At 44.0% G+C, this 72089-nt stretch overlaps 1 pseudogene; it reads right to left on the bottom strand.

Moving 5' to 3' along the window:
- Positions 1–24871: 24871 nt before the first annotated feature.
- Positions 24872–34137, bottom strand: LOC118075256 (piwi-like protein 4; annotated as a pseudogene).
- Positions 34138–72089: the final 37952 nt, after the last annotated feature.

Genomic DNA, 72089 nt, shown 5'->3' on the forward strand with positions numbered 1-72089 from the left:
TTCCCATACCCAGCACTGATGATGCGGCCGGCAGTGACGCAAGAGGGGAGGCAAGTACCTCCCTTTACACTGCAAGGCTGTTGAGGCTCGGCTGACTGGCTGCAACTCTGTACACCAGGTAAAAGGTGAACAGTCTTCTTTCAACGGCAAACTCAGGCACTGAGCGCTGAGGGAATAGCCCCAATCAAGCCACTAGAAATCAAGAGGGAGATGTTGGCACGACAATTACTTCTGAAGTTTGCAGAAGTGCCAAACAAATCTTAAACAGAAAAAAAATGAAGGCAGCAAGTCTCCCAGAAAGAGGAAGAAAACACAGTTCAATGAGAGTTATAGCCACCGAATGTAGAGCGACAGCTGAAAAAGAAAAGCATAACTTGGATATGACAGGGAAGAGTGGAGGACCCTGTCTGGAGCGAACAGTTGGATGGAATCCTCCAAAACAGCACTCCTTTTAGGAAGGAGGATACACTACAATTTTTTAAAAAATATATTTTTATTTTCACAATAACAAAAGAAATACATTTAACTCTCATACTGTACTTTACATTTTACAAATCAATACTGATACTCCGCCAAGCCTGTGACTTCCCTCTATCCCTGCTATTGGTTTTCAATTCCATACTCAATTTACAGCTTTCCTAGAACCGTCTTTGGCCTTTATGTGTATTATAGACCTATCTTACTTATGGTCAGAGACTCTATAAAGTTTTTAATTTCAGGTATTAAACCAAACCTGTCAGTATCTTCAAATCTTTGCAATGATTTTTTAAATAGTCAATGAATTTACACCAGTCCGTTTGAAACTTCTGATCTCTTTGGTCCCTTATCCTTCCAGTCATTTTCGCCAGTTCCAAATACTCCAGCAATTTTTTTCACCATTCTGCAATCGTTGGCAAGTACACTGCAATATTTTGGTCCCGGTTCCACTGTTACCTTCACATAAGTCCCATTTGTTTGTAGCTATCTTGCTTTCACTGGAAGGACAGATCGTGAAGCTGAGGCTCCAATACTTTGGCCACCTCATGAGAAGAGAAGAATCCTTGGAAAATACCCTGATGTTGGGAAAGATGGAGGGCACAAGGAGAAGGGGACGACAGAGGATGAGATGGTTGGACAGTGTTCTCGAAGCTACGAACATGAGTTTGACCAAACTGTGGGAGGCAGTGCAAGACAGGAGTGCCTGGCGTGCTATGGTCCATGGGGTCACGAAGAGTCGGACACGACTAAACGACTAAACAACAACAAATATTGCTTTTAAGCAGCTGCTTATAATATTAGAAAGCCCTTTACTATTAATGCTTCAGCACTCTTTTCAAGCAAATAGCTGGGTGCAGCTTCCATCAGTAATTGTTCTGCCCACTGCACTCTCTCTCTCTCTCTGTCACACACACACACACACACACACACACACACACACACACACAACACACTTACTTTCTGCAGCGATCTTAGATTTATCCACAACCATGGTAAAAGCCCATCCACTTTGCATCCTAACTTCTTATTGGACCATCAAAGTAAGGGGTGGGGGCTAAAAATAAGACAATGGCAGCACCACAGGTGTAACATGCATGCTACATCAGGTCATAAGCCATTGTTTGAAGAAGACCAATGGTAAATAAAGAGATTCCATAGATCACAGTGTTGGGTCATTGTTAAACATTAAACTGTTTCCTGGGTAGCTTTAAGCAAGTTCTGGACAGTGTCAAGAGGCCCTGATTATATTTTTTTAAAAAAAAAAAACATTCGTTTTCATGAACGTATGGAAAAGGTGAAGATGTTAGTGTTTCTCCCTTTTCATCCAAAATGGAAACGTATAGTACTCAGGGCCTCGAGTCGGTGTTGCTGATTTATATCAGGTATCTTTAAGACCAAAGGTTGACTGAGGTTGGCGTAGTTAAGGCCCACCGATTATCTAACTGGGGATTGGCTCAATAAAACACATTGCACTCAATTTTTTTCCTATCCAAGTGTGATTAAGGAATGAGTCAACCATGCCAGGACTTGGATTGTGGTTCTATGGAATCTCAGTATTTTGACTGTGATGGGAGACCACTAAGCTGGTCTTTCTTCCTAATGGCTTCTTAAATTTCATTTTATTAAAAATGTGGCTTATGCACTCCAGTAAACAATCCTGTGCTGGAAGGAAGAATTCTAACACAGCCCATGTTGCTGTAGTTATCACTGATGACACTTTATAGCAAGTAGAGAGGGCAAGACTGCGGTACAAACTGTAGCTCTTAAGCCCCAGAGAAAACACATAATCAGTAAATGTTCTCCTTCGAGCAACTTTATACTAGCATATAAGTCTCCAAAAACAGGGAGATGTATAAGACAGATGTTGATGGTAGGCTTCTGGGACCAACAATTCTGAACATGGGCTTCATTTTGCTAACATGTCAGCTTCGTTAAGGAGAGGGGAAATGCTGATGCAATTATATAGGGATAATAACTAGGATAGATGGGTACTGGGAATGAAGATTGGGAAATCTTGCACAATGCAAATTCTTGTTGTTGAAAACAGTGATTCATTTGCAGCCTAATAATTTACGACACATAATAGGCACATGGTCTTATGCCTTCTGAGATATTGTTGTATTATTGTCAACTGTATTAATCGCAAGTGCTATGTTTTAATATTTAGGGCAGATGCAACAGTTCATAGAATCATCGAATTGTAGAGGTGGAAGGGACCCCAAGGGTCATCGAGTCCAATCCCCTGCAATGCAGGAAACTCAGCTGAAGCATCCATGACAGATGGCCATCCAACCTTCAAGGAAGCAGAGTCCACAACCGAGGGAGGCCGTTCCACTGTCAAACTGCTCTTACTGTCAGAAAGTTTTTCCTGATGTTTAGTCAGATTCTCCATTCTTGTAACTTTTGTAAAGTACAAAATATGAAGAAGTACAAAATCACAGCGTCAGTAGACCCAATTTTTGTTAATGGTGACAGGCTAGGAATTAATAATAGTACCGGTAGGTCTAGAGATGCTACAAAATTCAGATATATTGCTGCCTTTACTAGACCTCCAAAGGAAGACATTCAAAAGTGTCTCTTGACCAAGAAACAGCCTCATAAGGAGATAAATTATCCATCCACCAACAATTTGATAAACTGTACAGTAGAAAATGCTGAAATGATGTTTCCAGCTGTAAATGCTTGCTAGGACAGCACTTGTCCTTCAAGGGAACTCTGGCAAATCTGCTGTCAAGGAACCTAGAGGGTAAAACATGAAAGCATGCCAAGAAAACTGCTCTCTTGTACTTCAGTATTGCTATAAAAACATAGATATGGCATTCATTTGTTAGAGGCATATCAAATCATGTAGGGTGCATGACTCTAACTTGCATGAGCTTTTAAGCAAGCAACCTCCCTGACATGAAATCTAAGGTGAGGCAGTAATGCGAGAGTTTGCAATAGCTACTAGAAGCTCAGTAGTGATGTATGGAAGTGAGAGCTGGACCATAAAGAAGGCTGATCGCAGAAGAATTGATGCTTTTGAATTTTGGTGCTGGAGGATACTCTTGAGAGTCCCATGGACTGCAAGAAGATCAAACCTCTCCATTCTGAAGGAAATCAGCCCTGAGTGCTCACTGGAAGAACAGATCCTGAAGCTGAGGCTCCAATACTTTGGCCACCTCATGAGAAGAGAAGACTCCCTGGAAAAGACCCTGATGTTGGGAAAGATGGAGGGCACAAGGAGAAGGCGACGACAGAGGACGAGATGGTTGGACAGTGTTCTCGAAGCCACCAACATGAGTCTGACCAAACTGTGGAAAGCAGTGGAAGACAGGAGTGCCTGGCGTGCTCTGGTCCATGGGGTCATGAAGAGTCAGACACGACTAAACAACTAAACAATAACTGGAAGCTCAGAACTTCCAGCCACACTTTTTTTTCCAAATTCTGATTGTGAAAAGTTAAAGTGTGGCTTATATTCATGACCTTATGGTATCACTGCTGAAACAGCTCCCCACGAGGTCCGTTGGGATTGTGGGACAACGGCACCTGTCCCAACCACAGCTCCCAAGCCTCCCTTGAGCAACTGGAAAGAAGGGCAAAGAGGAGGGAGGCCGCCAGCAAAGTGGTGTGGTTCCCTGCCCCCAGGAAGCCGCCCGGGAGCACGGGGCAATGGCACACAACCCACCCGCAGCTCCCAAGCCTCCCCTGCTGGCCAGCACCATCCCAGCTACATCCCCGGCACCCTTCCCCGCCTTCAAGGCGGCTTTGTTGGAGGCGCGGCGATCTGCGCCCTGAGGAGTGTGCGACGTCGGGCAACTGGGCTGGGCTCCGCCACCGCTGCTGCCACCTCGGTTCAGGCACCGCCGCCAGCGCTGGGAAAGGAGCGAAGCGGGCGGGGTGGATGCACGGGTGGCTCTGTGTGCTTCCTCAATGCGCCCTTCAATGCGCCCCTGCTGGGCGGGTACCATGGCGCATTGCACCACCCAGCCCAATGGGAAAGACGCCCCTGCAACCTAGGCATCAGTGCGCATTTGCCTTTTTGAGCACCTCTTCTTGAATACCTACAACAATCTTCCTTCTAAGAGTAGCCAGCCATATGTATCTAGGAAGCCCACAGCGAGACATTAGACAAACATTTATTTCCTTCAGGACAGTAGCTGCAGGCACTTCATGTCTCGTCGAGTGGCTTGCACAATGTGCAGGATTCCCTCAATGCTTTGCACAAATTTGCTTGAAATGTGCACACACCCCTTTGGGGCCAGGTAGAAAGTGGGCACTTGACTAGATGTGGGTCCTGGATCTTCTGCTTTCATTCCAGACAAAAATGCCCAGTATAAAACTTCCCCTAAAAAAACAAGAAGCATATGGTAGCTTTTTAACATAGCCAGAGACAGTCTTTGCTGTCATCACATCAATCTTTTCCATCATTGGTAAACACCAAGTCCCCCCCAAACACACATAAAATTCATCTCATATTGCAGATAGGCTTCCTGTGCACATATCCTTTTCCAAACCAAACATGCAATTATGGTTGCAGAACTTTAAATATTGCTGCTTTCATCTCCTCGCGCAAGCGATTGAGGGAGAGTGTTCTGACAGAAGCATGCAAGGGCTGGATGCTATTCAAAGAGGCCCTCTTATTGATTTTATCTCATCTCCATTAAGATAGAATAAGGGGGAGCAGGGAAACCTGAGGTAACCACTGGATTTTTTAGCAGCTCCCTTCCTTAGCCTCACTTCCAACCAGTGATCAGGGATGATGGGAACTGTAGTCCAAAAACAGCTTGAGACCCAAGTTTGGGAAACCCTGGTCTAGATGGTGCTGAACTACAGCTTCCATTATTTCCAGCAAGTATGCCCAATACTCACCATGAAGTTGTTACAGCAGGCATAGGCAAACTCGGCCCTCCAGATGTTTTGAGACTACAATTCCAATCATCCCTGACCACTCGTACCTGTTAGCTAGGGATGGTGGGAGTTGTAGTCCCAAAACATCTGGAGGGCCAAGTTTACCTGTGTTACAAAAAGTGCCACACTTTGTAACAACAAAAAAGAGACGCCAGGACTGCATACTCTTGAGTAGCCCCTGAAAAAGAAAAGCAAAATCTGGAGAGCCAAAAATTCCTCCCACCAGACATAAAGGAAAACTTTATTTAGGGTCCTCTGCAGCATCTCTATTCAACAACTTTCTCAGGACCACAATACCTCAAGGACTGCCTCTTTCCATATAAACCTATGCAGACTCTGAGATCATCATCTGAGGCCCTTCTTCATGTGCCTCCTTCTCCTCGAGAGGTCCGGAGGGTGGCAACACGAGAACAGGTCTTCTCTGCAGTGGCTCCCCATCTGTGGAATGCTCTCCCCATGGAAGTTCGCCTGGTACCTTCATTATACACCTTTCGGTGCCAGGCGAAAATGTTCCTTTTTAACCAGCCCTTTGGTTTATTTGACTGACCTCCTATGCCCTTTTAAAATGTGCTTTTTTTGGGGGGGGGTGATTGAGTTGTATTTATTATGATTATGTATTTTGTGGTTTTGTGGTTCGATTTTGTTCTGTGAGCTGCCCTGAGACCTCCGGGTATAGGGCAGTAATATAAATTCAATAAATAAATAATCTGGTATTAAAATATTCCAGAAGAAAGATCAACATCAGGAATGGGCAGATCAGCTTCTCTCCAGTCCCTGTAAATTTCATGTATGCATTCATAAGTCCGTTCCACCCACTTTTGACATTAATTACATTGCACAATTAAGCCTATAAATTTCTATAGCCGCCTCCCAAGGACACTGCCCACTCCTGTTCCCTGTGACTCTTTCCCTTCTCCAAAAACATACCTCACAAGAGGTAAAGAGTAAGAAAGCCTGCTCAGGAGTTTTGAGATTGAGGCAGCCTTGAATAGGTGCTAGAATGCCGAAGCTATATAATCTCTAGCCTGGACCGTCTGCAGAGATTTGTACTTTGAATTCCCCAATCCCAAAATTCAGCAGCATCTCTAGATAAAGAGCTGAAATGTTGGGAAGAGGTCAAGCATCCAATTTCACCCCATGCCTTACAGGTATGGAACATGCATTTCTGTTAGGAACAGTTTATTCTGTCTATTTGTGAGTCACCAGAGAGAGGGGAAGAAAATATGTGTAGAATCATCGTTACTCTTAGTTCTTAGCATCAGATTTGTCATCAGTCAATCAGCCCCTCGACATTTAAAAAAAAATAAGTTTTGTTTAGTCATGGATGAGGCTCAAAATGTGCAATGATTCATTCTCAACAATTATCCCAAAGATCAAATGCATAAGATGGCCTAAAAACCACAGTCTTCCCTGGCACATTTCAGAGCATATGGCATTAAGGACCCATGCGTAAAGTGTGTCACACTTGAAGGTTCTTTTTTATTATTATTATTTTTAAAAGGTTGTGTCAACTTTAATCTTTCTAACCAATACAAAATCTGTTCTTTCTCATAACTTTGCTCTCTTGGTGAATCAGATTGGGGTGCTTCTATGGTGTGAGTATGACCTTTGTTAGTGGTTCCCAAATGGCCCAAATGTGTGGCTCTTGCATGCCAAGACCCCCAGAAAATTCCCCCCAATAACTCAGACAGACACTTCATTTTAGGTTTTGTTTTTTGGCATAATTTTGGCCACAACTTTATTCAAAATTACAAATTAATTTGAGTGTTGGCCTTAGGCTTTGGTGTATCTTCTGCCCCACGGTGGGACAGGACCAGCTCTGACTTCCTATGGTAGGAAAGTCAAGTAAACACCCCATGGTGGAGGAGATAGCTGAGTCCAGGCCATCTCCCCCACCAGAAATGTTCCCCAAGGCTCGTGCTCTGTATTGGCCCCAGCCCCGCACCATTGCGGGGGTGTAAGGACTGGAGCCCCAGGATTCCCTTAACGTAATACTTCTATAAGAGCAACACTGAAGGGCATGCACCTCCATGCGATGCCCCTCCCAAACTCATCAACCAAAGCCTAACCTGCCAACCTAACAAGTTGTGACTATTGCTAAGCAGTAGGCGAAAAACCAAATGGCAACAGCCAATCAGCCAAATGGAAAAAAAATCCTACTGGCCTCTGAATACAGGTGGCGCCATAGCAAGGTCACTCTAAACCTGCAAAGAAAAGGAGGTGGGCGGGAGGGAGATTCAAATCACTAGCCAGGAGTGAGCTGCATATGAAAATGCTGGGTACTTAAGCACTCGCCCTGTCAATCAAGGAATGGATACATGCAATTTACCCCAGCAACATTCAGCCCTCCAATCATCTTCTCTCTTTTAGCTTAGACCCACCCCTTAACACACACACAGGCTTTTCTGCTGGGTCCGGCCACAACACCCATTATTCCCTATGGGGTTAATGAGCTTTACCCAGTGCTTTTTTCCATAGCTGCCAAGTTTCCCCTTTTCTCGCGAGGAAGCCTATTCAGCATAATGGAAAATCCCTTTTAAAAAGGGATAACTTGGCAGCTATGCTTTTTTCTGGGGGTATTCAAGGGTATGCACCCCTTTTTTTCTAGAAGAAAAGCATTGCTCCTACCCACCAGGGGCCATGCATTCAATATTGCAGGCCTGACTTTGTGGAACTCCTTACTGGCTGAGATTCACGCCCCGCTAACTGAATTTCAAGCAGCTGACACAGACTGTAAGCATTTTAAGCAAGTGCTGCTATGCCTATTTATTGAGCTCAATTCTTTTTTAACCTGTGTTTTTAGCTTGTTTGAAACACCATTCTTTATTGATTGTTTTGCTGATAGCTGTGTAAACCGCTTTGTGATACGCCACAGTGAACATCAGTCTATAAAAATTGGCAATAAATATATACCATATTGGCCCAAATATTGGCTTTTTTAATGATATGGCTGCTGAAACAGGCACACAGTAAAACAGAACGGGTGTGAGTGCCTGTGGAATTTTAAGGGAGTGGCTTATATTCGGGCCAATATGGTACTTTAAAAGGGGGGGGTTGGCCCTCCATTGAGCATTTTTCTTAAAACAAACAAACCTAAAATGAAAATGAAAGGCACAAATACAGGATGGGAGACACCTGGTTTGAGAGCAGTACATGTGAAAAGGATCTAAGAGTCTTGGTAGACCACAAACTTGACATGAGTCAACAGTGTGATGCAGCAGCTTAAAAAGCCAATGCAATTCTGGGCTGCATCAATAGGAGTATAGCATCTAGATCAAGGGAAGTAATAGTGCCACTGTATTCTGCTCTGGTCAGACCTCACCTGGAGTACTGTGTCCAGTTCTGGGTACCACAGTTCAAGAAGGATACTGACAAGCTGGAACGTGTCCAGAAGAGGGCAACCAAAATGGTCAAAGGCCTGGAAATGATGCCTTATGAGGAACGGCTTTGGGAGCTGGGTATGTTTAGCCTGGAGAAGAGAAGGTTAAGGGGTGATATGATAGCCATGTTCAAATATATAAAAGGATGTCATATAGAGGAGGGAGAAAGGTTATTTTCTGCTGCTCCAGAGAAGCGGACACGGAGCAATGGATTCAAACAACAAGAAAGAAGATTCCACCTAAACATTAGGAAGAATTTCCTGATATTAAGAGCTGTTTGGCAGTGGAATTTGCTATCAAGGAGTGTGGTGGAGTCTCCTTCTTTGGAGGTCTTTAAGCAGAGGCTTGACAGGCATATGTCAAGAATGCTTTGATGGTGTTTCCTGCTTGCCAGGGGGTTGGACTGGATGGCCCTTGTGGTCTCTTCCAACTCTATGATTCTATGAAAATGAAGTTGGCGCAAGTTTGGAGGGAAAAACAGATGAAAGGACTTAGAGGGAGACTGTAATGCTGTACACTTTCTGGCCAGACTGAATACTGTTTCTTTCCAGACAACAGCTAGAGATCAAGGCTTGCACTCCTGGTTTTCAGCAGAACTGAGGGGTTTGTGCTTCTGCCATTGCTACTGCTACTGATCTTACAGAAGTATTGCAAAATTGCAGCAGTCAGATATCTGGCACAAAGACAGACCAACATCCTTTGATCGAATACTTTTCAGAAAGAGAGAATTATATTTCTGCTCTATGCTGGGGTGATGCAGCAGCAACAAAAATTAAAAATGGGAGGGGGTTGGGGGGCAACCCATTGTTTTGGGGATTTCATTCCCCAAAATGAAAGGAAAACATTGTCCCCTGCTACGTCACATGCTCTTCTTTTCAGCACACAACACCAAGCCTTTCCCCCTTTCCATTTAAGTTTGAGAGAGGAAACATCTTGGCAGAATATGTTCATACTAGACGCCGCAAGACATTCTTTATCATTCCTATGAAAAATGCCTCTCCATGGCAGCCACAGATTGTTTGATTTGGACGTCGACTTTACCCACATAAACCAGCCCACAGGGGAATTTCAACATGCACACAACACTGCTCACAGTGAATATAATAAAATCTGCAGCATGGGAGACTTTGCCAGATAGAGGATGATAAAAGAACATCTGTTTTGTTAGATGTTGCTGCATGGAGCACCTTGAAACCGGAGTTTCAGATGTACTCCAGGATTGATGAATGAGACAAAGAGGAAGTGCTTTGCGATAAAGATACGGGGAGAAATGCTAGGGACTCGGGTGCATGTATGGTTGAAATGTGAGCTAACATTTGTACATGCCCATGTGGGATGGGTGGGAGGGGAAAGGGAAGACACATCCGCCCCTTGATAAATCATGTGATGTTGCACCAAAGATGTTGGTTGTTTACTCTCAGTGGTTGTACAGACATTCTTTTAATCTTCTGATAATGAGACGGTGGTTTGCCACCAAGGCTGTTTCCAACCACAGAAGTGTTCCTGGAGGTTATATGAGAATGCAATTGGGCAGTCGCCCAAGGATACCCATGTGTTTTGGCAGGTCTCGCCATTTCTCCATGATGACTTGGGAGGAGGAGACATTAGAAGTGTGGCCAAAAAACAAGCACACAGAGACATGTTCTAGTGTTCACCATGTAGCTGCAAAGTGAGATGCGTGCTTCTTTCAAATATTGATTTGTCAACTCGCCTGCAAAGAAATTCCGCTGGTCTTACCAAAGCCTTCTCCTCCTCCTCTTTCTTCTCTCAGTTACATTGCATATTTTCCCTAAGTGTGACAGCGAATGTTACATTAGGTTCAATATTAAAGATCCACAAGATCTTTCACTTTTACTGGAAAGCAGTTGGGGGGTGGGGGTTTAGAACTGGGACTGTGGTAGAGGGATCTATCTGTGTTTTCCATCCCCTGTGCTAATTCCCTGACCCAGTCCAATCCTGGCCTCTTTTAGCATACAAAAATGTGGCCTGGAGATCAGATCCCCTGACCTTCTGTATCTCATAGTCTTGCCTTGAATTTCATGTTGTATGAATAACTCCTTAATTTTGGTCTGAATTTACTGTTTCAGGGTGACCCTGAATTCCATGTGAGAAGAAGAGGGGGGGACCTTCTCACCATTAATAACATTATAGCTTTTATCAGACCCCAGCTGTCTTTTTGTTATAACTTGTTCAGTTGCATATACCCCAAGTCTTTCATTTCAGATCAGCTCTTCTTCATCTCAGTATCTCTTATTTTAATTTTTGAGACCCCATTGCCATTATTCCAAACATTCCAGAGTGGACAGGTGAAATCAGGGCTCCTGTAGCTTTAATAGCTACGGAGCAGCTTCTGCACATGCTGAGGCCGGATATCAGGGGACCACCAGGGGTCAGCGGAGAGTCCAGGAAGTTGGGACCAGGGCTCTCCAAGGGAGAAGCAACCCGGGATGTTAGTGTCGCGCAACATTCCTTGGAAGGTGGTGCTGAGGCTCAGGAAGCAGTGCAGGGTCTTGGGGATGCTGAGAGTACAAGGTTCCCAGGTTTGAAGGGTCGGACCAGAGCGCTCAGGAGGGGGAGGCTCCAGAGGAGACAGCACCTACTCCACAGCTGAGCAGTTCAGGGGGAGAGGGTGCTCCACCAGCCCCATCGCCCCAACAGCTAAGGAGAGGAGGAGATTCAAGGCGCCAATGGTGTTTTGCTGGCGAAAGTCCCGACGGACGGTGCTTCCGGATTTTGACTCGGACTAGGATAGTCACAGATTTTGATGCTCTGTCTTGTACATATGTATATAATAAAACTCTGTAAAAACCAGTCACAGAGTTTGGAGTGCCTTGCTCATGAGGAAGCAATCAGCATCATTACACCTGTCCTTTTTATGGAGCTGGAGGAGACTCTTGAGAGTCCCATGGACTGCAAGAAGATCAAACCTATCCATTCTGAAGGAAATCAGCCCTGAGTGCTCACTGGAAGGACAGATCATGAAGCTGAGGCTCCAATACTTTGGCCACCTCATGAGAAGAGAAGATTCCCTGGAAAAGACCCTTATGTTGGGAAAGATTGAGGGCACAAGGAGAAGGAGATGACAGAGGACGAGGTGGTTGGACAGTGTTCTCGAAGCTACGGACATGAGTTTGACCAAACTGCAGGAGGCAGTGGAAGACAGGAGTGCCTGGCATGCTCTGGTCCAACGGGTCACGAAGAGTCAGACACGACTAAATGACTAAACAACAACACCCTACTTATATGATATTGGGGTTGCTATGGTAGCAGCAACAAGGAATTCTGTGTTCCAGTTGCAAGACCGTGAATAATATGTTGAAGAGTCAAATGCTACCTGATTCCTGAGCCACATGTTGGGCTGTTACACTAAACTATTTTGAACTGATTGGCTTCCTTGTTTTTAAAGTGAATGGAGTACAATAATTGACAGCTCAAAAAAAACCAAACACCCAAAAAACCAACAAATGCTTTTGGTAGAAAATGAACTTGAAACCAAGAAATTGTGCAGACTGTTTACAACCATGTCATGAAAACTTAACACTGGCACAAGGAGCAGTTTTAATTAAAATTTACTTACTAATTAGTGGCTTTGATAAACAGCAGGTTGGAGCCAGAGGTTTGCTTCTGTATGCAAGAGGCGTCTTCTGCTCACAGAAAGAGGTTGTTTTTTTTTTAAATACTTTGCACTACAAGAAAAGTGACACTAAGTCCAAGGATTTTCTTTTACTTAAACCAGAGTTTATCTTGCCTCTGACTAAATCATGAGAACCAACTTGTTATAGCACTGCACAACTCCTCATCAACAAAGCAGCATCTTCTGTTTCCTGCACTTTAAATTCTAGCTTATCCAACTCCCAAATAAACTACTTAGTTCATTGATCCTGAACTGGAGACACACATGAACCAACCTAGATTTGGGTCCATCCATCTAAAGGCTCAGCTTGGCTGTGAGCAGTGAAAGGTCTTATGGTTTCCACATGCAGCAGATGGCTAGACTTTTGACCTCTCCCCAGTCTGGCTGTAGCAAATGCAGTGCATCCAAAACCCAGAGCAAATATTTTGATGAATGTGCTTATTCAGTGCTTCCAATGCAATATTTTCAGGAACTATCAGCTGGTACTCAATGTACATAAATCAGTAGGCCAGATTCTCACTGGAAGCTGGAATCCAAAAAATAATAATCACTATACTATAGCCCTTCTCTGTTGACAATTTGTAGTCTTACTTCTACCTCACAAATCAGAGGTAGATGAGCTATTTTCTCTTGACGGTCATAGTTGTTCAGTTGTTATTTTAAAACAGCAGGCACTCACTTGTAACAAAACATTTGCAGACAGATTGTATACATGCAGTATGGGGTAAATCCATGAATCTTTGTACCTTACTTGCTTCATTATTGAGGTCTCCATAGCTTTGTGCTGATTAGGTCATGTTTTGATAATATAAATGTTCTAAGTTTTGTACCAAATTTGTACAGTATATATTTTACTGAATGACATTGTATACATTGCAGCAGCCTTTGGCTATAAGCAATAAACTTGATACCAATGTTAATACGGTGGTGTCTCAGTTTTCGAATGTCTCTGAAGTTGAACGTTTCGGTTTCTGAATGCCAAAAACCTGGAAGTAACTGCTTTGGTTTTTGAATGGTTTTCAGAAGTCGAGCATGCCATGTGGCTTCCATTTTGAGTTTTCCATAAGTAAATGGTTCCGGAAATGCATGCTTCGGTTTTCAAACGTTTTGGAAGTCGAACAGTCTTTTGGAATGGATTACGTTCGAAAACCGAGGTACCACCGTACCTAATTGTACATGCCACAAATTGAGCCTCATCACTAGTTCGGTGTAAAGATGAGATGCAGATTTACTTACGTAGCAATGGGGGCAGAAGAAAAACTAAAATCAGATGTTATCTAACAAAACAGTTATCAGAAGGTGAACATTGCACCAATTGTGAACATTGCATTAACTGCAGATCAGCTAGACGTCAAAATGCTTTATGTATGTCATTGTGTGTGCATGAATAACTGGAGTATGTACAGTGGTACCTCGGTTTATAACCACAATTAGATCCGGAAGTCTGTACTTAAACTGAAGCGTACTTAACCCATAGCTGCCAAGTTTTCCCTTTTCTCGTGAGGAAGCCTATTCAGCATAAGGGAAAATCCCTGTAAAAAAGGGATAACTTGGCAGCTATGACTTAACCTGAAGCGAACTTTCCCATTGAAAGTAATGGAAAGTGGATTAATCCGTTCCAGACGATGAAAAACACCCCGTAAAACAGCAATTTAACACGAATTTTACTGTCTAATGAGGCCATTGATCCATAAAATGAAATCAATAAAACAGTACAAAATGAAAATGTGGGTTTTTTTCTTACCTGGGCTGATGATAGTCATTGTTTGGATGGGGGCTCAGGGTCCTCTTCCACATCGGAGCACTTCTGTGGCTGCAGCCCAGTCGCGGACGCTCCGATGCCTTCCGGGAGGCCGGGCCTTCGCCTCCGGGAGGCATTGGAGCAAAGGCCCGGCATTGGAGTGTCTGTGACTGGGCTGCAGCCACGGATCGCGAAGGTCGGGCCTTTGCTCCGGGCCTTCGCGGAGCCATGGGAGAGCCTCCGCAGCTGTGGCCCAGTCTTCAGGCCTTTGCGTAGGCCTCAGACACCTCGGGTTACTTACTTCCGGGTTACAGTCATTCATAAACCGAGATTTCGTAAACCGAGGTGTTCGTAAACCGAGGTTCCACTGTACTTCATTTGTCATAGGTTGTGGCAACATGACAACATCAAATGGCTCTAGGAGTTCATAGCCTAAACAGAGGGCTTCTCAGCACCTTCATGGTCCTTGCTCCGTAATGCAAAAAAAGAAATAAAATGAATAAATAAATGCAGGTCATTTGTGGGACACTGCAGCGAAAGGAAAGTTGAGCACTCATGCTAAACTCAATTCCTAAGTGCGGCCAAAGTTCTGCAGCTATGCTGAATATTTGTCCTGAGATCATCATTATAGTAAACAGAGTGTAAAAGCTGAACAGCCAAAGGGCATCATTCCTTTCCTATTCAATAGGCAATTAATCCTTGCCAGTGAATGTGTTTTATCTCTCATAACCATCACTGTTCACCACCCTGGAAATTTTATGTCTTCTTCTTCTTCTTCTTCTTCTTCTTCTTCTTCTTCTTCTTCTTCTTCTTCTTCTTCTTCTTCTTCTTCTTCTTCTTCTTCTTCTTCTTCGCATGACAATTATAAATCAGCTACTTCCAAGAGCTGGGGCAAATTAGAGGGAATTCACATCTTCATGGCTGAATGCAAAAAGGTCTTTGCAGCGTCAACTTCTGAATCATTTTTTCAGAGCTGGACTATGCAGACAGCAGGTCATGTGGCACCACTGTTTCTGTATTATACAGTAGGGGGAGTCATGTATTCAAAGCCCATCTCCCCCTCCTCAGTCCTTGCAAAGGGTAAATTAGGTAGGTTGTTTAGATATGGTTTGGAGTCTGAAATGGCACAGTTCACAGACAGCTTTTACCATGTGCAAACTGCAGTCATATGATCTGCTGTGTATATAGACTAGCTCTGAGAATTCCGAACCAGTGAGAATATTATGGGAATGCATTAGCTAGCACATGTTACATCCCTCCCACACCACAAGCCTTTTGCACAAATGAGATCATATGCAATTATCAACACAACATCGCTGAGCGTTCAGTATTTCTCAGGTGAAAACAAGGTAATTTGTACTTGTTTATCGAAAAGCTGCTCCTCGTGATAGGGAAAGATTTGGTAATGACAAGATGCTTGACAGCTGAAGTGCCCTGCTAAAAGATTTGAATCGTTTGGTTGCATCCAACACTGTTCCTACTCAAAATACTTCCACTGACATTAATAGATGTGAATAACTTAGGCCCATTAATTTCAGTGGGTCTGCACTGAGTAAAACTTAGTTAGCTATAACTTGTTATCTTTTTTTTTAAAAAAAATTCCTTCCAGTAGCACCTTGGAGACCAACTAAGTTTGTCATAGGTATGAGCTTTCATGTGCATGCACACTTCTTCAGATGCATGCACACGAAAGCTCATACCAATGACAAACTTAGTTGGTCTCTAAGGTGCTACTGGAAGGAATTATTTTTATTTTTTTTTGTTTCGACTACGTCAGACCAACATGGCTACCTACCTGTAACTTGTTATCTTCAAAACATGCATCTGCTACCTCCTAGAAAGCTTTCGTGTTTAGCTTCATAAAGATGTAGATGTTTGCTTTTATCACACTCGGTTATGGCTGTGATCCAAAGGCCTACCAGAGATGGTGAGAAATAGCAGGGCTTCTGATCCACCATTTTAATAGCAGCTAAGGAAGGTCATTGTGTCATTTGGACCTCTGATGGGCTCAGCTGCAAACTGGCCTTAATCCTCTAGACTGGACTTGTAAGCTTCCAGATGGATTCATCTTGGACCTCCCATCCTGGCATTCACCAGTGATGGCCAAACTTGGCCCTCCAGCTGTTTTGGGACTACAATTCCCATCATCCCTGACCACTGGTCCTGTTAGCTAGGGATGATGGGAGTTGTAGTCCAAAAACAGCTGGAGGGCCAAGTCTGGCCATCACTGATTGGTCCTTCTGTCTTCACAGATCTATTCACCCCTCTGTCTGTAGGCAGTTCTTGCAGCTTGTTTCCAGCTTTGGGGTCTCTTGCCTACGCTGAAAGCTAGGCAACCCCTGTTACTATTTAATCAAGCTTATTATTTGATTGAAATAAAAAGTATGCTTGTGATAAGGGATGAGAGAGAAATGTGATTCAGTTTGCAATAAAGGTGAACTTACCTAATCCAAGCTTTCTGAAATATTAGCAATTCGAATCAGTGATCCTTCGAAATTCATGCTCCTCTGAATGTTTTCCAAAGCTGTTCTCCTATACAAGAAAGGCAAATTTTTTCAGGTGGCGCTGTGGTTAAACCACTGAGCCCAGGACTTGCTGATCAGAAGGTCGGCGGTTCGAATCCCTGTGACGGGGTGAGCTCCCGTTGCTTGGTCCCAGCTCCTGCCAACCTAGCAGTTCGAAAGCACGTCAAAATGCAAGTAGATAAATAGGAACCGCTACAGCGGGAAGGTAAATGGCGTTTCCATGTGCTGCTCTGGTTTGCCAGAAGCGGCTTTGTCATGCTGGCCACATAACCTGGAAACTATACGTCAGCTCCCTCGGCCAATAATGCGAGATGAGCGCGCAACCCCAGAGTCGGTCACGACTGGACCTAATGGTCAGGGGTCCCTTTACCTTTACCTTTACCTTGGGCAGTAGTAAACCTGCAAGTCTCAGGTTTTTGCTTTTCTGTTATTATTACTATTATTAATATTAATAAATTGCTCCCTGTGGATCATCTCAAAGTCATTATGCAACACAACATACGGTATATGAAACTGCAAAAAAATAAAAACAGGGTTTTTTAAAATAAAAAATTACATATATAAAGCCAGTTACAGGTAGGTAGCCGTGTTGGTCTGAGTCGAAGCAAAATAAAAAAATTCCTTCAGTAGCACCAACGCCAACTAAAACTCGGGAGTTTTAATTGGTTTTCAATGACACCGTGTCTGTGTTAACCTTCAGTCCATTTCAGAATCTCTCGAGTTGTGCAGAAAATGAGAACTTGCTGGAAAAGAGTGAAATGCAGAAGTATTCTCAGTTGCTCTTCTTGACTAAAATAATCGGAAGATTCTGGAGAGAGAGAACTGGTCATGACAACTGAAACCTCCACAGAGCTCCTCCAACAATAAGGCCCCCTGATCAGTTTAATATGGGAAAATCTCTCTTTTAGGGAGGAAGAAAACGAACACAGATAACTGGACCCAAACACATAAGAAATCGTTCCCATGGCAATGCAAAGCTTAGGCCACACACCACTTCCTTCTCTTTTGAAAGTACAATTAGAGAAATAAATTAAGAATACAGCAACCCACATCTGACTACAATTTGACTCACAAATTATTACCTTTGCTGGCTTGTCATTATACTTGGACAAATGTCAGGTGAAGAGGCCAGATGGGCCTAATGCTGTTTCAGTTCAGTGTTTAAAATGTCCAAGTATGATGGGGAAATCCTGGGCTTTTTGCTACAAGTCTCTTGGTTTGAGGCTTAGTGATATCAAAGAGATGCCAAGCACAAGTAGGCCTTCACATATATAGACAGTGCTCCATCCACTGGAACTTGTGGTTACATAAATAACTTTTCTTATTATGCTTCTCTTTATGCCCCGTTTCTCTAATTTTCTCCAGAAACTTCAGTCCCTCTGCTTTCTCCTCTTCTATTCAAATGTGAATTGTAATCTTCTTGGGGCAGGGAATTCTCCTTTTTTTTGGATTCAGGCATTATGTAAAATGCCATGTAAGAAAAAGAAAATGACCAAAAATTAATAATAATTCACCCTAAGCAGAACTAGGCCCAGTACCGAGGGCCTTCTGGCGGTTCCCTCGTTGCGAGAAGCCAAGTTGCAGGGAACCAGGCAGAGGGCCTTCTCGGTGGTGGCGCCCGCCCTGTGGAACGCCGTCCCATCAGATGTCAAAGAGAAAAACAGCTACCAGATTTTTAGAAGACATCTGAAGGCAGCCCTGTTTGGGGAGGCTTTTAATGTTTAATAGATTGTTTTATTTCATTTTTCTGTTGGAAGCCGCCCGGAGTGGCTGGGGAAACCCAGCCAGATGGGTGGGGTATAAATAAATTATTATTATTATTATTATTATTATTATTTATTATTATTATTATTATTATTATTATTATTATTATTATTAACTAACTAACTTGTGTTTGCATTTACGCCAAGAAATGTCCAGCCATCACTCATACAGGTGCATGAATAAGAATAAATATATAAATAACCATGGATGTCTATCTAGTGGGCAAAGTAGTGACTGTACAATATACTTATATTACAATTTGTCACATGCTTCAGCGCAACACTTAGGAAGGGTGTAATATATTTATTTTTGAGTTACATCACATATCACATTTGTAGGTGTATACTCAAGCTGTTTTAAAAGGTACATCTAAAAAATGTGTGTGTCACACACAAACTTGCAACCACAGACTCTCCAAGTGTTCCTATTTTCCAGGTTACAGGTAGGTAGCCGTGTTGGTCTGGGTCGAAGTAAAATAAAAAAATTCCTTCAGTAGCACCTTAAAGACCAACTAAGTTTTTATTTTGGTATGAGCTTTCGTGTGCATGCACACACGAAAGCTCATACCAAAATAAAAACTTAGTTGGTCTTTAAGGTGCTACTGAAGGAATTTTTTTATCTGAAGAAGTGTGCATGCACACGAAAGCTCATACCAAAATAAAAACTTAGTTGGTCTTTAAGGTGCTACTGAAGGAATTTTTTTATAACCGAAGTCCATAGCAAGGTCAAAATGAACCTGACTAAGGGACGACCTAAAGGGCGGGTGGGTGGGAGATCCGATGTGGTGCAGGGGCGAAAAGGGGCGATCTGGAGCCTGCCGCGCTAATTTAAAGACCTGTTAGCTCCGCCCCCCAGCTGGCCCTATTGGCCAGCCCTGAGCGTGGCAGGTAAAGGTGGAGCAGGGGGGCGGGACCCGCCCCCTGCTCACTGCGTAGAGCGGGTCCCGCCCGCAAATTCCCCCCTCTCTGAAGAGGAGGGATCTTGCGGTTCGAGGACCCGCCCCCCGCAATAAATAAAGACACAGTGACACGTGGTATTAAGGTTGATGGGTAGAATAAGGCCACAACTTTATTGGTTAAAGCAAGTGAGAGGTATTGGCTTAGGCATTGGACTCGCTAGCAAGCGTGACTCCGCCCCGCTCGGCGGGGGGGGGGGGGTCGAAGAAGTGTGCATGCACACGAAAGCTCATACCAAAATAAAAACTTAGTTGGTCTTTAAGGTGCTACTGAAGGAATTTTTTTTATCCTATTTTCCAGGGACACCCCTGATTCAGAGAAAACATCCTGGTTTCTGACTTGATCCCAGAATGTCCCACTTTTCCTTAGGATGTCCCTATTTTCATTGGAGAGATGTTGGAGGGTATGGAGTTGCCCGACCTCCAAGCCGTCTGAAGGTAATCCTGTATAGGGGAGTTTTTTAATGATGTTTGACATTTTCTTATGTTTTTACATATGTTGGAAGCTGCCCAGAGTGGCTGGGGCAACCCAGTAAGATGTGTGGGGTATAAATAGTAAAATTATCATTATGGAATGGGATGTACCTATTTTCCTCAGAGAAATGTTGGAGGGTATGCAATCACTTTGATTGAACAAGTAATTATTTGTGATTGACTGCAGTTTCCTGTTGTCAGCGCACTCATTGGGCAAACCTGGGCTTCTGTTTAAGGTGTGAAATTCTGCTTCCACAGGATGCTGCATTGCTTCAATGCGGAGAGAAGGAACACACAGAGAGAAAACCTTTGCAAAGCCCTCCCTCTCACTCACTTAATTCCCAATGGTCAGTGGCGTAGAGATTTTCCACTGTCCGACCTTGTCTAAGTCCCAATCTCTTTATTTATTTTGCATTCATCACAGCAGACAAGTCTTGGAAAGCTCTTATGAGATGATCATTTTTCATTGTTTGCAATAATAAACTGCAAGATATTAATCTGGTCATAAGATAAATATTTTTGAAGGGTCTCAGCTGAGTTGCTAACAGGACCTCCACGTGCAGTGAAAATGTTCTTGAACAGCGCCATGTGTTCGGTTTAAACTGCCTTGTCTACTCAACCCGAAACCTGCGACATTTTGTGTAAGCAGCCCCCTCCCCGTTTTTCCTGATGACAACCATCAGATGCAACCAAGGCCGCTAGGGAGGGACACGTGCTAACCTTCTCTAAACACAGGGAGTTTGATTCCATGTTACATTTGTTTAACCTCTGGCATTCAATGACACATTCGTTTGGCTGAGCAAAGCATGGAATCTTCAAAGATAGGTTTATGACCTGAATCTTCTGCTCACGTGAATGGGCCTTTCTGTGGGCTAACAGTGAACTTCATATGGTATGTCTGTATGTGGGAGTGAATGATTTGTGCAAATTTCCCCAGCTGCGCTGCATTTGATATTGTAGGCACAGCAGCGGCGTAGCTAGCTGCCTGGCTGCCCAGGGCGGCAAACCCGAAGGCATCCCGCCAGGGGACGGGGTGTCCGTCGTGTGTCACGACACATGCGCATACCTGCCAAGTTGCTATTGGAGAAATAAGGGACCGTGCGGAAGTAGCAGACCGGAAGTAGCGCTGCCGCCATTTTGGAACTGGCATGCTCAGAAGTGACTTTTGATGCTGCTTTGCCCAGTTCCAAAATGGCCATCGCGCCAGAAGTCGCACTGCAGCCATTTTGGAACTGGGCAGAGCAGCATCAAAAGTCGCTTCCGAGCATGCTCCACCCAGTTCCGAAATGGCCGCCGTGCCAGAATAAACTTGCAAAAAACAAAAAAATCCATTTTTTCAGCTAGGAACAGCTGGAAAAATGGGGATTTCCCGGGGAATACGGGAGACTTGGCAGCTATGCACATGTGTCATGATGTGTGGTGCATGCGTGCACAGGAGGCAGGCGCCACGGCAAACCCCGCGAGCAAGCCACGGAGTGAGGCAGTCTCGGTTGCATCGGGGCTTCTCCTCCATGGCAGCAGCGCGTGACAGTGGTGGCGGCCATCAGAGGTGGTCAGCCCCGCCCAGCCTGCTGCCCAGGGCGGTATGCCCCCCGACCCCTTTTACTATGTCACTGAGGCACAGTGTGAGAGTACAAGCAATCCTACTTCTTCACCACCACAGGTATAGAGGAGCAGATTTTATGGAACATATAATGTCACTGCCAAATTCCATTGTCAAATTGGGCCAATTATCAGTTCCTTCCCAACATTTATTAAGGATTTTGCCACACCAGAGCAAAATTGTTGATTTTCACCGGACTCTCTCCTCATTAATACAGTGGAATCCACATGACTTCCTCCCCATCCCGGTGTTGTCCAGGGCCATCCTGGGATGATGTCTACTTTTTGATCCAGTGAGGACAGGCCTAAAGACACCTGAAACTAGTGTTGTGCACAAATGGCCTCTCAAAACTTTCCACTTTTTGGGGGGAGGGGGGCAGAGAACTGGAGGTGGGGAGAAGGAATCCTTCCATTCAACTTCTCCAGGGAGGTGGTAAATTCTCCAGCAGTTTCTCAGGGGTGGGGTTTACCATTAGCAGTGGCAGCAGAACAGCTTCTTTCTTTTCCACAAAGGTCCCAACTGTGCATGTAGTCTGGCCGCCATTTTGCAACTTCCACAATGCCCCTGACCTAGAGTCCTTCTAGGGCATTCAGCTGTGCATGGGGAGAGAAATGACCTGTAAAAATGGATAGGGAATATTTGGAGATACGTCTGTGAAGTTGTCATATTTTTGATGGAGGCTTGAGAAAAAGAAAAGCATGTCAGAATTTTATTTACATACAGTGGTACCTCGGGTTACAAACACGTTGGGTTACAAACACTTCGGGTTACAGACTCCGCTAACCCGGAAGTAGTACCTCGGGTTAAGAACTTTACCTCAGGATGAGAACAGAAATAGTGCTGCGGCAGCGGGAGGCCCCATTAGCTAAAGTGGTACCTCAGGTTAAGAACAGTTTCAGGTTAAGAACGGACCTCCAGAACGAACTAAGTTCGTAACCAGAGGTACCACTGTATTTTCAAGCATGGTGCCTCTTAAGAGATTCTAGCTCAGCTTTACCTAGCATCTCATTGTGAGAAACCATTATTATTTTCACTCTCCAGGAAATGCTCCAGAAGCCAAAGAAAGGCAACCTGTTGCAACCAGATGCTACGCCCACTGACTAGGCTCTTGCATCATTAATACATAAACTCACCAAGCAGGCTTTTGACATTATTCATAATGCATTTGTGAAGGTGTCATATATTTTTTTAAAAAAAACAATCTAGACATTCAAAATGATCCAAGAAGAAGAAGAAGAGGAGGAGGAGGAGGAGGAGGAGGAGGAGGAGGAGGAGGAGGAGGAGGAGGAGTTTGGATTTGATATCCCGCTTTATCACTACCCAAAGGAGTCTCAAAGCGGCTAACATTCTCCTTTCCCTTCCTCCCCCACAACAAACACTCTGTGAGGTGAGTGGGGCTGAGAGACTTCAGAGAAGTGTGACTAGCCCAAGGTCACCCAGCAGCTGCATGTGGAGGAGCGGAGATGCGAACCCGGTTCCCCAGATTACGAGTCTACTGCTCTTAATCACTACATCACAGAAGCACTGCCAATGACAGGAATGGCAAAATGGCAGAAACCAGGAACCGGCAATCTCTGAGAGCTGCTCTCTTTTTTCTTTTTAAATTCTTTTTACCTTTATTTTATTTTATTTTTATTAATTTTCCAAATTATTACAAATCAAACCAAATTACTTTAATTTAACACAATTTCTTAAAATCAGATTTCCTGCTCCTGTTGCAAGCATATGTCGATCATTTCCTCCCATAGCCACATCATCTCTTATTTAATGTTCAATTATCATTCTTCACTTGCTGTTAATCCATCTGAGAGCTGCTCTCTTTTCCAGTGGGCAGGCATATATTTTGCTGTTCATTCAAAACCCTTCTCTATGGTCGGGCTATTCAATGAGGTCTATGCTAACCAGTTGTAAAATTCTTCCTAGTCTGGAGCACTTGCATTTAAGTCAGGGCCGGATTTAGGTTTGACGAGGCCCTAAGCTACTGAAGGTAATGGGGCCCTTTATATGTCCAGCTGTCCTTTGTCAACAACAAATTGTCACTGTTTTTGTGTTGAATATATGCTATATGGTAATTTATGGACCTAATGGGTATCTAAAGCCATTTGCACATAACAAAATATGTATTTTGCCAGGGATATTTTAGTGTTGGCTTCTGTTTTGTCTTTCCTCCACAGCAATAGGAGCCTACACTACACAATGACCGCTCCCCACATAAAATGGGGAGCACATTTTGTGTGGTCATGCATAGCCCCCTTGACCCCCCAAAAGGCGAGCCCCTGGAAGTTCGGATCTGGCACCACCTCGCCAGGCAGGATGCAGGGGGTCTCCGCCTACCCCAGCCAACTGCCCAATCCTGCCTGGGGGAGGTGTTTGCCAGAGGTCTGGCCAGGTAAGGAGAGGGGAGGGTTTTACAGCTCACACAATGGAAGTTGAATCCTACCTTCAGGAACCAGTCGGCTGTTGGTTTTATTTTATTTGTTTTTTAACATATATTTTGGAAATGTACATCCAGGTTGTATTTCCTTTAGATTTTGGGGGGCCCACCAAGTGTGTGGGGCCCTAAGCTATACCTTGTTTGGCTTATACGTAAACCCAGCACTGATTTAAGTGCAACAGCAGCAATCCCTCTTGTTAAACCACTCTCTGGAGTGTCTTCCCCCACTCCCATTAAACATGACCGCGGAGAGGTTTTGTGGAGAGGGCGTGCTTCAGAGAGCAGCTTAGGCTTGTCCCTAAAGGTTCCTGGTAAAGTAGAGTATTTCTATGTATTTGTTATATACGGACAGAATATAACTTTAATTTTAAAACCAACCATTCAGCTTTATGCAAACAGCCCTCTTCTAAAGGACTTCCAAACTTGAACTCAAGCATCCACGTGCAAGAATTGAAACAAAATAAAAAAAAATCCTTCAGTAGCACCTTAAAGACCAACTAAGTTTTTATTTTGGTATGAGCTTTTGTGTGCATGCACACTTCTTCAGATACACTGAAACAGAAGCAGTCAGACCCTTCTGTATATTCAGAGGGTGGGGTGATGGGAATGGGTGATGGGCTGATAGGAGTGGTAAACCTGTTGATGACTGTTAACAGTACATAAGGGTCTGACTGCTTCTGTTTCAGTGTATCTGAAGAAGTGTGCATGCACACGAAAGCTCATACCAAAATAAAAACTTAGTTGGTCTTTAAGGTGCTACTAAATGAATTTTTTTATTTTGTTTCGACTCAGACCAACACGGCTACCTACCTGTAACAAGAATTGAAAGAATACAGATACGTGCTCAAAGGCATCTCACCGAAAACCTTAAATGTGACTAAAACACTTGTTCCAGAGCAGTAGGGAAGCGGGTTTTGTTGCTTCAGTTCTGAAAACAGACGCTTCTTTTTCAGACCAAGACAAAACCTCTTGGCAGTTGCCACCTCAACAACGTTCACAAATAGAACAGTTTGTCGGCAAGTGCCAGTCTTGGCTCTCTGTGGATGCTCTGGCCCACCAAGAAAGTCAGCTTTTTGGCATACTGGCATGGTGCTGGCACTCTGATTAGTCCAGGCCAGTTGTTGTACAGCTGGCACATGGTCTGGCTTGAATCCATCATCATCACAAACCACATTGTAGTATGTGGGATTGACAGTGCCCTGACGGGCAAGTTGGCAACTTAAGAAGAAGTCGTACCATTCAGGGCGAGTAGCCTCCGTGTCAATAACTGTCTCAATGGGAGGGTTTTGCAGGCTTCTGTTGGTCTCGATGAAGAAACGACGAAGACATTTCTTCCTGACCACAACCACCAATAGTTTGGCTCTTCTCTCCCCCCCCCTTTTATTAAGGATTTTCTTGATTTACAGAAATGCGTGCAATGTCTCTCATAACATTTTTTTTTTCCAGATCGGTTTCATTTGTTGAGACATTGGGAAGGAAGGGGAGGAAAGAGGTAGATGGGAGAAAGGTGGGTGGGGGTGGGTTCGGGTGACGGTGTTACTATTTTACTTAATATATGTGGGGGAGGGGGTTGTCAGCGTCGCTTGTGCAGGTTCTCTGTTGTTCGCTTGTGTTCCTTTGGTGGTAAGAGATGGGGTTGGCCTAGGGTATGATTGTGTATTTGTGGTTGGCTGTGGTGGTTTTTGTTTCATTTGTGAGTGGGGTGGATGGGTGTTTGGGATAAGTTAGCCATATTGATTTGTACGCTGTTGGTGGATTTTTGTCATTGTCTTGTTGGGCTGTGTATGTGATAAAAGGGAGCCATACCGGGGTGAAGCCGTCTTCTTCTATTTGTCCCCGTGTCAGTTTCAGCTTATTACTTAATTTTTCTAGTAAGGCTGTTTCCCATACTATTTGGTTCTGCAGCCACCACTGCACTATTGGGGCACTTAGTATCTGTGAGACTTCATAGTCCACCACCATCTTCAGCTGTCAATAATAATAATAATAATAATAATAATAATAATAATAATAATTTATTTATACCCCGCCCATCTGGCTGGGTTTCCCCAGCCACTCTGGCCGGCTTCCAATAGAAATATTAAAATACACTAATTTCTTAAAGATTAAAAGCTTCCCTAAACAGGGCTGCCTTCAAATGTCCTCTAAAAGTCTGCTAGTTATTTTTCTTTTTGACATCTGGTGGGAGGGCGTTCCACAGGGCGGGTGACACTACCGAGAAGGCCCTCTGCCTGGTCCCCTGTAACTTGGCTTCTCGCAGTGAGGGAACCGCCAGAAGGCCCTTGGCACTAGACCTCAGTGTCCAGGCAGAGCGATGGAGGTGGAGACGCTCCCTCAGGTATATCCAAAGCCGTCACAGTACATTATTATGCAGGCAGGCAGCTGCCAATCACATGCTTGCAATTTACTTACAGCATCTTTCATGCGGACCTGTAAACAACCTGCAATGTCTGACCCTGAATTTTGCAGTGTGCAACGAGAGTACTGCCTAGTCAGTTGGAAATTAGAGCTGCCCACAAACCCAATAACCGAGCTTCCTTTGGTCAAAGCATCTTTGTTGACATCAATGCCGACCACCATGACAGATTTCAGTGGTATCTCAACTGCCCACAGTGCCCCTCCAAGCTTGAAGTATTAAAGCCTGGCGCCTCCTTCCCAAAACTTCTGCCCGCCTTATGGAGGGGGCGCGATGCTCCAGCAGGGTCCAAGAGCCCTCCTTCCCAAAGCCAGGAGGCAGCAGGACTCCAGCATCATGTCAGAGTCCTGGTGCTTCTTCCCCAAAGCCTGGGAAGCTTCAGCCCAGCTTAGGCAATGGAGAAGAAAGCAATAGGAAGGTAAAGGGAAATGACTGATGTGCACATCACTGAACACTCTTGCAGTGAAAAGAGCAACTCAGACTGCAAAACAAATGAGCAGCAGAAAATATGAAATGCTGGGATGTAATAAATACAAATTATTATCAAACCGCTCCTTCCAGAATTTATATGAAACACAGATGCATTCAGCGTTTCCTCTGGATATTTCCACTCCAGTGTTAAGCGCTGGGCTTAATCCAACCTGCCTCCCCTTTGTACCTGTTGCAACCAAACCACAAAGTAGCAGGAAAAGCCTCTTATGCAGCTTCAAACAGCAGTCAGGGAGGACTTATCAGCTTCTGTGTAATGATAGTCTGGCAGTATCGTATTCCAAACTTCTCAATGAACCATGACACCAAAACATAAACAAGGTCGAGCAATAGGTTTAAGCTCTTTGCACAGTCATGCAGCAATGCATCCTTGCCTGAAACGGCTGATATCCATATTCTCCGGGATTGCCAACACGGTGCTCATGGGCACCAGCTTGGTGGCTCCTGTGTATTTTGTGGAGAGGTGAAAGAATATGATTTTTTAAAACAACAACAAATTTCCTTCACCCAGAAGCTGCCCAGAGTGACTAGGGCAACCCAGCCAGATGAGAAGTGTATAAATTGTTGTTGTTGTTGTTGAACAGGATGTCCCTATTTCATCAGAGAAATGTTGGAGGGTATGCCATCTTGATTTGAATCTAGTGTGCAGGAGCTTTCCCCAATTCATTTTTTTAAAAGCGATTTATTAGATTTTCCAATTAAACACATTTAAACAAACACAAACCACACATACAATCACATACACAACAACACATAATAAACATAATAAACACAAAATTTCTCTTCTTAACATCTTATCAATCCTTACAATTTTCTTTGCTCTGCCGAGCTTTGACTTCCCTCCTTCCCCCCATTCGGTTTTCTTATTCACTCCTATCTCACAGTTCCTTTATTACATCTACTTAAAGTCAATTCGTAGGATTTATTTCAGTCCTGCATGTGTCTTTAAACTTCTACAGTTCTTCTCCATATAGTCCACAAATTTACTCCAGTCCTTTTGGAACCTTGACTCTCCCTGGTTTCGGATCCTGCTAGTCAGTCTTGCTAATTCTGCATAGTCCATCATTTTCGTCTGCCACTCTTCAATCGTCGGTAACTCCTGAGTTTTCCATTTTTGGGCTAACAAAGTCCTAGCCGCAGTTGTCGCATACATAAATTATACTTGATCTCCTTTCATTATCTCTTGTCCTATAATTCCTAATAAAAAAGCTTCTGGTTTTTTGGGGAAAGTATATTTAAAAATCTTTTTCGTAATTCATTTTAACATGTGTTGGCAATGGTTACATGTAACCCCAAGCAGCAGGTTCCCTTGTTGTTTCAAACACAAGGTAACAGGGGGCAGTAGACAGGCATATGCTACCCTGCAGCCTGATTCTTAATATGCAGTTAACTTTGCATCTGCACAGGCCACAATCTCCCTGGAAGCAATGTAGGAAGTGTCTTCTTCCCTCGGGGCAGAACATTCTGCTAAGAGGAACCACTGAGTTAAAGCTATGGCTGTCAGGAGGCATGGCCACAATATTTTCCATCTGCCTCATCTGTAAGCAACTGTCCTTAAAACAAAAAAAGGAAACAAACAGATTTATAGAGCACTAATAAAAACGATTGCATTATGCATTCTCTCACTCCATCTTGAATCAGCAGTTCCAGAATGTCCTCTGGGAGGAGAGTAAATAACAGCATACTCAAAATGTTCCTTTTTCTCTCTCCCTGAGCTTGGCAAAACCAACGCATATAAACACAAATTAGAAGGGGAATAGAAAACAAATCTAATGCATGGTAGCCAGGCAAACTCTGGTGTGGAATGATAGCCTGAAGTGTGACAGCAACAGATGCACATTTAGACATCTGTGGTGAGTATCATCTGCATACTTATCACCCTATTACGTGCTTGTGCTAATGTACAAATGCAGAGAACATGATACAAACTCTACTAAACGCATAGCTGCCAGGTTTTCCCTTTTCTCATGAGGAAGCCTATTCAGCATAAGGGAATTTCCCTTAAAAAAAAGGGAGAACTTGGCAGCTATGACTAAACACATCTACTTGAAATGCATTATTTTTCTGGTTGTTTTTAGTGCAGTGTGTGCTTTTGCTGGTGAGACTGAATTAAGTATCTCATGATACATGGAGCCTGTTTACACAGAAGAAAAATGCACTCACTTTAAGCCTGTGAATCAATGTGAAGAGGGTGAATAATCTATTTCAACAACAATTAGACATGGAATCAACAGGTACCTCTCAGCATAGCTGCCAAGTTTTCCCTTTTCTCGCGAGGAAGCCTATTCAGCATAAAGGAATTTCCCTTAAAAAAAGGGAGAACTTGGCAGCTATGCCTCTCAGGAATACATTGTTCAGTGTCTCCCAAGGTATTATAATTCAGACCTGCACACCTTGTGGCATACCAAACTGACCAAACAGGTTCCTAGAGTCCTCCCGCCTCCTTCCCAAAGCATAATTAGTGCTTTCCCAGCTTTGGGAAGGAATTGGGATATAGACCCTGTCAGCAGGTGACTGTAATCTGTTGAGAAATCAGGTCCTCCCTAAACAGAGGGCACGTGTTGTGGTGGGACTCGGCAATCAGGCCTTGTTGTTGTGGGTGGGATCATTGGAGCAGCCACAACACCCTATTGGTGGTCCCTCGAACCTGGGAGCAATTGGGCTAGCCAGACGCCAGTCAAAGCAGTTCGAGGGACCACAACTTAAGCGCTGCAGTGGCCCCGAGCTTCCTCTTTCGGGCTTCAGTGCATCGGAACACCCGCCCACCTCTCCCTAATTTAGGGCTTGCGCTTGACCTTGGTCATGTGTCACCTGCCGTTGAGACAGGGGCACGGCAGGAATTTTCCCCACTTGGCTGATTGGCTGGTGCCATTTGGGTTTCGCCTGCCCCTTGGCAAATCGTCACAACGTATAAGGTTGCGGATAGGCTCTGGTTCTTGTTGATAGGGGTGGCAGGATGCCTAGCCATCCCTATGCATTGGGTATTCCTTTAAGAAGGAATCCAAGGACTCATGGTTGGTCTTCCCCATGTGGGGTTGTGCCCTGAGCCTGAGTTCAGGGCTCATCTGGGTGGAGGCGTGGCAGACACCTGTCCCAGGTGTTCACCCAAGGCTGACTTATGGTTGGTGCCCAGAGTCAGCGCTGCCTGCAAGGGTGCAGGGAGCTAGTCGAACCAGAGCCTATGCAACCACTCACTTGATTTGTAATCAAGAAGGTTGTGGCCTAAATTCTGCCAAAAACCAAACCAAAAATATGAGTCCTGTCTGAATTTATTTCTAGGCCTGGTTAAAGGGTCTCCACACACAACTACCCGGACAAGAGCTTTCCCCACAGTACTCAGAAGGGAAATTCCATGGTAGTTGTTACAGTCAGATCTTTAGATATCTAAAGAGCATTATCATTTTCCACGCTTCCTTCACTTTTGCAGGCCAAATATGCTCAACACTTTAAACTGTCCCTGGTTGCAGATGGCTGAAACTGTCAGTTTGGCTTTCCCCCAGTTTCTTATTTTTCCAAACTTAAGTTCAGTCTTCCACATTTCCACATGAATTAGAACTTGAGATTTCTTTTTTTTAACCCCTCATTAAAAACCATCAGCATCTTAATGCAAATTTCTCCTGATATACACATTTGTATGCCATTTTGTATAATATAGACTCCCCCCCCCAAAAAAAAGCCGTTTTATTGAAAATAATGCACCTTGTATGTTATTTTTTTATTAGTATGGACATTCTTAATTGATATTTTACTCCAGAATATGCATTTTTGTACGCATCCCTTGACTTTAGAACTCTACTGCAAAATTCAGAAAAGGATGAATTTCAATGGATGGCTGTGTTCCAGTTCTTGCGCTGTTTTAAAAAGTTCGAATTAGTTCAGTTCAGCTTTAGATGTGAACTGAATTGAATTTCTCCTCTCTCCATATTCCTTATCAATGTAAACCGTAATGGACAGTGTTGCCTTTGAATTCTCTGGAAATAAAAGACATAGACACCATAAGATGCCACAATTATGATCCTGGAAAACACCTACATAACTGTGACCTCGACAAACAACTACTACTTATTTATAATCCAAGACACAACAAGCCTGCAGTTAAATACCATCCTTCCCATTGTTAAGATGCTCAGAGCACTATTAAATTGAGATGCTAGAGGCTTGCATTAGTGTTTAGATTAGGGGAAAAAAATAATAAGCGTCAGGATAATTACTGCCTATAATAATAGAAGTGGAACCTGAATCTTAATCGCTATGGCATGACTTCACTGACAAAGCATCCACACAAGCCCACAATCAGCAAAATAAAGACATTAATTAGTTATTGGCCCACTACAGTTAATCTTGTGGTTCTTTTGAAAAATGATTGGATTTTAAAATTCCAGGAGTGTCTTGGCTGATGCAAGTCAGCATTGCTTCAGTGAGAGCCTTTTGTTTTATATTTACCAAAGATCTTGGCTCTGTTTAATTAAGAAGAACAAAGAAGTGAGAAGAGAATCATACTGGGATTCAAGATGCCATCTGTTTGTAAAATAGCTGAGAGTGGAGTTGCTTTCCCAGTTAAGAACTGCATTTGTGAACTGGCAAATAAATATATATATAGTTCTACTCATTCAATGCATTCTTTTTAAAGCTGGTTTATGCACACTGTAAATTAATTCATGTGGTTTTAAACTGATCAGAAGGATGGCATCCACTGTTAACCACTATTACGGAGTCTACAGTAAAGTGAAACAAATATTACTGTGGTGGCTAAGTTTTACAACTGGGATATTTGTCATTGGAAGGAAATGCTAAAAAATGAAAATCTGATAGATTTTAGCACCAAGGATGGTTGTCTGGAGGTATGCCAATCAGACTAGGAAGCAAATAAGTAGTGAGGGGGAATAGACTGTCAGAAGGCCAAAAATACCTGTTAAAACAGATAATCTGAATTATTAATCAATCACCTTCTACACAATCATCTCAAAGCAATGTATAATAAAATATGATAAACGTTAGATATGTTCTAAACCAAATTAATACAAATACATAATAAACATTCATGGAAATACAGCTGGGAAAGCCTATCAGAACAAAACTGCCTTCAATTGTTTTTGGAAACCTGTAGTGGCAGGAATGCTGTTCCACAGAACCGGGGCAACCATAGAATCATAGAATCGTAGAGTTGGAAGAGACCACAAGGGCCATCCAGTCCAACCCCCTGCCGAGCAGGAAACACCATCAAAGCATTCTTGACATATGCCTGTCAAGCCTCTGCTTAAAGACCTCCAAAGAAGGAGACTCCACCACACTCCTTGATAGCAAATTCCACTGCCAAACAGCTCTTACTGTCAGGAAGTTCTTTCTAATGTTTAGGTAGAATCTTCTTTCTTGTAGTTTGAATCCATTGCTCCGTGTCCGCTTCTCTGGAGCAGCAGAAAACAACCTTTCTCCCTCCTCTATATGACATCCTTTTATATATTTGAACATGGCTATCATATCCATAGCTGCCAAGTTTTCCCTTTTCTCACGAGGAAGCCTATTCAGCATAAGGGAAAATCCCTTAAAAAAGGGATAACTTGGCAGCTATGATCATATCACCCCTTAACCTTCTCTTCTCCAGGCTGAACATACCCAGCTCCTTAAGCCGTTCCTCATAAGGCATTGTTTCCAGGCCTTTGACCATTTTGGTTGCCCTCTTCTGGACATGTTCCAGCTTGTCAGTATCCTTCTTGAACTGTGGTGCCCAGAACTGGACACAGTACTCCAGGTGAGGTCTGACCAGAGCAGAATACAGTGGTACTATTACTTCCCTTGATTTAGATGCTATACTCCTATTGATGCAGCCCAGAATTGCATTGGCTTTTTAAGCTGCTTTTTTACCACATGAAAAGCCCTGCTCCAAGTGACTTCAGAGTGGGTTTCTCAGATCAGCTGTGGCCATAAATCCCTCATTGTGCATCAGCGCCAAACTAAACTGGATAGCTGAAGTTTGTGTGGTCTTAGGCCTAAGCAACGCATTCGGAACAATCGGAAACTTTATTGGACTAAGGGAGCAATCCTAAGTATGGGGAGCCAGTTTAAGTTAAGGAACCATAAGGTATGGTTGGATACCCATAGCTGCCAAGTTATCCCTTTTTTACAGGGATTTTCCCTTATGCTGAATAGGCTTCCTCGCGAGAAAAGCGAAAACTTGGCAGCTATGTGGATACCCTAAGCCAGCAGAGAGAAAACAATAGAGTTTGGAACCACCCTAAGTTCCACAAGACTGCCAGGTCAATGTGATCAAGCTGAACCGAGTTAGGATCCAGCATAAGCCCCCCACCCCACACACCAGTCCTGCCCCCCACAACATATTGAGCAACTCCAACAATCTCTGTACTATCACACAAGTGAATGATAACAAAAGCAGCTGTTGCAGGCAGAGCGATCAGGTGTTTCAGCCCAATTTACAGCATCTCAGAACACGACTGGAAGTATTTAAAGAGGCACATTAAAGTGTTGGTACAGACACAGAAGTATCATTAAAATTTCTCGAATGCCACAGGATCAAAGGCCTTGGATGACTGCAAGTGATTTATTAGGCAGCAGCGGTATTTTAATCAATGTACTCCATTGGGAAGCTAGAGAAACTGCAATCCTATCATGGGAGGAGAGAAGAGTTTCCTAACTTATCTGCACACTTTGCTGGGGGGCCTATCAGTGTCAAAATCTCTACCTCTTCTGCTCTGTTTGCTTCTCCTCTTCTTTTAAAAAGAGCTGGTCCTTCTGGTCTGGAGAAAGAAGCCACACCCACCCACCTATATTTAACAGATACTGTAGTCGTCCGACGTCCACAGAACTGAGGCAATGGAAACTTCGCCATTGCAAAGGCCCTGGGTTGCATCTGGCTGGTCATTCAACCATGGCAGCTTCATTCCCAATTGCAGTCGGATGGATCAGCACTTTACGTAATGATGAGTGCAGGAGGAAAATAAGGTCTTCAAGTAGTTTGTTCCATAGAAAGGTGGCACGGGATACTCTTGCCATTCAAAGTGCTGCTTTGAAATAGGCGCTGGAAGTGAGCCATTTGCCTTTTATCTCTTTTCCTCTGTCTGTAAGTACTCAAAGGTCCCTTTCTGGTAAGTAGTTAGGGTGGCCCCCCCAAAAAAGAGAGGAAACACACCATCAAAGCAGAGACCAAAAGTGGACACTGATCCACATGAAACGTATAGCTGCAAATTTAGAAAGAATGACTCTAATTGAAATAGGAATGCTCTACATATCATCACAGTGGGGAGGACTGCTGTGGTGGCTGCATTTACCTGTTCACTACTGGGAACAGGTGTGCAGCCAATGCACAGTTTAACTCTATCCTCCCACTCATCAGCTGTCATCATGAGTGATATGACTTGATGGACAGGTGGGTGTAGTTTAAGGAAAATGACCTGGCGGGTAAAATTGTACCCCCTGGCATGCCAAGATTGGCCCACCAGCCAGAAGTTTCCTGCTAAGTTATGCTTAGGGTAGACACTCTGAAATTAAAGGTTCTAAGTTAGTTAAATCCACTGATTTCAGTAGGTCAGTGCTGAGCAGAGCCAACAATGGATACAACCATGTTGTTGTTGGCGTCCGTCTGTTTCACGAGACAATGGAGTGCACCCCTGGGGTGAAGTCTAACTGCTGCATTAGCAGCACTAAAGTGACCTCTCTGGGCTACAAACCTGGGAAGCATGTATGGAGGTCCTAGGCTCACCAGGTGACAAGGCACCTCTCTTGGCCTTGCTGATGTGGTCCAAAGGAAAGCAGAGCAATATGTTTGGCACCAGCTTGACGCCACTCTGGATTTGTTTAGGATTCACTCCTTAGTCCTTTCTTCACCCACAGATATGTTGCGAGGCAGCAGAGGTTTAGGATCAGAGTTTTCTTTCTAGATGGGCTTCTTTCCCAGGTAGACAAACCCACCTGCCCCTCACTTGCCTTTATAGCATGTGCAGAAACCACCTTCTTTACCATTGGACCCACTATTGGTCCAGTCTACCTGTCTTCACATGTAGGGGAAGTTCCTAACTCACCAGGGGTTTGAGACCCATCAGCTATTTTCACCTGGTTCTGCCATCCAGTCAAAACCGTTCCCGGGGTGTGGCCTCTGTCAAACGCCGACAGCTTCTAGGAACCACAGGTGAGAGCTCAGTGCAGGGTGGAGATCAAAGGTGGACAAACATGTCCCCCACCAGAGGTACTACCCCTCTCATAACACCCCATGCAACCATAAGCTCATTGTTATCACAATAGCTGTGCAAAATATTTCTAGGATACATTTCCCAGTGAGATTTGTGCAAGCAATTTGCCAGGCATGTGTAGGCACAGTCAAAATTACCCGAGATGGCATGCCATAGCTTGTAAAATGGAGTCTTAGGTAGACCTCAGATTTAATCAGTGCCTACACCACTACCAGCTTCAAACATCAGAAGGAACACAGCAAACAGAGAGGCTCACAAGCCCACAGGAGGTCAGCCTGTGCCATTGGAAGCACAGGCAATGGTAGTTGTGGCACAGAAAAACAGGTGCGAAAGAGTCTTAAAGCTGGTTATAACAATGAGCCAGACCTACACTCCTGTCAGCCTGGTGTTGCACCTACACACTGGTTCAGTAAACTAGAAGAAAACCACACCAGAAATCCATAGGAGTGATAGCCTCTCACACGTTCAACTTGAATCGTGGAACATTGGGCAAAAGGGTTGGCCACCATTCAAACAACTCATGACATAGTCCAACAGCCTTTGGCCTGAACATGCTCAGTCTTGTCTGATCTCAGAAGCTAAGCAAGGTTGGGCATGGTTGGCCTATGGTCAAACTGTTCCCATGCTGCAGGGATGAAAAACCTTTTTTGGCTTGAGGGCCACACTCCCTTCTGAGTGGCCCACGTGCCAGTGGCAGATGGGGCCAGAGTCAAAAGTGAGCAGAACAACAGGTGTATATTTTAGGCTAGTCTCTTCACACACATCACTGTCTATCCTCCACCCAGAGAAACAAGAGTTTAAAGGCACATTCCAACAAGGGAAAAACATTCAAGGAAGGTGAAAAACAAGATTGGTGAGGGGTATGCCTTGGGGAGACGGTCCAGACTGTTTAATATAAAGATAGATAAACACAGCTAAGAAGCTCAAATCATATATATGACTGACACCCTTCTTTAGAAATTAAACCAACGTCGAGACCTTAACATTCAAAAACTTTACTTGCAGAAACATAGTTACAGATGAATTAAAATATGATATTTACAGTCACATGCTTTCCCAAGCATGGGTCTACAGTTTCTTATTCTAACTTCCAAACAACTGTATTTTCCTCTCTTTCCAGAGCTCAGCAGTCTTCTGTATCTCAGTTAGGCCATGCCTTGCAGCATTTCCACTTTAACCTTCTCCTGAAGCTTTGTTCTTTCTTTCAAGCAGAGAAGCACTCCCAACACTCTACTCAACTTAGCAGTGTTCACAGTGGATTAAAAAAACACAGTCATCTTGCTTCACATAAAATGGAGCCTATCCTTCACTAGATACCTCCCATGTGGCCAAACGTTAGCCAATCACATGAGAACTACTAGAGAACTCTCTATCATTCCAGTTACCAACCAATCAATTTTCAACACATAGTAATGCATACCAGCATTTACAATTTCAGTGATTTAAATTACTATACTTAACAGTAGCTGGGTATGAGGTGTAGCCTGAGCTGTATCTCAAGGGACAGGTAGAGAGCTCTGGGTAGATGTATTTGGCCCCCAAGTCTGAGGTCCCACCACCACGATATTGTATCAGTCCTGAAAGGTGTGCGACTGTATGCTTCAAAATACAGACATGCGCACATAAAACTAGTCCACGAGGAGAAGGCATGGCGGCATCTAGTTCTCCATAATCAGGGTGGTGATTGAATGTCCCACCCCCACACAGATCCTGAAGATTCTCCCCCTCACGGTCTGGCACAGCACCTTCTAGAAACAGCCTGAGCAAATGATGAAACTATCTATCACTCCCGAAAAGCTCTTAGAGGAGGACTAATACCGAATAGAAGTTTTTTGAGTGCAGAAAAAAGAATGAAAATATATCACTGCTTAACCAGTAAAATGTGTTCTGCAGAACACTCAGTTGCAACCCAACACCAATGGGACTGTAAATGCTTTGCCTTGAAGTGAAGCACTCTGGCATGAAATAAAATTGCTATTATGGAAGAGTTATTTCATTGCATGACAATTGAAACGCATGTTGTGGAAGCATTTACATATGTTCTTTTGGATGCTACAATTCGCTTCACTTTGATAGAACACAGATAACATTTTTTGCAATCTTAAAAATTGCTTTTCACTTATTTTTTAATACTCCCCCAGAAAATTGAAAGTACGCTCTCCACCCGAGAACATTTTTCCTACCAATACGTTCCCCTCCAGAGACAGAGTGTCGCCATTTGAGAATCACACATCGTCCTAGTTCTCCCAAACAGGAGATGAAGTGGTAAATCTGTTTCTGCCTGGATTCCTAAGAGTCAATGTTTCTGCCTCACAACTATGAACAGAGGAATTAGCAAGTTGGGGAGACAGCAAAGTTAGACATGGTGATAACTACTGACTTCAGTGGTTTTAAAGGAGCATTAAACTAATTCATGGTCTGTCAACAGGGGACAGGACAGGAAGTTCTGTTGTGCCAGTGACAACACTAGAGCTTTTACAGTATAGAGCACATTACTTTTTATAAGTGTTAAAGGTACAGTATGAAAAGGAGGAGGAGGAGGAGGAGGAGGAGGAGGAGGAGGAGGAGGAGAAGAAGAAGAAGAAGAAGAAGAAGAAGAAGAAGAAGAAGAAGAAGAAGAAGAAGAAGAAGAAGAAGAAGAAGAAGAAGAAGAAGAAGAAGAAGAAGAAGAAATGGCTATATCCATTCTGCTGTTCACACTACTTCAGGTGGTCAGAGAAGAATACTCAACTTGTTCAGCTATGTCATTCTCTCTCTCTCTCTCTCTCTCTCTCTCTCTCTCTCTCTCTCTCTCTCTCTCTCTCTTTCTCTCTCTCTCTCACACACACACACACACACACACACCATTTTGCTAGTGCCATCATAACTTGTTAACATTCGTATCATGCTCTTTCTACATTGAACTGGTGCTCAGTGATCACAAACAACAGCTGGGCTCCCCAGTGAGCTTATCAATCTAGCAAGACTAGGAACCTACAATTCTCAAGCTAAATAGTCTAGCCAAAGCACTCCATTTCCAATCCTGGTACAATACCATTGCACAAACATTCAAAGTTGCCTCCGCCTAGCTTCCAATTATGGTAATATATTTCAAAACTGAAACAGTCGTCTTCTCTAATTATTCATCTGGCCAGAATAAATTGTTCACAATAATGTTTGTGGAAAAACAGAAAAGGTCAGGATATCTTAAAAATCAAATCCCTGTCATTAAACAACTGTGCGCACATTGTTTTGCCGAGTAGCTGTTCTGTTCTGTTTACCTCGGTCTGGGCGTAAGTTCTGGCCAATCCAAAGCACACGGGCCAATTTAAATCAATGGGGAGACCTCCATTGACTTCACTTGAATATTGAACCAGAGCCTTAGGCATCTGGAGCTGGAAGAAGCCATCCTTCTTGCTTGCCAGTTCTGACAAAATCCATTTGAGTAAAGCACTTTTCATCCAAATGGATAGCACATATCTGATAGAGAGGGGCGGGGAAGTGGGTGGGGGGACTGTGTGTTTCCATTTAAACTGTATTGCTGAGGTCGTCTCTCTTGATTTACGTCGCAGAGCATGATGCCAAGTTGGCATTCACATTCTTGGAATGGAGAAAGCATTCAGTTGCAAGTTCCGAAAGAATTAGAAACAGACTGCGCTTGAAAAAAAAATATTTGGGAATTTGAAAAACCCAAAGACGTCACTGACCGAACATTTGATCTCATTTTCTCTTACTTATTTAACAATAGTTGTAACATTTTGTTTGATGACAATAACTCTGGCATTATTATGTTTTGTCCTGCAGTGGCATGTGGGAACTTGAAACTGGCTCACAAGAAGAAACGGGTGAAATATTAAAACACATGTTCCAGGAGATCAATGCCATTTATTTTTATTTGCTGAGAAATTCATTGTCTGGGGTTGGGACCTAGCTTAGTAAGCTGCTGAGGACTGTGTTTGCAGTCAGGTCTCAGAGCCCTTTTCAGTGTGCAGAAAGAAATGGGTGTGTTCAACAACAGTGTAACCATATTCGCCATGCCTAATATGAATACCAGGAGTCCTGACTGGCTATAGGGAAGAAGAATGCTAAGAGACTGAGCTTGTTTTATCAACTTCAGGTTTCAGCAACTGCCCTTGTGGATTCCAAGCTAACCACAGCTTCCAAGACCAAATTGGAGTATGGCTATCCCCCATACTCCACGGCCTGTGCTTAACAACAAATTATAATACTCACAAAAGAAAGGAATTGTGGTGCTATTTTGCTTTCAAGATTAAAGCAGGCAAGGAAAGTAGGTTTCGTACAATGCTGAGCTTAGTTTTAAGCAGAAAACAAACAACAAAAATGGCATACTAATCCCAGCCTATATTTGCTCCTTGGATTTCAAATGTAAAAACTGGAAAGAATGAACATGGAAAAATTTGCTCTCACGAGGATGCAAAAACTTCCTGCTTTAGCTCGAGCCAGAAATAGTCTGAGGACAGAGTCACTCAAAACAACTTTTGCGTCTTCTGAGCAAAATTCACTGAAAATATCTGGTTCATGTTCTGGGCACCAATTCAGAGAGAAAGAAGAAAGTTATGGGCTTGTTTGGTAGGATCCAAACTGAATTCTTCACACACACCCTCCAAAAAAAAAAAAATTCTACAGGAATGTATGCTATTTAGGATTGTTAGTTTGAATTTAAACCTCAAAAACTATAAAAAAAATCTCATGGGTTGCCAGCCTTGAAGAACTATAAAAATCTCATGAATTGCCAGCCTTGAAGCATTCAGGATACAAAGCAGTATACCACACTCTTGAAACATTCTGGCAACACAGCCATCCAACTTGGACACCTTTTCCTTTTCCAACATGTGACTGCAAATCAAATACAGTTCTTTTCAAACACTGAAACTGATCTTCCAATAAAACATGTAGTCAAATCTATCCTGGAGGTATTGAAAAGATCTAGGGCACACTGACACCTCTTGCCCTTGCTGACCAACCTATTCAAAGGCAGTCTAGAAACCTTATATGGCAGCCCAAAGGAGACTAGGTAGCCCTCTTCTGTTTTGCTGGTGCATGAGGTTTCTGAGGACTGCACTGGATAATATTGCAAATGTTCTATCTGTGGTGGTAGGAGTGTGGTGCTGGAACTTCCCCTAGTGGGAGCCATTGCTTGATGTTACAGCCATCATGTAATGAAGCAGCCCGCTTTCTGGAGTTGCATTCTCCTGTCTAAAACAGTTTCAGACCTTTGATCTGAGAGGAAAGAGGCAGATTTGACTTTGGGCAAAGAGAAAAGTTGGGCAAATACTTTTAAGTTTTAGAACTGTCTGGCAAGCAGCAGCCTTCTGGGCCTTCAGACATGACCTGTGGCTTTGGGAAGGTTTCTTCCTACTTTGGGAGTTAAGTTGTTCCTGCACTGGGTTTTTCACCTATTCTAATGGTATATTAATGGACAAATACCAGAAGTCTTCGAAAATCTTTCTGCACAACAAAATGATATTGAAAATTCACTTGGAAACTTCTAAATAGGGCTGAGTGAAAATGGCCCCCAATGCTATTTGTACATAGCAAAATTGGGGAGGGGTTACATGGGGGAGGGGCATAAGAAGGAATTTCTCCAGCAGATTAGCTCAAAAATTATCTTTGGAGGAATTTCAGCTCAGTGTTGAGTGGAACTCTGTTGTTGATATTGGTGGATGGAGGAAGCAATGGGGCTAAAAGAGATGCACTGGAAGGCGCAGTAGCCAAGCCCATTTCTACTTCAATCATATTAAAATAATATTAAATGATATCACAACTAGATATCATTTAACTTCTGCCCAACATTCAGGATTGCTGAAATTGGGGAGGCAATTCCACTGAATATGTACTCCAGGGAACAAAAGCAATTCTCCAACACTTCCAGGGCAGCGTGAAAGGCCATAAAATTATTTTTAGAAATTTCAGCCCAGATCTACTAAAAGTGTGCAAATCAAATTTCTGTAGGTGAAGAAAAATTGCAGTTCAGAAAAGCTTTCCCTATGCCACTATCCTGTGGGACGCGGGTGGCGCTGTGGGTTAAACGACAGAGCCTAGGGCTTGCCGATCAGAAGGCCAGCAGTTCTAATCCCCGTGACGGGGTGAACTCCCGTTGCTCGGTCCCTGCTCCTGCCAACCTAGCAGTTTGAAAGCACATCAAAGTGCAAGTAGATAAATAGGGACTGCTACAGCAGGAAGGTAAACGGCGTTTCCATGTGCTGCTCTGGTTCACCAGAAGCGGCTTTGTCATGCTGGCCACATGACCTGGAAGCTGTACGCCAGCTCCCTTGGCCAATAATGCGAGAAAAGTGCCACAACCCCAGAGTCGGTTGCGACTGGACCTAATGGTCAGGGGTCCCTTTACCCTTTACCTTTATGCCACTATCCTAGATTGGGGTAGAGAACCTGTGGCCCTACAGATGTGTCTGGAATCACAACTCAAATCATTGGCCATGACCATTGGCCATGCTGGCTGGGGCTGATGGGAGTTGGGCTTCAGGACCATCTGGAGACTCCCAGGTTCTCCACCCCAGTCCGAAGCAGATATGGGCTTGCAGGAGCTAAATCTGAACTCTCTAAATGCTGGAGGAACTGATACAGGTCCAAATGTTGTACTTTGTTAACCATCTGTGTAGAACTTTGCATTTGTGAAGTCCCAGCAGATGAACTGCCACTGACATAGGAATGACATCATAAAAACTCCTTTGCTAAGTGTGATTCAAATTCTAGATCACATTGGACAGCTGAACTTTGGCTTCTGAGTGACAGCTGGCATGAGGTCTCAGCATAAATAGGGATGGCTAATTCTAACCATAAACACATGCAGGCTGCGTTGCATGAATGAACCAGCGTTAAACAAGAATTTTTCTTTTCCATCACAGAAGCCAAAGCTAGCTCCACCTTCTTACCAAAGAGGGGAGTTTATGTTTCCTTTGCTAAGATGCACTTGTGTGGTAGTAAAAAGACTACCATCGTCAGAAGGGTGGTTGGCAGCTTTTCTCTCTACTTTGTACTCCATTCAGCTATGTCTATTGCTAGGGAGAGTCTGATGGCTGAGAGTAACCTGTGCTGGAAACGTATTCAGCAAATAGCAGGAATCTAATGAGCGTGATGGCATTAGCTGCTGTGAAACAGTGCGAGACAGCACGTTTCCTTCCATAGCATCAGCAGGAGAACTTCAAAATCTCCAAGGGTGAGCAGCAGCACAATTGATCTACCACGTCCCCATGCTTTGAGCTTCTGCAGCCAATGAGGTTAATCCTTACCCAGCTTGATTACTATAATGTGCTAAGTATGGAGCAATCCTTGGATACAGGTTGAAGAATGCAGTGGGCTGGGGATGCAACTGTCTAGCTGTTGGCTAGGATTAATTGCAGAGAGCACATTATCGCCGTATCGAAGTTGCTCATCCAACGAGGTTCCTGCCAAACTACATTGGCCTTTAGAACTCTAAAAGATCCATGGTACAAAGGAGCTCAGAGAATGCTCTCTTCCACGTGAACATTCACTTGTGCTGCCATCACCCAAGAAGGAACAGAAATTATATGACATGAGATAACCCTTTGATATCCCACATGGAGAAAAGCCAATTTAGATATTCCAGATCCCCTATGGAACCTGTTGCCCCGACTCTCTGAAAACAACACAGGAGTGATAAATTTCTGCTTTTGATGGTGAAAAAGAAATTGAGACTAAATTCAATTTGTACTAAATTGTGTTGTTTGGTGGATGTGTTCTGCGTCTTATTTATATGCTATCATGCTTTGGATACAATTATACTGATTGCTGGATAAATTTTAAAGTTGTTATTGTGATATGCTTTGTCAAAGAAAGAATGGATACAAAAACTTATGGAATATGCAGAAACCGCAAAACTTACCGGAAGAATAAGAAATCAAGATAACAAACTTTTTATAAAAGAATGGAAATGGTTTATTGACTATTTACAGATAAATTGCAAACAGGTAAAAACATTGGCAGGATTATTGTAATAACTTGCAGTTTCATAAGAGTATGTATTTAAAGTAGATAATTAAATGAGCAAATTTAATGAATTTGGATATACAGAAGATATTAAAAAATAAATTTAAGGAACCGCAGAAAGAGGGGGAAGGAAGTCAAACCTTGAAATGTTAAAATGATTGTAAAATTAATGACATGTATAAATTTGAAAAGTATAAATAAAAACTTTGCTTTGAGCTCAACAACAACAACCTAGAACCCAGACTGTGTTCTAGGACATCCCATAGTTGTTGTGTGGACATCCCATAGTTGTTGCACGAGACTTTACCCCCAGTGATAGTAGCAATCTGTGGGGAACCAGCTACTGATGGACTACAACTCCCATCATCCCTAGCTAGCAGGATCAGTGGCCAGGGATGATGGGAACTGTAGTCTAAAAACAGCTGGAGACCCAAGTTTGGAAGATCCTGGTCTACACTGACCGACAGTGGCTCCTCGGGGTTTCAGGTTGGAGTCTCTCCCAGCTGTTCCTGGAAATACTGGGGATTGAACCTGGAACATCCTGCATGCAAAGCAGGTCCTTTACCACTGAGCTATGACCCTGCCCCCTATTTTTAAGTGAGAAATGCATACATGGAGGCCTCTAGGCCTGAGATCCAGTGAAAGTAGCCTTCAGAACCAATATCTCTTGGGGGTCCACTGAGAGCTCTGAATTATTTGGAGATGGGTCCTGAAGATCGTATGGGAGTTCTGTGGAATCTAAAGCCATGTTCGGCTCAGTATGTGCTGGGCAGTTAGTGGCAGTGGCAGGCGATCAAATACCATCCATGCTTTCCAATGGCCCGTCCTGCTGTCCCACGTGCAATCGCACAGAAACAAACAATGTGCACTGAACATCAAATAACAAGAATGTTGTAAAGCTTTTGAGCCAAAACTGCACTAGATATTATCAGGAAACGCTACAGTTACAGTCCAAGCTCCCATTTGGGTTGAATGTCACACACATCATTGCTTCTTTTCATGCCCTCATTCTCTCACCTGTTTTTCGTCACAGGACAGCCACACAACTAAGGCTTAGGTTGGCCATGTAAAAAATGCAATTCATAGAGAAAGCAGAGGGCTGGTGGGGGCGGGTGGTGGACAAGAAAGCCCCACATTTCTTGGCAAGTCCTGCCTCGGGTTGCCTAGAAACTTGCTTTGAAAACAAACACTGTATTTGTTTCTTTTTAAGCCGACAATGTAAAGTGAACCATACAGAAATGGCTATGGGACACGTCCCTTGGCCACTCACCAGGGTGAAATATTCCTTCTTGTGAAGCTGAAAATATTAATGCCAGGTGTTCCAAGTGCTGAAATACGAGAAAGTTAGCAAAGCATTTCACTTTTCTGCAGAGAAGATAAAGGATAGTTCCCCATATATCCTTGAAGCAACAGGATACTTACTAAGCTCCTCTTTCACACTATATACATCCACACTATATATTTAAAGCACTATTATACCACCATAACAGTCATGGCTTCCCTCAAAGAATGCTGGGATCTGTAGTTTGTTAATAATTTTTAGCTGTTTGGTTTGCTGAGGGTTGTTAAGAACCCCCTTTTCCACTCCTAGTAATACAGTTCTCAGAGGTATTTCACGGTCAGTCCCTTTTCCCAGGGAACTCTGGGAATTGTGGCTCTGTGAGGTGAATGGGGGTCTCCTAACAACTCTCAACAAACCAATTATCTTGTCATGTCAGGCTCTAATTTGGAAATAGAAAAAGTCACAGCTAAAAGGTTATAGTGCGATAGCATTTACTAATACAGTGGTACCTCGACTTATGATGACGATCCGTTCCGTGGCTGTCTTCATAAGTCAAAGTCTTCGGTTGTTGAAGCGGCGCTTCTGCGCACGCGCGAAGCGCGATTTTGCACTTTTGTGCATGCGCCGACCGTGCGCGCTGCTTTGCACAGGCGCAGGTCGAAAAGACTTCCAGGGTTGTCAACTTCGGAAGTCGAAACCTTCAGAAGTCGAATCGTTCGGTTGTCGAGGTACCACTGTACCAATTATTGCAGTATCATAGTTAACAATCACCCACAAGGATTCATGATCAAAATTTCTACACATCCAAACATGGAAAGGGTTTTTTTGGGGGGGGGGTGTTGCAAAACTTTCAGGCTAATTTCCCCCAGTGTTTAACAACAAATAAAAATGAGTCAGGTCACTTAAGATAAAGAATAGAAGGTGTTCCCAATGAGACAAACTTTGACTGGTTGCAGACATAGGGTCCTCGCTGTTAACTTTTAGTCAATTGTTTTTGTTTTTAATTTATTTTTCGCTGTGCTTAAAATTTTATGTTTGTATGCTTTTATGATTGCAAGTTGCTTTGAGACATTCAACAGGTGGAGTGAACAATAAGTGTGATCCAGTCATTTCAATGACCATATTAAATAGCCATGTATGCCATTATACACAGTGCATCTTGGCAATGATACTATATAGCTGGAAAAAATATCCAAAAAGAGGCAACTAAAATGAATAGGAGAAAGGTGAATTTTTTTTTTTGCATAATGGTGTGTGTGTTATGCCTTATCCAGATTATTCTGCAAAATATGTCACAAAAGGTTACAGTGCTCTGCCTGTTCTGGTTGAAGGTATTCTGCTTAGTTTTCCATTGGTGCAAAATAAACACATAAAAATTAAACTCTTGGTTATAGAATCATAGAATTGTTGAGTTGGAAGGAACCTTGAGATTCATCTAGCCCAGTGTTTCCCAACCAGTGTGCCTCCAAATGTTTTGGGACTACAACTCCCATCATCCCTAGCTAGCAAGACCAGTGGTCAGGAATGATGGGAGTTGTAGTCCCAAAACATCTGGAGGCACACTGGTTGGGAAACACTGATCTAGCCCAACACCCTGCACTGCAGGAATCAACCCTAAATTGAGATTTATGACCTAATCCATGCATGCACATAGAAATTATCCCAAAGATTTGGGGTTGCCATATTTTGAAGAGCAAAAAAGAGGGCACATTTGCCGACTTCTGCCTTTAACTATGCATCACTGTGACATCTCTTGAAGGACATGTCCTGGAAAAAGAGGACACATGGCAACCCATTCTGCCAGTGCAAATATCTGACCCCCTGTACAGAAACATAAGTGCAGGGAGAATGTATTTGGAGGAGGGGGAAAGGACTTTGCAGTGGTTGTCTCTATAGCAGAAGTGAGGAAACTCACATTCTTTTGTGGGGAACCTTCTGGGTGGGAGACATGCCAATGGTAGGTGGAGTCAGAAGCAATCAATTGATTGATGTGGCTCTTCCTTTGTGCAGCAGGCAACTTTGAAGCCATGCAAAATTCCATGGTTTCTATGCAGACAGACATTTCTCTCCAAGCAGGCAACCAGAAGGCATTGTCACAGTTCAAGGACCCATTCCAGCCAGGAAAAAGTACTTTAGGAAGAGACAGATCAGGGCCGGTGGCAGATGGCTGCTCTGGGACAGCCCAGTATTACCCATCTCTGCTCTACTCTAATCTAAGTACATTAATGCCAGTATCTGAAATGATGCTACACAAGTCAGGGGCAGAACATGCCTTTACAATGTTGCTCTACCACCTGACACTCACTTTCCAAACAAATATAATATTTGTACTGTACAGAGTTCTACAGGATTGTACAGTGCAATCCTATACATGTCTACTCAGAAGTCCAGCTGAGTTACAAGTATGTGTAGGATTGCAGCCTAAATTACTTAGGTGCTTTGGATTCCAAGAGCTCATATAAAAGATGGTTTCCTAGGAAATAGCAGGCCTTGTAAACAGCAGGCCAAATTTACTCAACGGAGCTGTTATCCATTTCTTTTAGGAAAAGTTGACCCTGTGTTGGACGGATACCAGAAATTGCATCCAGACTAATCAATAAACTCTAGCCTGTTGTTTGTTGCAACATCTTCCTTGGAAACTACTTGGCAAAATTAAGTCAGTATGTTCAATTAAAAAAGAAAAAGTAGAAGCCAGCCAGTGCTGCCAATATCCTGGATATCAACCACTTGTAATTTACTACACTTAAAATCTTTTAAAAAGAAGAAGAGGAAAAGCCCATAACTTTTAACTTACTTGTGTTCCAGAAAGGACAATGCAGTTTTCAGATCCAATCTTGCAACAGTTCAGAACAGTAAGTGGATAACTTCTTTAATTTGACAGTTTTAATCTGAGAACTGCTATCAATGTTATAAAGCAATGATTTTCCTACAAAAAGAAATGCTGTAATAAAGAAGTAATGGGTTAGTGGTAGCCAACTTTTTTAAACAATTATGGCATGAGACAAGTTCAAAAACATGAAGAGCTATACTTCACTGGTAAAGGACAGGTTTTGCATGCAGAGGGACCCAGATTCAGTTACTGACATCACTAAATCAGGGGCTGATTTATTTCAGAGTGTGAGCCTGCAGACTGGACCTGAGGGTTTTTTTCTCTCTTTAAAGCACAGTGTGTCTCTGTGTTTAAACCCACTGTATTTGCAGCAGGGGGCTGAATTTCCAGCGGGGGCGGGGTGTCCATCGCACGCATGCGTCACACGTTAAAAAACCTGCGGTTCCCAGGAATCTTTGGGGCAAGTCATGATTGTTAAAGGGGCATAAGAGTGTTTATATGTACAGTCTCTCTCTTTTTCACCAGCAGCAGAGTTAGCACTCTCAGAACACAGACTGGAATTCCTAAAACAACAACAACAACAACAACAACAACAACAACAACAACAACTCCTGAGATTTAGACAGTCTGAAAAACAAGAGTCAAAACCATCAGCTGAAACCATCCCTCCTCTGCACAGACATATATTGTGAAACCTTGATCCTTGACTTAAGATACGAAAAAAAGAATCAGATTAAATTCAATGAGACCTTAGTGAAGCAATAAGCATTCTTAGATAGTTTCTCAACTACATTATTTATTCCACTTACCATGGACTGAACATGTTCAATGGATACTGCTTCCGAGAAACTAATATGCTAAAGCTTCTTTTAGAAAAGCACACAGAGTCATAAACAGATCAAAAAGATGTAGGGCAAAAGACTCAGGTCTGAAGCGAAGCTATGCTGGGAAAAGGAAAAGAAGATCAAAACTTGCTGCAAGTGTTTATTCAAATCGTTTTTGAGCTGTCAGCATGGATGTGGGCGACTTTTGAGCATGACTAATTAAAGCAAGTCCCCTGATAAAGCAAGAACAGAACAGAACCAGGGAGATTATGCTGGCAGTTAAGAGAACTGACCTGGTGATGTGAAGTGTCAGAAGGCAACCCCTAAAGAGAAATATGATTGGCAACCGTCACAACGAAATTCTGAACTAGATGGGCTTTTGGCCTGAACCAGAAGGCTTTGCTCAGGTTCTTATACTCTGGTATCCTTAAAGCGGGGCTGAAGAACACGTGGACCCCCAGATATTGCTGGACTACAGCTCCCATAATTCATGGCCATTGGCCAAGCTGGCTGGAGCTGATGGGAGTTGGAGTCCCACAACATCAGTAGGGCCACAGATTCCCCACCCCTGCAACATCAGGGGGGAACACTCTCCAAGCTTGGTCCCACAGCTCAAATGAGTGGAAAGAACACAATAAGACATCCTATGTCACCAGCCACTTAAAATAATTTTTTTAAAAAATGCTGGCCTGTTGAATATGAGACCCTACATCTGTAAGGTTTCAACTCATCTTGCATGTCTTGTATCCAGTAGAGCAGCATATGGATACTGGAGCTGAAGTTTAAGGTTTATGGTCAGATGGAAACTCCAGTTAAAAGCGATTGGTTAGATGCTAATGGTTCCACTGACACATCTCCTAAAAAATGTAGGCGGGAGGAGGAAGGGAATGGATAGTCAAAACTAGATCAATGCCAGGCACACTTGGATGGCTATCTTCTGGAAACAATGAGAGCCCAATAAAAGCCAGCTGGACAGTTTATAAGGAATCCTCAAATCCCCTAACAGGAATCGAGTTTAGCTTAAACAAGTATCAATTTCCAAACAATAATTCTCCAATTAGATAAATACATGGAAAATAGGCCTATAAGCACCTAGTAGCCATAGTAGCCAAGTGAAACACCCCCGTGGTCAAGGTTGTATGATATACCTCCAACTAAACACACCAGTGAGAGAAATGGCAAGGTGATCATGTCATTTGTCCCACAAAAGTTTTCCAGTACAATAATTTGAAAATTTATCAGTCTTTGAATGATGAAACGTAGTTGGAAGGGAATGGAGGAAGTCGATAAAGATTTCTGATATGAAATTGATTAGATATCTTTTTTATTGTTATGTGGGTATTTTGTTGTGTTGTGTATATTTCGTGGTTTTTTTTCTGTTTTTCTGTTTTGTGTTTATGAAATCAATATATATATATATATATATATATATATATATATATATATATATATATATTTTAAAAAGAAAGAAAATTTATCAGTCTTGTCATCAATATTCTTCTTGCCCTAAGCTCCAGTAGTAACATTTGCAGACTTTGTAATAATATCTGCTACCTTATCCAGGAAGGAGAATGGATTAATACTCAATCCTTAGATGAGCTATTTGACGTTTTCACTACAGTGGTGCCTTGCTTAACGAATGCCCTGCTTAACGAAATTTCCGCTTAACGAAAGGTTTTTTCTAGCGAAGGTTGCCTCGCTAGACGAATATGTTTTACAAAAAATTCATCTAGCGAATTGCGGTTTCCCATAGGAATGCATTGAAATTCAATTAATGCGTTCCTATGGGCAAAAAAAAAAAAAATCAAAAAAAGTCAATGTATTCCTATGGGATTCGCTAGACGAATTTTTCGTTATAAGAAAAGACCCATGGAACGAATTAAATTCGTCTAGCGAGGCACCACTGTATAGGATTGTACGTATGCAGTGCTTTTTTTTCTAAAGGTGCCAGAACTTACCATGAGCGTATCTTTTGTTCTCTTATAATGGCAATGGCGCCCACCTGAGAGGTTCCGGAACTGAGTTCCGACGAGTTCCAGCTGAAAAAGCCCTGCTTGTATGTCATCTGAGGGATGGTCTCAACAGGAAAGGCTTGCCTTATCATTTTTTATTTTTTATTTAAATCAGCTGTGGCCTTTGTGTCTTTAACTCTCTCTCTACCTCACTCCACAAAGTTTTTCTGCTGTCTGAAAAAAATCCTAATTTCCTTTTGCTGACAGCAACCTTTCCCCAGTACCTGTGTGAATCTCGACAAATTTAATCTCTCTTCAAATTTCTCTTCTCAGCCTGTTCCTCCACAACCTTCTCCAGAAGGTTTCGTATTTCAGATCCTCAGAGAGGCATTCCATTTATTTATTTAAACAACCCTTCACTCCAGGTTTCTTTTCATATAATTGATTTAAGAAGGAAGTGTCAGTTTCTAATTTGGGTTATTTGTAGGATCATCAGCTTCCAGTCAGCTTGACTTCCACCCCCGCCCCACACTGCCCCAAAGTAACTCCAGTCATTAAATTTACGGAATAAATGGAGCTTGTCTGTGCAATTTGCAAACCCATCCCAACCATGAAAGCTAGCCTCTGTACTGTACTGCCCCTCCTGCTTTGTTAGCATTCATTTTCTATCTTTTCATTACCAGAGAGAAAAAGCTAGATTTACCGTGGCATCATGAAGAAAACTGACCCTGGTCTGACTTCAGTGTTTACTTGGAGGCCTGCCACCTGTGATTAGGGTGGAGGAGGGAGAAAGGTTGTTTTCTGCTGCTCCAGAGAAGCGGACACGGAGCAATGGACTCAAACTACAAGAAAGAAGATTCCACCTAAACATTAGGAAGAACTTCCCGACAGTAAGAGCTGTTCGGCAGTGGAATTTGCTGCCAAGGAGTGTGGTGGAGTCTCCTTCTTTGGAGGTCTTTAAGCAGAGGCTTGACAGTCATCTGTCAGGAATGCTTTGATGGTGTTTCCTGCTTGGCAGCAGGTTGGACTGGATGGCCCTTGTGGTCTCTTCCAACTCTATGATTCTATGATTCTATGGGTGGTTATTCCAAATTAATATGTCAATGCTAGCTGTCATCCCCTCTCCAAATTCCAGTTATGTTGCATGCCTCTCCCTTCCCTGCCCATTCTTTTGCTCCCAGTTTCCCTTCCTTGGCTTCTTTTCTTCTCTGGATTCCTTCCATCAGTTCCTTCTTTCCCCCTTCCAAACATCCTTACCTGTGCTTCTCTTGTCCTGATGCTTCTCAAGGACCTTTCCTCCATCTTATTGCTCATTGGCCTGCTTAGCTCCTTTATCCAGGCAATGGCAACCGCGGCCACTGGCATGTTTTGGTCATAGTCGGGGACCTGGGCAAGCAAATCCTCTCCCAGGAGCTTCAACCTGGGAGTCATTTTGGACTCACAGCTGTCCATGGAGGCACAGGTCAATTCTGTGTCCAGGGCAGCTGTCTAGAAGCTCCATCTGGTATGCAGGCTGAGACCCTACCTGCCTACAGACTGTCTCGCCAGAGTGGTGCATGCTCTAGTTATCTCCCGCTTGGACTATTGCGCTCTACGTGGGGCTACCTTTGAAGGTGACTCGGAAACTACAACTAATCCAGAATGCAGCAGCTAGACTGGTGACTGGGAGCGGCCGCCGAGACCACATAACACCGGTCTTGAAAGATCTAGTTTGGCTCCCAGTACGTTTCCGAGCACAATTCAAAGTGTTGGTGCTGACCTTTAAAGCCCTAAATGACCTCGGTCCAGTATACCTGAAGGAGCGTCTCCACCCCCATCATTCTGCCCGGACACTGAGGTCCAGCGCCGAGGGCCTTCTGGCGGTTCCCTCGTTGCGAAAAGCCAAGTTGCAGAGAACCAGGCAGAGGGCCTTCTCGGTAGTGGTGCCGCGCCCTGTGGAACGCCCTCCCATCAGATGTCAAAGAGAAAAACAGCTACCAGATTTTTAGAAGACATCTGAAGGCAGCCCTGTTTAGGGAGGCTTTTAATCTTTAATGGATTATTATATTCTTCTGTTGGAAGCTGCTCAGAGTGGCTGGGGAAACCCAGCCAGATGGGCGGGGTATAATTATTATTATTATTATTATTATTATTATTATTATTATTATTTAAGTGGCGCTAGTGCAGGGACTGTCTGCAAGACCCATTGTAAACAAACAGAGTTTGCCCTTCAGCTGCGCCTGCCAGATTGTTCCAGTTGTTTCTCTCTTTCCTTCTCTTTCTCCCCCCCCCCCTTACTCCATTTGGTCATTTCAGCAGCAGCTGCAAACATTAGCTGAGGTCAACAGTTAAGTACAGCATGCAATATTTTACATGACTTGCTCTTATAAATAACTGAAGAATTCACTCCCTCTGTCTAACACTAAGTGGACCAGGGACAAAGAGAGAAAACCCACCAAACAGGCCATAACATGGTATAACAATGCTTTGAAAATCCATTTGGAGAGAGTTCTAGTGGACTTTTCCCCTTCCTTTCTCAAAAGCGTTGCTATCACTCAGAGTATTGGGCAGCAGCCCGGAGATTACCAAAGAGACACCAGCTTGTTCCAATCAAAAACACACACACACACACAAGCGGTGCAAAAGACAATCTCATACCTCTTGCACACTCTCGGGTTGGCTGGCGATCAAATGCTGTGATTAGGAGCTTTTTAGGTGCGAGGCTGCTGCCAACAGAGCGACACCCTAAACGCAAATGGCAATTTTGATGCTGTAGGTGCACGCGGCCTGAAGTATGTGTATTGTTGACTACGCCCACAAACGATACTCACAAGCCTGATAAAATTCAATCGCCTTGGAAAAAAGACAAAAGGGGGGACGGACACACTTGGGCATGTGCCAAAGATAAACTGGCTCTCGTGTATTGAAATTATTCGGTTCACTGGGGGGGGGGGAATCTAGGATACACACCCCAAAGATGGTATTTATCAGGGCCAAGCTGGATGTGTCAAAGGAGATACATGACTGTATCTCCGTCTCTTTAACTTTTTAGTGGAATGCACTGCAGGCTGGTCCATTAGGGCAAGTGGGATGCCCCACCAGCAGAGGGCAGGGATGAGAGGCAGAAGAAGCAGCCAGTGCCAAAGCACAAAGAGGGTGGAGTTTGCGGCATCGCACAGCTCATTCATTCTCTCCTACCATCTTGCCTCTCATTTCTGCCGAGAAAAGTGGTTCAGCGACAGGGCAGGATTAAGGTTTGATGAGGCCCTAAGCTACTGAAAGCAATGGGGGCCTTTATATGCCCGTTGTCAACAACAAATTGTCACTGTTTTTTTTTTTTGTGTTGAACATATCCTATATGGTAATTTATGGACCTAGGTAAATGTAAAGGGACCCCTGACCATTAGGTCCAATCATGACTGACTCTGGGGTTGTGCGCTCATCTCACATTATTGGCCGAGGGAGCCAATAATGGGGTTCTCTACCCCAATCTAGGATAGTGGCATAAAGGTAAAGGGTAAAGGGACCCTTGACCATTAGGTCCAGTTGCGACTGACTCTGGGGTTGCGGCGCTTGTCTCGCATTATTGGCCAAGGGAGCCGGCGTACAGCTTCCAGGTCATGTGGCCAGCATGACAAAGCCGCTTCTGGCAAACCAGAGCAGCACATGGAAACGCTGTTTACCTTCCCGCTATAGCGGTTCCTATTTATCTACTTGCATTTTGATGTGCTTTCGAACTGCTAGGTTGGCAGGAGCTGGGACCAAGCAACGGGAGCTCACCCCGCCACAGGGATACGAACCGCCGACCTTCTGATCAGCAAGCCCTAGGCTCAGTGGTTTAGCCCACAGCGCCACCTGGGTCCCTTTATTTATGGACCTAATAGGTATCTAAAGCCATTTGCACATGCAGGATGTAGGCACCCTATATATAGGAATGAGCAAACCAGTGATATTTTAGGGATCGGGCTAGCAGGCGGGGCCCATTACTTACATCATAGGAGCCTACACAACACAAAACACAACAAAACACTGTTGCTGTATGGTTTTATTTTATTTGTTTTTAATCTTATATTTTGGAAATGTACATCCAGGTTGTTTTTTTCCCTTTAAATTTTTTGGGGGCCCCTAAGAGAGCGGGGCACTAAGCTGTAGCTTGTTTAGCTTATACATAAATCCGGCACTGGCCCTAGGCCACAGCCTCCCCCTCCCCACTGCTGCAATGTGTTCTATAATGCTTTTGAATACAGTTGCTTCTGAAACAGCACACTGTGTAGGGGCATAGCATTGGGAGGGCCAGGGGGGCACTAGCCCCAGGCATATTATTTTGAGGAGATGCCGTGGATCCTTGCCTTGCCTGCTGCTGGGGTCTCTGGGCCCCGGAGCCCAGCCCAGCTTTGCAGTTGCGGCCCCGGCTCCCTCGCTGAATGGCTCCCTAGGCAGTATTGGGGGTGGATGCACCCACCAAGAGCTGCGTTGGCCAGTTGGGCTCCTCCCTGCATGGGCAGGCAGGCAGCACAGCACAATCCTTTGAATCCTCCATGCCCTGCGCCCAACTGACGATGGTGAGATTTTGGCTGACATAGCAGGTTTTGTTCACCCTCTGTGCCACATTTCCAGCATTATATCTTCATTACCAATCTGTATTAGACAGCGTCTTCCTGTAAAAAACATATACCCGAAATGTGTCACAATGTTCCGAGGCAAGTTCTACCACACCTCCAGAAAACATGGGATTGTGGAAGTATGTTGAAATATGCCTCATGGCATGGTTGGTCACCTGGGGCAACCAATTCTACGAATAACAATTCTATGCATATGCAGAGGGCAGGGCTACCTTCCCAAACCCTCTGCGTTCAATCTGATCTCTAGGTTTCGGAATTCCAAATTGTCTTGCTTCCAAGGTAGAAACTGACTCACTGAGAATTCTCTGTTGCTCTGTTTTATATTTCCTAGTTTTCTAGAGAGAGCTGTGCAGGTGCACTCAGGGCCGTCTTACCCATAGGAGCTAGGGGCTTACCTTCCAAGTCCCAGACTGCAGAATCCGGGACCGGCAGCCATGTGACACCGGAAGTTGTGTCGACGTAACTTCCGGTGTCGCTTTGCCCTTCTATGGGCGCCAAAAATGGCCGTTGCCGGCTTCGAAAGTCGCTTGTACGCATGTCAGGAAGTGCGTCAACGCAACTTCCAGTGTCGCTCCGACCATCTATGGGCACCAAAAATGGCCGCCGCCGACACCAGATGTCACGTCACGTTCCGGACATGCGTAGATGCAACTTTTGAAGCTGGCGGCAGCCATTTTTGGTGCCCATAGAAGGGCAAATTTGGAAAGAAAAAAATGGCCGCCGGCAGGAGAAAATAACAGAGAAAAACGGGAGACGAAGTGATACGGGGGACCACCGGGAAAAGGTAAGTAAAAACGGGGGTTTCCCAGGGAAAACGGGGTACTTGGCAGCTATGGCTAGGGGTGCGGGGCACCCAGGCGCCAGGCTCTCAGGGGCGCCAGGCCGAGAGTCCGGGGCCTGAGAGTTGAGTCTGTGGAAGAGCCTGTCCATCGGTCGGAGCACCGCGGCGGACTCTTCTGCTGCGGGCGGCTGTACATCACGAGTTCGGGGGCGACTGAGCCTGCAAGACACTGAGGCAGCTGGCCGGTTCCGCCCTCCTGTGCACCTGGGGCTGGGCAACCTGGGGGGGGCACCTGATAGATCTTTGCACCTCGGCGCCGCATATATTTAAGACAGCCCTGGGTGCCCTGCTTAGTTCATACATGCATTTTCCTCATAGCTTTACATGCGTGCACAGATATAACAATGGGGACAATCTGGATGGGATTGTATGTCTGACTGCATCAACACATTCTTTTGTACACTGTTTTACCATTTTGAAGAAGTGCATGTGTGGTTCAATGAAACACTTGCACACAGAAAAAGAATCTTGCTGCTATTCCGCATTCCGTCTTCGGAGGTTATGATGTTTTAACAGGGTGGAAGTCAGGGACACTGGTCACATAAATGGAAGCAGCAGGGAATGAGACAGAAGAGCCATTTCAGGTGATTCCCTGCTTCGATTCCGCAATTATCTGAGCAATTAATTCCCTTGTGAAAATGGGAATTCATTAGGCAAGGAACATAGGACAGGCAAGAAGGCACACCAAACTTGCCATACATACCAAAGGGTAAACAGGCTTCCTATACAACGTAGATACCATATGTGCAAGGTCTATGTGCTTTGTCCTCAACACAGACCACTGAGGTACACAAAAATGTAAATCCTTCTAGGTTTGCATGAAGTCATTTGCCTGTAAACAAAGCAGCATTTCCTGCAGCAACACAGTTAACTTGTAACCTGTATTTTGAGAAGAGAGGGGTGTTTGAGTTATTATCATTTAAACCAGGGGTCACCAACCTTTTGGGACGTGTGGGCGTATTCGCAATCTGGAGAAACTGTTGTGGGCACCACACACACACACACAAACACACAACCTTCCCCGCTGTATCCTCCCTGAAGCCCTCTTTCTCACATGCATACACTGTAATGGGGCTTCAAATAAGCTGTCCATTTACTGTAGCAGAAGGCTTTCTTTCAAGCCTAATTTCAGCTCGGAGAGGGACAGGGAAAGTGGTTAGTTGCAGATGCCAGGAAAGGCCTTTGTATATGTGCCCACATATGGCAATGCATGGTTTAAGCATAGCAAGGGAAGAGGCTGATAGGTTAATAGCTTATTCTTTAAAGATCAAGACTTTTATTTGAATGTCAATGGTTTTGCCTTACAAATAGCAGCAAACAAAGTTATGAAGAAGTAGGGGAGGGAATAAATTCGATTCAGTTTGCATTTAAAGGCAAATCTACCCAACTCACACTTTCTAAAACAATACATAGGCCAAAACACAGCCATCCTCCGAAATTCGCTCTTCTCTAAATTTCATAATGAATGTTCTTCAGTATGCATATGCTAGGGCAATGTGCATATAAATGCATATATGACTGAAAATATTGTGGTGGGGCGGGAAATGTGTTATATTTGGGGGAAGTGCTTGGCAAAACTGTATGCAAAAATGAGTCTACGAGGAGAAATTTGCACAAAAATGCCGGTGAATTTTCATGATGCGTTTAAAAAGAAAAAAATAAATCAGAAAAAAACTGTTGTGGAAATGTGGAGAACTTGAGATTGGAAAAATGAGAAAGTGGAAGAAGATGAAACGGACATATTCCTTCCCTACCTGGTGGGACAAGTTTAATACTCTTTGGTTGCATTCATGTGTAGTGTTTTACAACATTCCACACAATCTTAGGGCCAATTCCCATGCCAACCAGTGTTAGCTCATTCATGCTGCTTTTTCCAACACCTGTTGTATTTCTCTACTCTGGCCTGTTGCTACAAGCAAAAGAACAGGGCTGGGGAATAGGTGGCAACCTCATCTTCCATTAAGAAGAGTAATCCTTTATTATTTTTAGCAAGGCACCAATGTATGAGAAGTATGCCCAGATTCTTGGGAGTTCTTGGCAGCTCTTAGCTATTGGGATGATGGATAAGTCTTAGATGCTGCAAGAGCATTTTACTTACTCAACTGGTTCGCCCTGCTGGAAAAGGATTTCTTCACTTTCTAGAAATAGCCAAAGCCTGCCCTTTTGTTGTGTAATAATAATTAACTAGTAAAATGGATCTGCAGCAAACCCTGACTCATTCAGCTAACTACTGTACACCGGAAAAACTCTCCCTCAAATGAAATGTGACTTTGCACGCTTCACCCAAAAACCCACTTTGTAAAAGGTGACTGATGGCAGATAGAGATGACAACAAACAAATGATGGGGTAGTCACTCTAAAATGTAACTTGCTAACCAGGTCTGGCTCCAGAGGGAATCTGCAACGACCCAAGGCCAGCAAAAGATTTGTTACCACAACAATGCTACTGTTCCCAGGTTGCAGCAAATATTCAAGGAGATCAGATGCAGCCTCAGAAAAGTCTCAGTTTGTATGTCCCATCTCTTCCAGTTTAGGAGATCCCACTGAGGTTACTGTGCCCGAAGGCTCCCCAAATCCTGCACTGTATCTAACAATGTGGAGAAGTGGCCATTAAAAAAAATAATCATCAAGCTACTGGCTAAGCTGAATTAACACTGTACGACTGTGGAAGCAAGGGCACCAACTTCCCCCTGCGATTGAGGGGGCCAGGGCTGCACGACATCAGCATGGCACACGTCCATGCCATGGGGCATGCTCAAAGGGTGTCAGCATGCCCTGGGGGCATGCTTGTGCTGTATGTGCCTACCGCATGGTATGCTGACACCCACGGCTTGCGTGCAGGACGCAAACACACCTTGTGGCATGTGCGCACAGCTGCCTGGGAATTTACAGGGGGGCGGAACCTTCCTTGATCTTTTTTGGGGGGACTGCCCCCCCAATGACACACCTTGTGGAAGACTGATGAGGTCACAAGTAAAACAAATTCTGAGCAAAGCAGTGCATCTCGCAGTCGGTGCCGAATTTAAACAGTGCCTAATGAAAGCTGTGCTTGCAAATGAAGGATCAGGGGCACACTGTAAAGCACGCCTTCATTCCTTTACAGGTGGGGCTAAGCTGCAGTGTGCCTGATGTCACATGATGTCAAGTGAGAGACAAGTGGGCGTGGCTTAGGCAAAATGGCCAAACTAGACCCATGGGCTGGAGGTAGCCATGCTTTGCGTAATGACTGAGCACCACAGAGGATAACTACTTTGAACCCTTTGAAGTAGCCCACAATGTTCTTTGAAACATTTCCATGTGATCCAATGTCTATGTCCAAAGGCATGTTCAAATGTGACTCAGAGAATATATGGCTTAGAGAATATTAATTTGCTGCTGGGAAGGAATCTTGGGTGTTTTGCCTAAAAGAAAGCTGAAGTGCATACATTTTCATTCCAACGCTCCCAAGGTTAAGATTTCCCAGAACTCAGGTGAAAGCCAGCAGATTTTTTTTGCCAGATTGTCAGAAACATGCAGGTAATTAAATTGCCGGATTATTACATGGGAAGAAGAAGAAGAAGAAGAAATGCTGGATTGTAGCCTAATCATGAACCTAAGCAGGTTTACTCATATGTTAAGTTCTAATATGCTCAGTGGGGGTTACTTCCACATCAAAATGCGCAGGATTCCAGCCTCTGTTCTAAGCCATGGGTTATGTAACATATTGAACTGCAAAGCACTCCCTCGCAAGGACGCAGTGGAAAACCTCACAGCACTAAGGGTGTTTTCATTTCACATGGGAAGCTAAACCCTTTCAAGATGAAAGTAAGTAGGAGGACGATGTGAGTGAAAACAAAACAAAACACAAGCCTTGCAGAAGTACGGAACATCTTTAAAAGCAAAACTTAAAGGGGGTGGGGAACCCTGAAAGCAGCCCACTGAGGATTGAGCATGCTCAGTAGGCATGGAATGCTAGCCTGTCTGTTGGGAGAGGAAATGGAATGTGCCCTTAGAATCATAGAACAGTTGGAAGGGATCCCAAGGGTCATCTAGTCCAACCCCCTGCAATACCGTGCTGTTCCAAAACAACAGCACTTTACATCAGCGTTTCTCAACCGCTGTTCCGCGGCACACTAGTGTGCCGCGAGACGCTGGCTGGTGTGCCGCGACGTGCGGCGACGAGAAGGGCGATTTGCATTGTCACGTGCCTGGCGGCCGCCAATATTCAACACTGACCCGCCAGAAAGGAAGCCGGCCGGGTCACGACGCGGGGCGAGCGCAGCTCTCAACAGCCACCACCACGGGAGGGTGGTTTTAGACAAACTTAAAGAAGCTGGCTGGATGAGCTCAACCTGAAACTTGCTGAGCAAAGGATTGTGCTGACAGAGAAATCAGCGGCTTGTGAAGCCTTATTACAGGAGATTGCAACCAACACAGCAATTGGCAAGTGTTTCTTAGTCAATATAGGGCGGCACAGAGTTAATTTTTTTTAACTTTTTAAATGGTGGTGTGCCTCGTGATTTTTTTCATGGAACAAGTGTGCCTTGGCCAAAAAAAGGTTGAGAAACACTGCTTTACATTGAGAATATTTTCATGAAGGGCGGTTAAGAAATATTTTAAACAAATTCGTCCCTCTTAAAAAATATATATGCAAAAATGCGATAAGTGACTACTTTCCCCCTTCTTTGTCCATCTGATTCCCTCAGTGACCACCCACCTTGCCTTAAAACTAGAGCATCCCAAGTCCCTGGGGAGGTATTCCCACAGCAGATGCCACACTTTCGCTGTCGCTGGTATGAAGAGGTTTGTGGTGTCTGCTTGGGGAAATGTGCATGCCGAACACCCCAGAGAACTTGTTGCACGCAGCTGTGCGAGGAAGGTTGCCAAATGGCATTGCTACCTTTATCCACACAGGGAACAGCAAATATCCTCCTAAGGTAGTCTAAACGTGGCCTTTGTACTGCGTCTCAGAACACAAAGGTCACATGGGATTTACTTATTTCAATGATATGTCAAACTAATCTGCTTGACTGTAGCTAATGCTTTTTTTAATATTTGGTCAACCCTTGTTCTGTTTGAGCGTTGGCAAAAGGCAATTTCCCTGTGACAGAGGGGAGACCAAGAGGGGAGGGGAGGTGGATGTAACAACCAAAATGTTATAGGGAACTGGTCGCTTGCCAAAAATGTGTCAACCCTGGAAGCCTGAAGCGAAACTGCTTTCAATTCTTGGCTGCCATGTTGCAGCCCACTGAACTTTCGGCGAGGTCTTACAGACAGGCGTTATTATGGAGCGGGAACTGGGGCATAATTCAGTCAGGGATGTGAAGCAGAGCCAGTGACAAGCGTGGCCCAGGAAGCATTCTGGGAGCCAGATGAAAACCCCTGGAGGGCCAAATTTTCCTCCCGGGCCTAAGGTTCCCCACTCCTGTTATAAAGCACATTGGAGTCACATATTATATAAGTTGGCAGTGGTGACGTTTGCCAAGCCTGCCATATGTTCAAATCCAAAGTACAAGATTTAGTGCCACTCCAGTGTGTGTACATAATTACAGAAACAGCACCCTGGGACCTGGTGTGCTTGCCTCTAGGAACTGAGCCAGTAAGCAGGCGGCATATGAGCGTGGGGGGAGGCAGGCGAGAGCAAAGAGTGGCCTTGGTGCCACAAGCCAGGCACACAGCCCCTTGGGTTCCACACTTGGTGTACAACCAATTACGTGGCACAATTCGACCACACTATTAAACAAGTTATTCCCGGGTGAAGGAGTGCAAAACTGCAGATCAGCTTCGAAAGAGGCACAATTGAAGCAGGGCTTGCCATTTTTATTTATTTTTTTCTCTGGTCTTGTGCTTTGCCTTATATATTACACATCCTCCAACATTTCTCCAATGAAAAATAAGGATTTCCATATATATATATGGAGCCCATCTGACTCGGTTGCCACAGCCACTCTGGCCACCTTCCAACATATATAAAAACATAATAAAACATTAAACATCCAAAATGTCCCATATACAGGGCCATCTTCAGACGGCTCAGGGGTCAGATAACACTATACCTTCCAGCATTTCTCCAATGCAAATAGGGATGTCCTATGGAAAAGTGGGACATTCTGGGATCAAATCAGAAACCAGGATGGCTTCCGTAAATCTGGGACTGTCCCTGGAAAATAGGGACACTTGGAGGGTCTGATATTGCTTTCTGGTGGCACACTCAAGAGAGGACTTTGGGGCAGATGCCCAAGTTCCAAATGAGCCCAAGGGGCTGGCTTAGTGCATTTTGAAGGAAAGTAATATATATTGCTGTGTAAATTTTAGATTCTAAAGAGGTCCGCACCATGAGATATTTAGCAAAGCAATCCACTACTGCCCACATGACAGGCCGGGCATAGGTCTCTTGGATGAGATGGAACTGTCCTTCGTCCAGTTCTCCTGGCGAAACCAGCTGGCCGTTGCCAAATGTATCATGTAAGCATCATTCTATCATCCTGCCAGTTCCAGTGTTGGAAGTGTTGGTGTGAACCTCAAATCTGGCACTGTGGTCTAAACCACTGAGCCTCTTGGGCTTGCCGATCAGAAGGTTGGTGGTTCGAATCCCCGCAACGGAGTGAGCTCCCATTGCTCTGTCCCAGCTCCTGCCAACCTAGCAGTTCGAAAGGACCCCAGTGCAAGTAGGTAAATAGGTACCGCTGCAACAGGAAGGTAAACGCCATTTCCGTGCGCTCTGGTTTCCGTCACAGTGTTCCATTGCGCCAGAAGTGGTTTAGTCATGCTGGCCACATGAGCCGGAAAGCTCTCTGCAGACAAACACTGGCTCCCTTGGCCTGAAGCAAGATGTGCGCCACAACCCCATAATCGCCTTTGACTGCACTTAACCGTCCAGGGGTCCTTTACCTTTAGTTTACCTTTACCTTAAGAAGGGTGTTACACACACACACCCCTACCTAAGGCTCAGTTGGCCTTCAGTTGGACCTCTTCTTGAACATCCTCTGCCTTGTGGAAATCCCTTCCTGCAGAGTTTCGGCCCTGCCTTTCTTGAAAACTGCACTTTTTAGACAGGCCTTCACAATATGAATGTCTCTTTTTAACCAGTGTTTACTGAAGTTTTAGATGACATTGTATAGATATTTATAGATCAATGGTATTGCATTTTTAAGCCACCTTAACATATTTTATGATAGTATGTCTCATAAATATTCAAAGAAAGAAATAAAAATACCGGCTAAGTGTTATAGCAGGTTATTACCGGTAATCAATGGTACTAGGTTTCGTAATTTGCCCCCGTCCCTCGGCTGGAATCTTCAGTGCTTTTCTCAGTCGGCTTCCTTGTGTGAAGCTGCATGCCTGGCTAGGTGAGGTTAAATAAAGCCCACTGTGGCGATGACTCAAGAGCTTGCAAACCATCTCTGGAACTTTAATATTTTAATTACTCCTTTTGCTTTAAGCCAGCTTTCATAAGCAAATAAGCATGGCATGCTGACAGGCAAGGGGAATTGTTGTCCTGAGCCTACTCTACTTGTTAAAGTAGGCTTCAGATGGGACTCCGGGACATCAGCTATCAGCACAATTGTCACTGAAGTGAAATCCCCACTCCTGACATACTGGAAGGTAACTGAATAAGTCAGGACTGCACCCTTTTGATTCCTGCTATGCAAAAGGCAGGAATGAGAAGAAGAAAAAACAACAACACACAAACCCCAAGGTTTAAAAAGTAGTGGCAAGTGGGAATGGCTCAAAAATCTGGCCACTTGGCATTTCAAAACAAGCCTACTTTGAAAGGCCAATATGCACAAGATTAATTGCATAGGTGTCACAAACCATTTGTCATTTGCATAGCCGAGTTGAAAGGCCATTACAATTAACGGCTTTATGATAAGATAGCAAATTAAAAACCACACATTTTGAGCCAAACGCCCAAAGTAACTGGTGCCACCCAGTCAGATGAGCAGGGCACAAATAAATAAATACAGAAATACAGAAACATCATCATTAGTATGCATGCCCCAGCACCCCTAAAACAATCAAAAGTAAGCACTCATTTTCTCAAGAAGCCCCTGCCTGATAGTTGAACTTATCATACGTTACATGACATATATGAGTCAGTTTTAGCATTAGAACAATGTGTTATACCCTGAACAGACAGTCAATTAGCAGGGGTGATTTGTGTGTTCTTTAAGTTTGGGCCATTGCCATGCCATTCTGTCTGCTGCTAATAAATCATTTCCAGATCCTCGTGCTGCAGATATCCAGACAGCGCTACTAAATTATCTAAGGGTATGCTATACCCTGTGATTTCCTCTACACACTGCAGAGCCAATACTACATAATATACTAAGACAGTTCCGAAACCCAAACAACGCATTAGCTCTTGTGCCACTTCACTGCCAGCACTCATCTCAGAAAAATCTATATACACCTCACCTACAGAGCAACCTTAACCTCCAGATGTGCAGACCTCCAGATCTGTGCCAGAGGTGCCTCCACTGCACAGTTACATCCACAGAAAGCTCCATGAGGGTAGTACTAGCAGAGGATCCTGAAACGTCCCTAAAACAAACAACAGATCTGGTGATAAACTGTTTCTTTACACCACCGTTTTCTGAGTGGGCATGGAGTTGGGTGTCACCAGACTGAATTATCCATCTTACTGAAAAATGGCTTCTGTAAATCTGGGAATGTCCCTGGAAAATAGGGACACTTGGAGGGTCTGGAAGCCATCCTGGTTTCTGATTTGATCCTGGGATGTCCCACTTTTCCTTAGGACGTCCCTATTTTGATCGGAGGAATGTTGCAGGGTATGAAGTTATGTGACCCACAGAGCCAAGGAGATAAGTAACTCTACAACCTTTAGAAGACACCTGAACACAGTCCAGTACAGGGAAGTTTCTTAATGTTTAATGTTTTTTTATTTTATTTTTATATGTTGGTAGCTGCCCTGTGGCTGAGGCAACCCAGTCAGATGGAAGGGGTATAAACATTGTTGTTGTTGTTGTTGTTGTTGTTGTTGTTGTTGTTGTTGTTGTTGTTGTTGTGTTGTCATATAGGATGTCCCTATATAACAACAGCAACAGCAAGGCTTTGGACAAACCACCCTGTACAGTAGATGCTATACTATCAAAAAGAGTTATAGACAAATTCATTGAGACCAAGGCTTTCAGTGGCTGCTAACCATGGTGGCTTGGCAGCATTCCAGAGGCTGTACACCTCTGAATACTAGCGGCTGGTAATTGCAGGTGGGGAAAGTACTTTTGTGTTCAGGTCTTGCTTGAGAGGTTCCCATAGGCATCTGGTTGGCAGCCAAAATGATCAAGGGTCTGGAAGCCAAGCCTTATGAGGAACGGTTGAAGAAGCTGGGTATGTTTAGCCTTGAGAAGAAGAAAGGAGATATGATAGCCATCTTCAAATACGTCAAAGGCTGTCACATGGAAGAGGGAAGAAGCTTGTTTTCTCCTGCTCTGGAGGGTGGAACTCGGACCAATGGCTTCAAGCTACAAGGAAGGAGATTCCGACTAAACATCATGAATAACTTTTTGACAGAAAGAGCTGTTAGACAGTAGAACGGTCTCCATCAGGAGGTTGTGGACTCTCCTTCTTTGGAGGTTTTAAGAAGAGGTTGTATGGCCATCAGTCATTGATGCTTTAGCTGAGATTCCTACATTGCAGAGGTTGGACTAGATGGCCATTGGGTCCCTTCCAACTCTATGGTTCTATAATCCTATGTGAGAACAGGATGCTATTCTAGATGGACCATTGGTCAGATTCAGCAGGGCTTTGTGTTATGCTAGTGTTGAAGCCACATTCAACTGTCCCATTGGCTTTTGTACATAGAATACATGCACTCAGATATTTACTTTCTGAATCACGCCTAGATGAAAACCTTCAAGCTTACCACCAGGCATTTTACGTTTCACAAACTGGACTTTACCCTTATAAAGCAAGTTATTTTGTATGATCATCTGACAAACGAGTAGCTTTTCACCTGGTGCTTATAGTAAATCCACAAAAATACAGCCACTAAAGCAATAAAGAAAAAGGCCTTGCGGCTGTTTCCCCAACACTGAAATATATAGCAGCACTCTACGATATAACAGGCTAGAATCGGCTAGGAATCAGTCTGAATTGACCCGGGAAAATGTTTGCTGCTAAAGGAGTGCCACCAAACATACAAGAAGTGAGGGATGGTCACTACCTCATTTGACCCGTGCCTTGCAACAACCTTGCAACCATTGCAAAGACACATTTGAAAGCCGAGATACAAATTTCTTTGCCAGCAATCAAGAAGTCCTGTTTATTTGTCCCATTTTTATTACTTTCAGCTGGCATTTTAATACTTTCTGTTTCTGGGAAATTTTCAGCACAAGAGATATAAATGCTTTTTCCAAGTAATGTTGCATTCCCTTTGCTCTCTATGGTGATAGGAAAGAACTGACATTTGGCACCAGTCCTAAATACCTTCATGGCCAATCCTATGTGTGTTTAAAATCAGAAATAAATTCCTCTGAGTTCAATGGGGCAAGTGTGCCTAGGAGCAGAGTCATCCCACTCTTTTGATTTCAATGGACCACAAAACCTATTTATAGCATAGGACAGGCATGGCCAAAGTCCATCTTGGGGGCCTAATCTGGCCCCCCTGGCCAGTTTTATCCAGCTCCTGTGGCAGTTTATTTATTGGGGTCAAATCGTATAAAAAGCTCAACAACTTTGGGGTCAAATCGTGGGGTCAACAACTTCAATCCTAGAAAAAGGTCAACAACTTTTGGGGGGGCGGAATTGTAAAGAAAAGGTCGGCTCTCACGCATGTTCACTTCATCAAATCTGGCCCTCTTTGAAAAAGGTTTGGGCACCCCTGGAACTCGTGCTCATTAAAGCCACTCTCCTTCCAGCAGATTTCTCCTTACTGCTTCTTTGCGAGAACACCAGCTTCCATGCTTCTTCCTGTCACATACATTCACACAGAAACATTAGCACTCCTCCCATTGTGTTTAGAGAGAGTTACCCAGCACTTTCTCTTCTTCAGTGTTCATGGAGATGCAGCCTTTACAGTCAAGTCACTCATACACAAGACCAAAATGGAGAATGTAATAAGATACCTCCCATGTGACCAGAGTTAACCAATCACATGGAAGTTACCAGGGGACATTCCAGAATGAAACAGACAGTAATGCATTTAAGCATTCCCAATTTCAGTAAATTGAATCACTTTTCTTAGCATTGTTGGTGTTGTTTAGTCGTTTAGTGGTGTCCGATTCTTCATGACCCTTGGACCAGAGCACGCCAGGCACTCCTGTCTTGCACTGCCTCCCGTAGTTAGGTCAGACTCATGTTGGTAGCTCGAGAACACTGTCCAACCATCTCATCCTCTGTCGTCCCCTTCTCCTTGTGCCCTCCATCCTTCCGAACATCAGGGTCTTTTCCAGGGAGTCGTCTCTTCTCATGAGGTGGCCAAAGTATTGGAGCCTCAGCTTCACGATCTGTCCTTCCAGTGAGCACTCAGGGCTGATTTCCTTCAGAATGGATAGGTTTGATCTTCTAGCAGTACATGGGACTCTCAAGAGTCTCCTCCAGCACCATAATTCAAAAGCATCAATTCTTCGGTGATCAGCCTTCTCTATGGTCCAGCTCTCACTTCCATACATCACTACTGGGAAAACCATAGCTTTAACTATACGGACCTTTGTCGGCAAGGTGATGTCTCTGCTTTTTAAGATGCTGTCTAGGTTTGTCATTGCTTTTCTCCCAAGAAGCAGGTGTCTTTTAATTTCGTGACTGCTGTCACCATCTGCAGTGATCATGGAACCCAAGAAAGTAAAATCTCTCACTGCCTCCATTTCTTCCCCTTCTATTTGCCAGGAGGTGATGGGACCAGTGGCCATGATCTTAGTTTCTTTGATGTTCAGCTTCAGACCATAGCATAGCACAGCCAATCAGCTTCCTCCTTTGTCTCAGTATTGCTCGTGCGGAACTTAGCAGAGAGGAGGATGGGGACAAATCTAGACTGAGTTGGCTCTGCCTGTCATTGGCTCTGATTCCACCTAGTGTTGCTCTCCCTGCTATCTGCTCTATCAGACCCAGTGGGCACCAGCCACCATTGAATATAAACATATAAAGCTGCCAAACATGGGGAGGAGTTTGCATTTCTTGAGAAAAAGTGATGGAAATTAAGCTTTACCTCTCTCCCTTGCCAAAAAAAACCCAGTTCCTTCCACTACCAACAGTAACTCAGATCCATCTGCTTTTTTTTTTCTTTTCCTCTTGGTCCTTTCTGATGAGTCAGAGACTTGGCTGTTCTCAGAGAAAATAACTGCTCCATTGACACCAGAGGAGGGTCAACAAGGCTAACACAATCTGACCTGCTTGTTGACAATGTGCCTATAAACCACTTGTTTGTTTTGGAGCTGCTCTCACATTTGGCAAGTTTGCTTTAAAAGCATACACGAAATCCAAATATTTAGCCCGATGGGAAGGTAACATATGGGAGGAATATATTGGAGGGGACAGGCAGCTTGAGAGAGGCAACTTCAAGACAGATTGCGAGCGTGTATGTGTGTATGTTTTCTTCCTCCATCAGAGGAAATTTCAGCTGAAATGAGAGAGAGAGAGAGATGACACAGAAATTGCTCAGACTGCTTTCTGTGAGTTATGACTCTATCCTTGGGCAAGGCATGAGATGCTAATGGATGTGCTGAGGTTTCCTTGCCTAGGAAGGGAGTGTGATTGTGATTGACTCCTCCCTATGTGAAAGCTCCATGATCCTTGTTGCAGATAAGTGTTTCGATCAGGCAGCAACCTTGAGAAGATTGCTGGCAAATCTGCGGGGAACAGCAGCAACTGCATGAGCAAACTACCGTACTGCACAAGGTTCACTGCCGCTGTGTAGAACCCCTGTCCCAATACATATTTTCGAGTTGGCACCTGTGCTTCTACCTATCAATATTAAGGGATTTTGTGTCGTGGCAGCGAAATGTCTCTGCCTTGACTGGCTCTACTGCCCAGTTGTCACAGTTGGGCTGGGCAGTCAATGTATTACCTAAAACCTTAATCAAAACTCAAGACATAACTGATAGCAGAGGCAAGCATTATCAGAATATAGTCACACAGAACATTAGGCAAAATACTTTCTTATTCAGAGGAAACGAAACTTTGCAAAGGCTCTTAGACCAATTGCACGCTTTGGCCCAGTAATTAATATCTGGATAACCAGATTGTAAAGCTGGGTTTTGTTTTGTTTTTTAAAAAAGTGTACTCCCAAAAAGCTTGCTGCACAAACAGTAGGGTTTATCACAACTCAAACATGAGCAAAGCTGCCAAGCCAAAGAGGATCATGTGAGTTCATTCTGATTTTTGCCCTTCTTGGAGGAACAGAACTGAGAGGTATATGCCCTCTGAATATTAGATAGCTCCCATTATTAAATAAAGGCAGGTCTCACCCCTCTGCTGTGATTCTGTTGTGAACTGTGCATACTCACACTTATGCACTGGTGGGGTATGTGGAGAGGCACAGGGTCCTTGGGTTTATACCAGCAGTTCAGTAATTCACATCAGAGGCTCCAGTTTGATTGAAGAACAAGGACCTGGTTCAAGAATGACATCTTTTTAAATGGCTCCAAATGGGAAGAAACAAAAATCAGTGTGTGTGCGCACACACACAAAGAGAGAATTTTTGATATTATAATTAAGTCGTAAAACAGTTTAAATCCAGGTTTAGTGGACCTGTCACTCTCCAAACGTTGCTAGACTACAACTCCTATCATCCCATGTTAATGAGGCATGCAACCATATCTGGAGAGTGACAGGCCCCTTCCCTGATTTAAGCACTAGACTGAAATGACAGTGGACTATATTTAAATGCATTAAGTCACATTATTTGACTTGGCTGCCCTTTCATCCCATGGGTAAGATGCGTTCCATGCTCCTCCTCAGTGCACCTATTTCATTGCAGCTGGCATTTGTGGGGCCCCTACTGGGATGTGAGGGACGCGGGTGGCGCTGTGGGTTAAACCACAGAGCCTAGGGCTTGCCGATCAGAAGGTCGGTGGTTCGAATCCCCATGACGGGGTGAGCTCCCGTTGCTCGGTCCCTGCTCCTGCCAACCTAGCAGTTCAAAAGCATGCCAGTGCTAGTAGATAAATAGGTACCACTCCGGCCGGAAGGTAAACAGCATTTCCGTGTGCTGCTCTGGTTTGCCAGAAGTGGCTTTGTCATGCTGGCCACATGACCCAGAAGCTGTCTGCGGACAAATGCCAGCTCCCTTGGCGACTAAAGCGAGATGAGTGCCACAACCCCAGAGTCATCCGTGACTGGACCTAATGGTCAGGGGTCCCTTTACCTTTACCTTTACTGGGATGTGGGCACTCAGGAGATGTCCCCAAAGGCCAGCTCTTTGAAGCCAGCCCCACCTGCATTTCTCCCCTTTCTCCCTTCCCTTTGTTTTAAATGGAATGTAAGCTCCTCCTGGCAGGTACTTTCCCCCTTTTCCATTTCTGTAAAGCACCATATAATGTGGTCCACACTCATACACTCAAAAATCCCCCAATGATCTCAAATGTGTCTGTGTATATAAAATCATTGCACTTTTCATGGCCTTCTTAAACATCCTGCCCCTCGTAAGGTGGGCATTCTGACAGGATATCAGAGGCGCCATCTTCTCAAGATGATTGAGGGCCCCCGATGTGAGGTCCTGATGTCATGTGCAACATCGTGAGAAACCAGGGGGAAGAACATTGAGGGGGCCCAGCCCCTTCAAAAAACACACTGGGGGGCTGAGAGTGCCTCAGCCCCAGGAGCCGGTGCCTATGCAGGATAGAAAGCCTCCTCAGAAACGAGCTACTTCACATCACATTTGAGTTTAGAGCTGTCGTTTTCAACTTCCTCCCGCAGCCTTTGGCCTGAGTTTTGATTTTGCAATGTGAAATCTAAGCATTGTGAAATTCTTACAGTTCACTTAAGAAAAGAACACCTATTATCTGAGTTCTAGCCATTATAAAAATGGAACCAGGAAGGAATGCTCTAGTGCTTCTGCCAAGTGAAAGTAGAACCATGCTAACAAAAGCTGACCATTTAATACAGTGACTCATGGTGGTGATTAAGCCTCCAGAATGTTCCATGGGAAGAGAATAAAGGAAGCATTGTATTGTTTAGGATAAGCATCAAGAACATGAAACCAGATGCAGCAGGAACTCAGGAGTGGATACATGTTTAGAGAGGTCTGTCTGCAGACTTCCTTGTAAAGCACGGGCTTAGCAAACAACAAATTACTTTTAAAACTGGTTGGTCTTCATACAGAACATGGCAGAAATGAAAGGCCGACATGGTCATCAGAGTTGGTCTTCCAACTAGCTGCTTCAAGGATGACCAACTCAGATCCAAACAGAGCAGAAGAAGCAGCTCTTTTGGTGCAGCCAGGAATGCAAACACTCAAAAATGCTGCAATCCTGAAGGTGAAACAAAGAGGGAAAATCAGGGCAGGGCAACAGAAGACATTTTCGTTCAGAAGCAGAGCCTGGTTGGATCACGGATGAAGGAAGCATGAGTTCAAAAGCCAACCATTCTTACTGGTCCACCTTTAAGGTATATTGGCTCTTCAGAACCCAGAACCTACTGGAACATGGTTTTAGGAGTGAACTGAATCAATAAAATAATCGTCAGTTGATGCTTCTAGTGGCAGACAAGAATGCCTCATTCTTGACTGCTTTCCTCTGCTGACCACAAAATAGGTGGTTCTTAAACTGAGTCACTATATGCTCACTTTGACTTTTAATCTTATCTGTGGCTACCTGTAGTAATTCAGCCTATCGATAACCCTACCTAAAGGCCAAATATGGTGTGACATTAAGTGCACCTTTGCATTTAACTTTCACTTTTTTTAAAAAAAAAAAAGAATGCAAATGGCAACTGCTGGAGGGGAGGAATGATAATTATGAAGGTAAAAGGAAATGGAGAGAGAAGATTTAACCCCTTTTCACCCTGCATCTGGATCAGGGACCCCATGCTGGCTAGTTCTGCAATAAAAATTACACATTGAAGGGTACGCAGCAGGATTAATGTGTAGTTTGTCCCTTATGTTTATACAATCCCATTGTCATTTTGCTTTGCTAGTCATTTTACAATGGTCTACAGCTGTGCACTTATTCCATTGGGCAGGCCTTGAGGTGGCGATTGTTACTATTTTGATTTATTACCCACCCTTAAAATAAGATATTTAAAACAGTTTAAAACAAGTTAATTAGAAACTATAATGGCCAGGTGTCCATTTCTCAGCCAGGCAGAAGTGGCGAGTCACTTGCCGCTAGTGTGTCAGAGGTTTCTTCCTATGCAAAAAGAGCACAACCATGAGATGCTCAATACAGATTCTTCATCTATCTTACAAATTATACCTTACCTTCCAAGTCCCGGACTGCAGAATCTTGGACCGGCAGCCGTGTGACACCGGAAGTTGCATCGACATAACTTCCGGTGTCGCTTTGCCCTTCTATGGGCACCAAAAATGGCCGCCGCCGGCTTCAAAAGTCGCTTGTACGCATGTCAGGAAGTGCGTCGACACAACTTTCGGTGTCGCTCCGCCCATCTATGGGCACCCAAAATGGCCACCGCCGACACCGGAAGTTGCGTCTATGCACTTCCGGACATGCGTAGATGCGACTTTTGAAGCCGGCGGTGGCCATTTTTGGTGCCCATAGAAGGGCAAATCGGGGGGGGGGAATGGCCACCGGCAGGAGAAAATAACAGAGAAAAACGGGAGACAAAGTGATACGGGGGACCACCGGGAAAAGGTAAGTAAAATCGGGGTTTTCCCAGAGAAAACGGGGTACTTGGCAGCTATGATAATACAAAAG

This window comes from Zootoca vivipara, chromosome 16 (assembly GCF_963506605.1).
Source record: "Zootoca vivipara chromosome 16, rZooViv1.1, whole genome shotgun sequence".
Classification (NCBI taxonomy): Eukaryota; Metazoa; Chordata; class Lepidosauria; order Squamata; family Lacertidae; genus Zootoca; species Zootoca vivipara.